General features: G+C 49.5%; 1 protein-coding gene across 1 annotated transcript; it reads right to left on the bottom strand.

The window, feature by feature from the left end:
* Window positions 1-14049: 14049 nt before the first annotated feature.
* gdf5 (growth differentiation factor 5) lies at window positions 14050-58269 on the bottom strand. Its single transcript, XM_086005847.1, has 2 exons — window positions 57346-58269; window positions 14050-15358 (listed from the first exon to the last, which is right to left on the bottom strand). The coding sequence occupies exons 1-2, from the start codon at window positions 57836-57838 to the stop codon at window positions 14487-14489; spliced, it is 1365 nt and encodes a 454-aa protein (XP_085861973.1). The 5' UTR covers window positions 57839-58269; the 3' UTR covers window positions 14050-14486.
* Between the last annotated feature and the right edge of the window lie 13537 nt (window positions 58270-71806).

Below are 71806 nucleotides of genomic sequence, written 5' to 3'. Positions count from 1 at the left end.
TCAGTGAGTCCCAGGAAAGCTTCCACATTAATAGATGTGCATCGGGCGTCTGCCTGTGGGTTCCGTTACCTCACCCGCCCACCCGGACTCATCGCAATGCTGCACCCTCAGTGCACTTGACCATTGTTGATTCATGTGTGTGACTCATGGGCAAGTCTACCTCATTGTGGCTTCAAAGGGCCATCCGGTCTAGAACGCGGTGTTTAAACGGTGCGGGCGGTTGCCAACACACACCCAGGCTGCCAAGTCTCCATTGCTGGTTCCTTCCCTTGGTTAACCCCTCTCAAATCGGAAGGAGACTCCTGGATGTGTTTCCCATTACGTGTTGCATTCTAAAATGGCATCGAGGGATAAAGACATAATTGTGAATCTCATGGACCGCAATGAGAAAAATCACAGACATGTGGAACTGATCTTGGTTTACAGTACAGCCTTAGAGAAACGGGACATCCAATACTGTACAATAAAACCTCTTAAACAAAACATCCTTTGGTAAACCAAATGCCCCAGTTAACCAGTCGCTTCTATTAAGCAGACCCTGGTGGAATATGTGGGGAGTGATTGAATCGCAGAGTGAATGGGGGCAATTTGAACCGTACCCTCAGTTCACAACCCCACACCACCCCCCCCACCCCGCCGCCCCCCCCCCCCCACACACACAAAGGTCACTCACCCACCCCGGAGCCTCCCCAGGACCTGGCCTGCCGTGACGTTCATCTGCTCTTCAAGGCTGGAAGGGGTGTCCACCATGCGTGTAGGGTCTCGGTGATGTCTTCAGGTGCCAACGTGCCGCACAGCAAGATCCCACAAACGGCAACAAGAATGTGTTAGTTGAAGGAGGAGAGTTGCCCTGTTGTTAAAATGGTGCCATGACATCTTTACCATCCGCTGCAACAGGCAGGTGCGCCCGGGGCCTCAGTTTAAGAACAAAGAATAATGCAGCGCTCCCTCAATTTCTTTCACAGGCCATACGATACCAGATGTATGATTTTTGTGATCTTTTCCTGGAGTGTTATAGGAACAGGAGGAGGCCATTGTTGCTGTTGTTGTTGTAAGTGCCAGCTATCTGTGTGCGGGATATTTCAGTACAATCATACTCTTCCCCCACCTCTGGACACACAGGCATATCGGCAACGTCTGTGCTGACGCTCACGATCGCTTAACCATCTACAAGGAATCTCGAACGTACAGTTCAGGAGTCTGCAGTGAGAGACTCTCTCTCCCAAAAAGCTGTTGAGGCTGGGGGTCATGTTGAGAATGTCAAAACTGAAATGGGTAGATTTTTGTTAGGCAAGGGTATTAAGGGTTAAGGGAACCAAAACTGGTAGATGGAGCTAAGATTCAGGTCAGCCACGATCTCATTGAATGGCGGAACAGGCTCGAGGGGCTGAATGGCCTCCTCCTGTCCCTATGTTCCTAAACCAAGCAGCAAAAAATGACGGAATCACCAACAAGTTATTAATATTGTTAAATGTGAAATATTTTGGCAGTGCAGATTTCACATATAAATTTACATTTCTACATTCTTGAAAGAATCCTGATAGTGCCCGCTGTCTGCTGGTAATGGGAATGCAGGAATTAGCCCCTTGTGTTTGCAGATTGGGTTTTCTGCCCTCTGTAACAGAAACTCTTATACCAGGACCTTTAAGTTTTCTCCATCAGTTGCGCAGATCAGGACCTGCATTGCATGGCGGAGCAGGCCCGAGGGGCCGAATGGCCTACTCCTGCTCCTATCTTCTATGTTTCTATGACCTTATACTGTAAGATATTGCTGCTCTTAAGGAAACAGGGGGCTTGCCATTAGGGCTCTTTTTAAAGAGGGGAGGCTCTTAAGCAGTTGCACTTTCAAAACTCAATTCTTTATTTTTTTATTCATTCATGGGATGTGGGTGTCGCTGGCAAGACCAGCATTTATTGCCCATTCCTAATTGCCCTTGAGAAGGTGGTGGTGAGCCGCCTTCTTGAACCGCTGCAGTCCGTGTGGTGAAGGTGCTCCCACAGCGCTGTTAGGGAGGGAGTTCCAGGATTCTGACCCAGCGACCATGAAGGAACGGCGATATATCTCCAAGTCTGGATGGTGTGTGACTTGGAGGGAAATTTGGAGGTGGTGGTGTTCCCATGCGCCTGCTGCCCTTGTCCTTCCAAGTGGTAGAGGTCGCGGGTTTGGAAGGCGCTGTCGAAGAAAATGATTAATCATTAACTTGTAGCCTTCTTTTCTGGGTTCATTTTTCTAAACATTGATTGATTATTGGCTGAACGGAGTTCATGAGGTTGATGCTGTGAAGAGACCAAATCGAGATTGGCAGAGATGTACTAATGGGTGCTCCTTTTCAACTCTGTATGTGTACGAGTGGGAGTGTATATGTCTGCGTGTGTGTACACACATGCATTAATTCAGCTCCCTTACGCGGTTGCATATAATACTTGTTTCCAGCCCATTGCCCCGGTGATGCCAACTCGATTATTATGATATTGTTATAATGTTATGACCTGGAATGCGCTGCCTGGAAGGGCGGTGGAAGCAGATAATTGGGTAAATACTCGAAGGGGGGAAATTTGCAGGGCTTTGGGGAAAGAGCAGGGAGAGTGGGACTAATTGGATCGCTCTTTCAAAGAGCCGGCACAGGCACGATGGGCCGAATGGTCCCCTTCTTTGATTTGATGTTCCCCCATCCTGATTCTCTCCCCTCCTGTCCTGAATGTGCTGACTCTTGCTGGGTACAGTTCCTCTGACACTTCAACCATGTAACCATTCATTTTGTACGAGCCTGGACTCCGGGCTATTCGACTTTGGAAGTCATCAAAGTTAACCCTGGTCCTTCCCTCAGCCAAGGCCCACACTTCTAACAGGGCTTTATTGGATGTTGGTCAGCAGTGGGAAACCTGGCTGATTTTCTCCTTCCAAGCTTGTGGGTGCTATGGTCAACTGCAGTGACCCCAACCTCTGCTCCCTGGCTAAGAACAGTCAACGCCGCACCGACCAGGCACCAAACCTGGGATCTTTTGGCTCCTCTGGCTTAGTGCTACACTGGGCAGCAAATACTGTTTAGATAAAGATATTGCACGAGACAAAAATAGGGGGGAAAATAATAATAATTCTGATAATAATAAGTGACCCGATAGAGGTCTTTAAGATTATGAAAGGGTTTGATAGGATAGACGTAGAGAAGATGTTTCCACTTGTGGGGGAGACCAGAACTAGGGGCCATAAATATAAGATAGTCCCTAATAAATCCAATAGGGAATTCAGGAGAAACTTCTTCACTCAGGGAGTGGTGAGAATGTGGAACTCGCTACCACAGGGAGTGGTCGAGGCAAATAGTGTTGATGCATTTAAGGGGAAACTAGATAAACACAAGAGGGAGAAAGAAATCGAAGGCTATGCTTATGGGGTTGGATGAAGAGGCTGGTGTGGAGCATAAACACCGGCACGGACCAGTTGGGCCGAATGGCCTTGTTTCTGGGCTGTAAATACTTTGCAGTACTTTAATTTGTTGTGGCTATTTGACTTTGAGAAGGAGCCTTGGTGGGACCCATCCTTTAAGGATGGAAAGCATCATTCCGAAGCAATCATATTTGATTTGTCACTTTAAGGGGTAAATCCTTCACGCAGCATCTTTCGATATTATTACTGGCTGCTTCCTCTTTCCCTCCACTCCCCAACTGCAAACAGTGTTATTTCCTCTCCAGCTACTTTGTGGTATTTTTAATGAGTATTTTTAATGTTTTCTCACATGGAGGAATGTAGAAATGAAAAAAAAAATTTGGCTAAAACAACTGCACCTATTTCATGAAAAAAAAGCATCGCTTCTATTTGAAGAGAGGGCGAAAGTAGTTTTTATAAAAAAGAGGAGTTTGGATTCTGAAGTGTACCTGTGATCGAGGGCGGATTAACATCATTTTTGCTGCGGTTATTAACAATATTCCTTTTGGAAAAAAATAATATTCTCCGAAGAAGTTTAATATTTTTGGCTTGTGGTTGTGTAGTGTGATTTTTAACTGGAAAAAAAAAATCCTAGAAGGAGCAGGTTGTCCAGATAAGGGTCGGCATTGTTACAGATGCTGACTGGCTTGCTGTGCAAGACCAGCGATTTTCCTGTTTGAGTAGGGAAGGCTAACCACTCAGGTCTGCTGAGGAACCAGCCAGATGTTTGCTTTCCAGCCTCTAGGACTTTTTTTATGCCAAGTTGCAGTCCCCACTCAGCAAATGGCATCACACACATTGAGCGTACTAAATGGTGCTATTTGTCACGGGACGTCAGGCTGTGCCAGAGACCACTTGATCTGTGTGTAAAGATTTTCCGACAGGTACATCCTATTTGTGTAGGGACTTCTAGCTAACCCTACATTCTGTGGATTGACAGGACATACCCAACTCCATAGAGGTCCCTTTCTCTTGAGGCTAGATGATGACTTAGGATAGAAAATAAAAATAGATGGAGGAAAAAAAAAACAGGGAGCGACAAACAGCAGGCTTATATAGTGCCCTCAGACAGATAAACATCTGAGTGCTTTGCAAAGAGGAGAGGGGAATGCCATGCAGGGAAAGATGGGGGCAAAAGGCAAAGATATGGCTCAGTGAGGTAGCGCACTCACCTCTAAAGTCAGAAGGTTGTGGGTTCATAGTCCCACTCCAGGGACCTGAGCACAAAATCCAGGCTGACACTCCAGTGCAGCTGAGGGAGTGCTGCACTGTCAGAGGTGCCGTCTTTCGGATGAAACGTTAAACCGAGGCCCCGTCTGCTCTCTCAGGTGGACATAAAAGATCCCATGGCACTATTTCAAAGAAGAGCAGGGGATGTCCTAGTATCTTTGCCAATATTTGTCCCTCAGTCAACATCACTTGGACCCCAGCTATTCACAATATATATTAATGATCTAGACAAGGGAACTAGACGTAATATCTCCAAATTTGCTGGGTGAGCATGTGTGCTGTGAGGAGGATGCCGAGAAACTCCAGGATGATTTGGACAGGTAGGGTGACTGGGCAAAAGCATGGCAGATGCAATATAACGTGGATAAATGTGAGGTTATCCACTTTGGTGGCAAAAACAGGAAAGCAGATTATTATCTGAATGGCAATAGACTGGGAGAAGGGGAAGTGCAACAAGACCTGGGTGTCCTTGTGCACCAGTCGCTGAAGGTAAGCATGCAGGTGCAGCAGGCGGTTAAGAAGGCAAATGGCATGTTGGCCTTCGTAGCAAGAGGGTTTGAGTACAAGAACAAGGATGTCTTGCTGCAGTTATACAGGGCCTTGGTGAGACCACGTCTTGAGTATTGTGTGCAGTTTTGGTCGCATTATCTGAGGAAGGATGTTCTTGCCATGGAAGGAGTTCAGCAAAGATTCACCAGGCTGATACCTGGGATGGCAGGAATGATGTATGAGGAGAGATTGGGTCGATTGAGCTTGTACTCGCTGGAGTTTAGAAGAATGAGAGGGGATCTCATTGAAACTTATAAAATTCTGACAGGACTGGACAGACTAGATGCAGGAAGGATGTTCCCGATGGTCGGGGAGTCCAGAACCAGGGGTCACAGTCTAAGGATAAGGGGTAGGCCATTTAGGACAGAAATGAGGAGGAATTTCTTCACCCAGAGAGTGGTGAACCTGTGGAATTCTCTACCACAGAAGGCAGTAGAGGCCAATACATTAAATATATTCAAGAAGGAGTTGGATATATTTCTTACGACTAAAGGGATCAAGGGGTATGGGGAGAAAGCAGGGTTTGGATGATCAGCCATGATCGCATTGAATGGCGGAGCAGGCTCGAGGGACCGAATGGCCTACTCCTGCTCCTATCTTCTATGTTTCTATGTTTCTAAAACAAATTATCTGGTCATTATCACACTGCTGTTTGTGGGACGTCCTGATGGCGTGCAAGGCGCTATATAAATGCAAGTCTTTTCTTTCCTGTTGCGGTGTTAGTACAGGCCAGGATTAATGCAGGCCAGAGCAAGGGGAGTTCTCCCCAGTGTCCTGGCCAATATTTATCCCTCAATCAACATCACTAAAACAGATTATTTGGTCATTATCACATTGCTGTTTGTGGGAGCTTGCTGTGCGCAAAATTGGCTGCTGCATTTCCTACATTACAACAGTGACTACACTTTATTGGCTGTGAAGCATTTTGGGACATCCTGAGGTTGTGAAAGGCGCTATACAAATTAAAGTTTTTCTTTTACTTTCAAATCACAGTTGAGTGGGTAGGTTTTTTAGGAGGCTTTTGAAGGAAGGGAGAGAGGCCGGAAGGGGAAACAGGCCTTGGAGAGAGGCCCAAAGAGTAGAGTGTCGGGACTGAAAAATCAGCCTGAGATGGCAGAGGGAGCAGGGAGCGATCAAGAGAAGCAAGCGTTGCGGACTGCGACTTACATCTGGAGAAGGTCGCTCAGATATGATTCTGTGTGACCGTGGAGAGAAGGGCCTTGAACTAAATCCACTGGGGGATAGGGAACAATTGGAGATTGGCAACAGCTTATAGTTGTGTGTGGGGAGTGGGGGGGGGGGGAACAGAGGGAAGATGAGAGAGAAAATGACAGCAAAGTGTGCATGGAACTTTCCTTGGTAACTTTGCCCCAGTGGTGCACATCCCACATCCCCCTTGCAAGTCTTGGAATCGTCCCCTCTAATTAAGTATGGCACTGGCATATTGTTAACTAAACACTAGATGATCCCCCGTTGGGAGTAAAGCACCTTGTAACAATTACACTACAAACTCTCTCCTGTGTTGCTTTTGTTACTCTTTGATGGAAGATTCTAATGGATCTGGAAATAAAAGCAGCGACTTATTACCATACTGATTTGAATGTTTATTTGGATTCCCCCCCCCCACACACTTCTCTGAGCTACTTTTGCCCCATTTCCTAATTCAGTTGCTTCTTTCCCAATTAAATGATGCAAATAAAATGATAAAATTGTGTCCCCCCCACAAAGAGCCCATGGGATAGTTGCTCGCTTCCTTCTCCCCGCACCCCCCGACCCCCTCCGCCACCTCGTGACCACCACTACCTTGCACCGCATTTATGTTTTTTGGTTCAGGATGATACCTCAAGTCTGCCATCTCGCAACTGAGCATCCCGCACCTGAGATTTTCCCAGTGTGGACAGCGCTTGGTTAGGGACAGTCCACTCACCTTTGCATGTGGAGTCACAACAACAACAACTTGCATTTATAGAGCGCCTTTAATGCAGTTGGCACCGAGCCTCATAAGAGGATATTCGAGCAGAAAGCTTGTTCACAGAGGAAGGTTTTAAGAAGCGTCTTAAAGGAGGTGAGAGAGGTAGAGATTTGGGGAGGGAATTCCAGAGCTTAGGGCCCAGGCAGCTGAAGGCACGGCCGCCGATGGTGGAGCGGCGGAAATCGGGGATGCGCAAAAGGCATTGTGGTACCAATACCACACTAAAAGTCTCAGAGAAGGGTCGCACCTAAAATATCAGCTTGTCTTTTCTCTTTCTGATGCTGAGGGAATCTGCTTTACATTTCTGCTTCCAGAGCACGGTGGCATAGTGGTTAGCACTGTTGCCTCACAGCGCCAGGGACCCGGGTTCAAATCCGGCCTCGGGTGACTGTCTGTGTGGAGTTTGCACATTCTCCCCGTGTTTGCGTGGGTTTCCTCCGGGTGCTCCGGTTTCCTCCCACAGTCCAAAGATGTGCGGGTTAGGTTGATTGGCCATGATAAAAATTGGCCCTTAGTGTTAGGGGGAATTAAATACGTGGGGTTACGGGGATAGGGCTTGGGTGGGACGGCTGTTGGTGTAGGGACTGGGTGCTAGCGTTTGGATGATCTCGTTGAATGGCGGAGCAGGCCCGAATGGCCTACTCCTGCTCCTATGTTTCTATGTTTTGTCGAGGCGACCAAAACTAGGGGCCATCAACTTAAGGCAGTCCCTAATAAATCCAACAGGGAATTCAGGAGAAACTTCTGTACCCAGAGAGTGGTGAGAACGTTCCCTTTAAGCTCCACACAGCCGAGACCAGCTGTTTGCTGGTCCCGCGCAGCCGAGGCCGGCTTTTTCAATGTTAAGTCTCGTACACGTGCGAAACTGTGAATGGGCCGTGGAGCCCCTTAAAGGGGCCGCGCGCCCAAAATAAAATTAGGGGGAGCCTTGACCACAAGGGAGTAGTTGAGGCGAATAGTGTAGGTGCATTTAAGGGGCAGCTCGATAAGCACATGAGGGAGAAAGGAATAGGAGGATATGTTGATGGGGTGAGATGAAGAGGAGCGAGAGGAGGCTGGTGTGGAACATAAACACAGGCACGGAGCAGTTGGTCCGATGGCCTGTTTCTGTGCTGTACATTCTATGTAATTCCAGGTATTTCCAGTATTTTCTGTTTTTATTTCAGATTTTCAGCATTCAAGGTTCTTTTTCTCTCGAGCACATCTCATTTGTTCATTTCTTTGTAGGGTACAGGCATTCAGGAAAATTGCAACAACTTCTAATTTACAGTAATATTTATAAACTGGTAACAAGTTCCTCATCATACACATTAAACAGTTCACATATCTGATTTCATCCAACATGCGGTGATTACATCCGTGGCTGTTGCTGAAAGTCATAGTGAATTTCCCCTCCCTCCTGAAGCAAATTCTACGCAGTTTTAGAGTCTTCTCTACAGGACGGACTGGCACATTGAGCTATCTGATGGGCACATACCCATTGACGCCAATGGGATGGATGTCACTACGAATAGGGAAACGTACCATGGTGCACACGTGTGATACAGGGTTGAGTGGTGATGCGTGAGCTTGTCGGCTTCAGCTCGTGAACACTCCCCCCCCCCCCCCCCCATCCCCACCCTCACCCTCCCCGCCCCCCATGCTAATATCTTGGCACTGGCGTAGAATTGTCAGTGTACCAAGACTGCGCCAAGAGATAACGGGAACATGCTGTCCTTGGAAATAGTGGCCGAACCCTTTACCGTGGGTCAACCAAATGGTTTTCAATCAGCTAGCTAGGTTGGGAGCTGCCGTGAGTCCAAGGCTTTCCATTGGCAACTCTGCATTTTTTTTGCCTGCTTCAGCCTGTCCTCTTCCTGACCTTCGGCAGGCTCAAACATCTGTATGGCTGCCAACGGGAGGGGGGGTGGGAGTTGAAGGTATGGGATCACATTTATTGCAAGTGGGATAGCTCCGCAAATTAGTATCAGTTACAAATGTCGCACCACAGATGCCAATGTACAGCGTTACAGTCGGAACGTAACATGGAAACAAAGGAATGGGAGAAGACATTCAGCCCCTCGAGCCTGTTCCACCATCAACATGGCTGATCTGTATCTCAACTCCATCTACCCCACTTTGTTCCAAATCCCTTGATACCCTTACCTTACAAAAATCTGTCGATATCAGTCTTGAAATTTTTAATTGACCCCCCAGCCTTTTGGGGGTGAGTGTTCAAGATTTCCACTGCTCTTTGTGTGAAAAAGTGCTTCCTGATTTCACTCCTAGCCTCGCACTACCGTTAATATTACACCCTCTTGTTCTGGGCTCTCCCGCCAAAAGAAATAGGTTTTCTCTATCTACCCTATCGAATCCCTTAATCATTTTAAATACCTCAATCAGATCATTCCCTCAACCTTCTAAACTCAAGGGAATACCAACCAAGTTTATGCAACCTGTCCTCATAATTTAACCCTTTAAGCCCTGGTATAATTCAGGCGAATCTGCGCTGTACCATTTCCAAGGACAATATAATCTTTGCTGGGGTTCGGTGCCCGGAACTGAACGCTGTACTCCAGATGGGGTCTGACCAAGGCCCTGTACAACCGAAGCATCGCTCCCTCACTTTTGTATTCCAACCCCTTTGCGATCAAGGTCAATGTTCCATCAGACTTTTTTGATTGCCTTTTGTGCCTGTGCACGAGCTTTTAGCGATTTGTGTACAGGGACACCCAAATCCCTTTCCTCCTCCACAGCTCCTCATCTCTCACCATTAAGAAAATATTACGATTTGCCTTTTTCAGATCCTTACAATTCTGCCTTGTGTTTCCCAGACTAATCAGTGCTTGGATTAAGCTTAATCACAGCATCGAGGGAAGGGGAGAAGCGGAGCGTACTTCAGATTCTGACAGCTGATTAGTCGCTATTGCTTAAAATTTCGAAACACATTCCTTAACCCTTTGAGAACTGTAGGAGCATCTTAACACCCAATGCAAAAGTAGAAGCAAATTCTAACCTCATCACCCAGAATGATATCACCATACACTAGTGTGTGTTTTGTACATTCCTCTGACTACTTTACAATGTTCCCCATTAGTGATGTCCAGAAATGTCATTTTGCAGATGCTTTATGAAGAAATTTTGGTTCCAAAAGCCTTTCATTACTCAGAGGTTTAACCCTTTCCCTCACAAAAGCAGTGATTAAACTTTGTGAATTTGCAACTACGAGAAGGGAAAGAGTACAATTTTAGAGTCCAGTTTGTGCAGGTAACCTCCTCCCAGTTAAAGGGACAGGGCTTGAAACAGAGAAAAAGTTGGATAACTGCATCAATCGCTATGTCAGTGAGTGTAGTGGAATTTTTTGAAGTAGTTGAGGAATTGTGTCTAACCAAAACCTTTCTGTTAAGTCAATAACACCCCCTTTAGGACTGTCTACTAGATGCTGTCAATAGGTGAAGGGATACAATGCAAAACATGGCTCTGAAACTGATGGTGACACTCAAGGGAAAGGTACATGGCCATAACTATTTTCAAAGTGACCTTCAACAGAAAATGTACTGAAATGTATTTCTATTTGTTTTAAAAGTGGAGAGCTTAGGCACAACAAGTTGGCTGAGCCAATGATTAGGAACCTCCAAATATGTACAAGCAGACTGTTAGATTCCCCCCAAAGATAGTCGCTAGTTGACTGTCAGACAGCTGACAAGTGTGGGTTTGAACCCATTAGGTAGACAGCAGGTACAGGAGCCCCTTATGAGTGGTATGGCAAGCAACACAAATGGCCATAAGATATGCGAGTGCACTGCTATAATCCTCTTGACCACAGTATGAATGCACGCTGTATCCCATTGAATGACAGACCATCCCCCAGTTGGTGGTGAGGAGGTTCAGCAGCAGCTATTTGCTTTTCTACAACCCAACCATGGATATATGTGCCATGTGTTCACACCTGGCCTCAGTGTCAGCCATGGCTCAGTGGGCTGCACTCTCGTCTCTGAATCAGAAGGTTGTGGGTTCAAGTCCCACTCCAGGGACTTGAGCACATAAAGCTAGGTTGACACTCCAGTGCAGTGCTGGGGGAGTGCTGCACTGTCGGAGGTGCCATCTTTTGGATGAGATGTTAAACCGTCTGCTCTCTCAGGTGGACATAAAAGATCCCATGGCACTATGTCGAAGAAGAGCAGGGGCGTTATCCCTGGTGTCCTGGCCAATATTTATCCCTCAACCAACATAACAAAAACAGACTATCTGGTCATTATCACATTGCTGTTTGTGGGAGCTTGCTGTGCGCAAATTGGCTGCTGCGTTTCCCACATTACAACAGTGACTCCCCTTCAAAAAAAAAGTACTTCATTGGCTGTAAAGCGCTTTGAGACGTCCGGTGGTCGTGAAAGGCGCTATAGAAATGCAAGACTTTCTTTTCTCAGGTAACACCTTCCAGCACCTGTTGCCCCACGATCCACTTTTGTGGCAAAAACAGGAAGGCAGATTATTATCTGAATGGCAATAGATTGGGAGAAGGGGAAGTGCAACGAGACCTGGGTGTCCTTGTGCACCAGTCGCTGAAGGTAAGCATGCAGGTGCAGCAAGCGATTAAGAAGGCAAATGGTATGTTGGCCTTCGTAGCGAGAGGGTTTGAGTACAGGAACAAGGATGTTTTGCTGCAGTTGTACAGGGCCTTGGTGAGACCACACCTTGAGTATTGTGTGCAGTTTTGGTCGCCTTATCTGAGGAAGGATGTTCTTGCCATGGAAGGAGTTCAGCGAAGATTCACCAGGCTGATACCTGGGAGGGCAGGAATGACGTATGAGGAGAGATTGGATCGATTGGGCTTGTACTCGCTGGAGTTTAGAAGAATAAGAGGGGATCTCATTGAAACTTATAAAATTCTGACAGGACTGGACAGACTAGATGCAGGAAGGATGTTTCCGATAGTCGGGGGAGTCCAGAACCAGGGGTCACAGTCTAAGGATAAGGGGTAGGCCATTTAGGACAGAAATGAGGAGGAATTTCTTCACCCAGAGAGTGGTGAACCTGTGGAATTCTCTACCACAGAAGGCAGTAGAGGCCAATACATTAAATATATTCAAGAAGGAGTTAGATATATTTCTTAAGGCTAAAGGGATCAAAGGGTATGGGGAGAAAGCAGGGACCGGGTACTGAATTTGGATGTTCAGCCATGATCGCATTGAATGGCGGAGCAGGCTCGAGGGGCTGAATGGCCTACTCCTGCTCCTATCTTCTATGTTTCTGTGTTTCTATGAGTCAGTGTTTCCTCACTGCCTGCACAATGGGCATCTGTTCTCAGCATAGTGGAAGGACCTACACAGCCCAGCTTGCATCATACCAACCACTTTGATGTTCTAGATTTCCAAGTCCGATTCCCTGTACCAGTCATAATCATTACCAACTGCTTAATCCAGGTCCTGTTGAGGTCGAAGATCTTATTGAATGGCGGAGCAGGCTCGAGGGGCTGAATGGCCGACTCCTGCTCCTATTTCTTATGTTCTTAAGTTCTTGTGTCCTCCGATAAAGGCAGGGTACTAAAGGGTGGAGCTTTGATGGGCTGAGTGGCCCTTTTTCCATGACTTTAATCATGTTCCTAAATAATATTAAATGAATATACATCTCAGGTCACTGGGATTACACCTTTGCCAGTGCTGCTCACCTGATGACATCTCTACTGAATAGCAAAATTAACAGAAAGTTTTTTTGTAGGATATTATATATTTTCTCCCTGTTTTTTATTAGTCACAACGCTCAACATTCCCTAAACCAGAACTGGCCTACTTTCTGGCCTCTGGCGTTGTCGCTTACAGTGTTCTGTAGGGATGGGGAGATGGAGGTGCGGCCTGACTGCCTCAGCCTCTGAATGTTTAGCCCATCCTTTTTTTTTTCCTTGGGAAAACTTTTCTTTATTTCTAACAGGAACCAAGACTTGGAAACCCGCTTATTTGGAGTTGAAACCTCTGGAGCGTGCTGGTTTAAATAAGAGTGCTTGTTTGCTGACCGAGGTTTGAAAGTTGGATGATTTATAAGGAGGCAGCTGTTTGACGCATTGCATTCGACAAGAATTTGCAAAATGGTTCTGATTGAGCCAGATATGGCGCAGGGCTCGCTTGCTACCTGCTCAACTTGCTCGCCGCGCATAACAAAAGGTTAGAACATCAGGCAAGGGGCTTTGCCACGACGTTGTGTGATCAGAGATTGGAGAGCGCAAGTAGTATGAGAATGTTTTAGCAGGGGGTAATATTTCCAAATCCATGCTGCCAGCAACAAGCCTTGTCAATCAACAACATGGACTTGTGGAACTACCCCTCGAGGGTGAGTTCCGGCAGCTCTGGCAGCCAACAGAAGGGTTCACTGTAACATCACATGCCCTCCACCCCCCTGGAAATATATCAGCCATTCCGCCATCCTCGCTGGGTGAAAATCCTGGAACTCCCTCCCTAACAGCACTGTGGGAGCAACCTTCACCACACGGACTGCAGCGGTTCAAGAAGGCGGCTCACCACCACCTTCTCAAGGGCAATTAGGGATGGGCAATAAATGCTGGCCAGGTCCCATGAACGAATAAAAAAAAAGCCTAGCAGAAGATGTTAACATTTAGTGTGGAACTGATCTCAATTTCTCTCTAATATTTGTTCAGTGTTACAGAGGAGACAGTGGACAATATTGTGGCTAGTGCTTGCTTGCATTGAGCAAGTGACAATTTTAATGGGATTGCTCCGAGGCTAATGAACTGGCTGCAACATTGGCCACATGAATGTAGAACAAGAATTACAGTTTGCCCCAAATTAGTAAAAAGAATCTTCCTGGAATCATGTCTCAGTATAACCTCCCTCCCCAACTGCCCCACCCCCCAACCCCAACCCCCGCCCCCACCCCGCTCCCTTCCTCCCAGGATTACTTATCCCCCAACACCGTCTCCTGTCTATCTGAGTTAAGCAGGCAGCGATGGGCGAGTGCATTGTGGTGGTAGTGCGAACTACCAGTAGCACGTACTGTTTTGAGTCATCAATCAGATTCTTGGCACCATATCACTCCAGTGAAAGGGTCCGCCACCCAGAGGAAGACACTTTGGAGACAATGTGGTTTTGGCTCCAAAGTGGTTGCTTGATTAATTTGGAGCCAGAAGCTGCTGCTCGCTTGGTTTTAGCAGCAATTTAGTTTCGCCACCATAGAATATTCCTGTTTGACTTATTACCAATGGTCTGGGGTGTCTTGACAGCAAATACCATCACCAGAAAACCAACTATACCTGCAATACTCAACATGGCACAAGTCCCATATTTGTACCTATTACTGATTGCCTGGTAACTCAGACCAATGCTACCTGCAACCGCAGGACTCTACGACCATGTCCTCATACTGTTTATAGACCACATTATTGGCAGAGTCTATGTACAAAATACTTATGGGGCTGAGTTTTGTGGGTACACAGCAACTTGGTGGAGTGGATTCTGGGTCCATGGAGTTCATTAGTGTCTGGATAATGGCATGGTTTGTGGGCTCTAAGTGAGACCGGAGGGGGAAGTCACAAACCCCCTCACAGTGATATGCTTCATAGTCCAAGGGAGCAATGATCCAGTCATCCCAGCCCATCTCCTTGAAGTTCACATGGAGAGGTCTTCTAATGCACCTTGGCTTGACCTTCCTGCCTTTTGCTTGGCGGGATGTGTGAGGGGCTCTTCTCTTCCTCCTCTGGTTGAACAGGAATTCATAAACAGTCTTGTCATCCTGCCCAGATCTGGCTTTGACTTCATTGAAGAACAGGTCCCGTTTTTTGGTCCTACCAGACAACAACAGAAGAGCTTTCTCCTTGGTTTGGCGTCCCAGTCTGCCAAAACCCAAGCTTCTTAAATCCACTGTCCTTCCTCTGTCCAAGGCCTCCAGCTCAAAGCACAGTTGAGTCAACTGCTGTTCCTTTCTGGAGGTTTTGAAGAGCTTCCAAATGTTGAAGGTTTCCCATTTGGGCGTATCCAAAATGTCAACCGAGCGAGAGTCGAGTGTGATCGGCTTCTGTCTGTCTGCGGGGCACTTGGACAATCTGAGATTGTACACATTTCCTGGAGTTCGTGCCCTCCTTGGATCTACTGGTCGTGTCCGCAGGATCCGCAGCTCTGCCCCCAGTAACCCTTCCTTCTCCATCGCACTGATGTTGAAGATATACTTCTGCTTCCTCACATAAGGGTGGCGATCATCTGAGAAAAGAGAAAATGAATCAGTTGATGCTCAAAAGAATTAATAACCTAGTTAATGAAACAAACATAAAGATTGAGGGATGCAAAAATCAAGAGATGGTAGTGTAGTGGTTATGTTACTGGGCTAGTAATCTAGAGACCGAGCCTGTTATAAATCTCCATCATCAAGAAACTACTCGTGAAATAATGCTGGACGGCCAGCTGGTGGCGCCATCCAAGGAGTATAAATACTCAGGCGTCGGCCCCAGCTTGCCAGGGACATTTTGTAAGACAAGGAACTAGTGAAGTACAACTAGACCTCCGTGTTCTGAAACAAGTTGATTAAATCCTTGCTTTATGCTCAAACCAAGTGCGTAGTGAGTTTTATTACGTCAGAGCCTAATAAAAAAAAATTTAAATTCGTTTTTATGGGATGTGGGCGTCGCTGGCAAGGCCAGCATTTATTGCCCATCCCTAGCTGCCCTTGAAAAGGCGGTGGTGCGCCGCCTTCTTGAACTGCTGCAGTCCGTGTGGTGCAGATACTCCCACAGGGCTGTTAAGTTGTCAGTTCAAATCCCACTCGGACATTTTGAGAAGTTGACTCCAGTTTAAAAACACCTGAAAATTAAAAAAACTAATTAACTTTCAAAAGGGAATTGAATAAATACTTGAAAAGGAAAAATATTGCAGGGCTACGGGGAAAGAGCAGGGGGGAGTGGGACTAATTGGAGAGCTCTTTCAAAGAGCCGGCACAGGCACTATGGGCCGAATGGCCTCCTTCTGTGCTGTACGATTCTATGATTCCATCCCAACAAAGAATTTCATTTTAATGATGCTTAATACCAAAATACCACAAAAATAATCTCCAGAAACCCCTCTCTAATATGGAGTTGGAGCTCCTTCAGTCGATAAATTAGTAACCTGATTGGGAAGTGAGCTATACAGAGAGGTCTTGGCTTCTATCTGTGATGGGACAGCTGATCTAGCAAGACTACAGAAATGAAGCCAGAATACTCATTCTGGATTGCTATTCATTGGCTGTTGGGTGAGGGCAGGGTAGGCTATCGAAACAATGACCACCTAGATCAGTCAGCGCCCATGGAACTATACCCAAGTTAGCACATTACTTACAGGGGGAGAGGCATTGATGGTGTCGGCCTTGGCTCCATGGCAGCACTCTCACTTCTGGGTCAAAAGATTGTGGGTTTAAGACCCAGGCCAGAAACTTGATAATGTAATCTACACCAACACTTCAGTGCAGTGCTTGATGGAGTGCCACAGTGACAGAGGTGCTGTCTTTTGGATAGACAGAAAAGTTCCCATAACACTATTTGAAGAGCGGGGGAGTTCTCCCCGGCGTACTGGGGCCAATATTTATCCCTCAGTCGACATCACTAAAACAGATGATCTGGTCATTATCACATAGCTGTTTGTGGGAGCTTGCTGTGCACAAATTGGCTGCCACATTTCCTACATTACAACAGTGACTCCACTTCAAAAGTAAAGTGGATGTTCCCGATGGCGGGGAGTCCAGAACCAGGGGTCACAGTCTAAGGATAAGGGGTAAGCCATTTAGGACAGAGATGAGGAGGAATTTCTTCACCCAGAGAGTGGTGAACCTGTGGAATTCTCTACCACAGAAGGCAGTTGAGGCCAATTCATTAAATATATTCAAGAAGGAGTTGGATATATTTCTTAAGGCTAAAGGGATATGGGGAGAAGGCAGGGACAGGGTACTGAGTTTGGATGATCAGCCATGGTCTCAATGAATGGCGGAGCAGACTCGAGGGGCCGAATGGCCGACTCCTGCTCCTATCTTCTATGTTTCTATGTTTCCTGCCTTCCATCCTATCACAGACCTTCCCTTTTGTTCTTTCATCCCCTCCTCCATTTCCCAGCCCCTAAACTTGTTTTTAAATCTGCTCCATTTCCTGCTTTTTTCCAGTTCTGACGAAAGGTCTTCGACCTGAAACATTAACTCTGTTTCTCTCTCCATGGATGCTGCCTGGCCTGCTGAGTTTTTCCAGCGTTTTCTGTTGTTATTTCAGATTTCCAGCATCCGCAGTATTTTGCTATTGTATCAGTGCAGCTGATGTTGTGTACGTGGACTTGCAAAAGGCGTTTGATAAAGTACCACATATTAGGCTTGTTAGCAAAATTGATGCCCATGGGATAAAAGGGGCAGTAGCAGCATGGGGCAGTAGCCTAACATCAGTAGTAGGGCAAATGCTAGAGTCTATTACAAAGGATGTGATAACAGGATACTTAGAAATTATCAATGGGATTAGACAAAGTCAACATAGATTTATGAAACGGAAATCGTGTTTGACAAACCTACTGGAGTTTTTTGAGGATGTAACTGGTAGACTAGATAAGGGAGAACCAGTGGATGTGGTGTATTTGGATTTTCAGAAGGCCTTTGATAAAGTCCCACATAAGAGGTTAGTATGCAAAGTTAAAGCACATGGGATTGGGGGTAATATACTGGCATGGATTGAAAATTGGTTAACAGACAGGAAACAGAGAGTAGGAATAAATGGGCCTTTGTCGGGGTGGCAGGCGGTGACTAGTGGGGTACCGCAGGGATCAGTGCTTGGTCTGCTACTCACAATATATATCGATGATTTGGATGAGGGAACCAAATGTAATATTTCCAAGTTTGCTGATGACACGAAACTAGGTGGGATTGTGAGTTGTGAGGTGGATGCAAAGAGGCTTCAAGGCGATTTAGACAAGTTGAGTGAGTGGGCAAATACATGGCAGATGCAGTAAAACGTGGATAAATGTGAAGTTATCCACTTCGGTATGAAAAACAGAGAGGCAGAGTATTATTTAAATGGTGATAGATTGGGAAATGTTGATGTACAAAGGGACCTGGGTGCTCGTGTACACCAATCACTGAAAGCAAACATGCAGCTGCAGCAAGCAGTTAGGAAGGCAAATGGTATGTTGTCCTTCATTGCAAGAGGATTTGAGTACAGGAGCAAGGATGTCTTACTACAGTTATACAGGGCTTTGGTGAAACCACACCTGGAGTACTGTGTGCAGTTTTGGTCTCCTTACCTAAGAAAGAATATACTTGCCATAGAGGGAGTGCAGCGAAGGTTCACCAGACTGATTCCTGGGATGGCAGGACTGTTGTATGAGGAAAGATTGGGTCAGCTAGGCCTGTATTCACTAGAGTTTAGAAGAATGAGAGGGGATCTCATTGAAACATATAAAATTCTGACGGGGCTAGATAGACTGGATGGAGGGAGGATGTTTCCCCTGGCTGGGGGGTCTAGAACGAGGGGTCACAATCTCAGGATACGGGGTAGGACATTTAGGACTGAGATGAGGAGAAATTTCTTCACTCAGAGGCTGTGGAGGCCAAGTCACTGAATATATTTAAGAAGGAGATAGATAGATTTCTAGACACAAAAGTCATCAAGGGGTATGGGGAGAGAGCGGGAATATGGTATTGAGATAGAGGATCAGCCATGATCATATTGAATGGCGGAGCAGGCTTGAAGGGCCGAATGGCCGACTCCTGCTCTTATTTTTCTATGTTTCTATGGATACCAAATTGGCTATGGGATAGAAAACACAGAGTTGTGGTGAATGGCTGTTTTTCGGACTGGAGGCAGTTGTACAGTGGCATTCCTCAAGGTTCAGTACTAGGACCACTGCTGTTTTTGATATACATTAATGACTTGGACTTGGGATACAGGGCACAATTTTGAAATTTGCAGATGACACAATAACAACTTGTATTTATATAGCGCCTTTAACATAGCAAAACGTCCCAAGGCATTTCACAGGAGTGTTATAAGACAAAAATTTGACACCGAACCACAGAAGAAGAAATTAAGGCAGATGACCAAAGAGGTAGGTTTTAAGGAGCGTCTTAAAGGAGGAAAAAGAACAGTAGGGAGACGGAGAGGTTTAGGGAGGGAATTGCAGAGCTTAGGGCCCAGGCAGCTGAAGGCACGGCCACCGATGGTTGAGCGATTATAATCAGGGATGCTCAAGAGGGCAGAATTTGAGGAGCGCAGAAATCTCGGGGTTGTGGGGCTGATGGAGGTTACAGAGATAGGTTAGGGCTTGAAGAGGTTTGAGAACAAGGATGAGAATTTTGAAATTGAGGTGTTGCTTAACCGGGAGCCAATGGAGGTCAGCGAGCACAGGGGTGATGAGCGAACGGGGCTTGGTGCAAGTTAGGACATGGGGCAGCCGAGTTTTGGATGACCTCAAGTTTATGTAGGGTAGAATGTGGGAGGCCAGCCAGGAGTGCGTTGGAATAGTCAAGTCTAGAGGTAACAAAGGCATGGATGAGGGTTTCAGCAGCGGATGAGCTGAGGCAAGAGCGGAGACGGGCAATTTTACAGAGGTGGAAATAGGCGGTCTTAGTTATGCCGTGGATATGTGGTCGGAAGCTCATTTAAGGTCACATATGACTCCAAGGTTGCGAACAGTGTGGTTCAGCCTCAGACAGATGCTAGGAAGAGGGATGGAGTCAGTGGCTAGGGGACAGAGTTTGTGACGGGGCCCGAAGACAATGGCTTCGGTCTTCCCAATATTTAATTGGTGAAAATTTCTGCTCCTCCAGTACTGGATATCGGACAAGCAGTCTGACAATTTCGAGACCGTGGAGGGGTCGAGGGAAGAGGTAGTGAGGTAGAGCTGGGTGTCGTCAGCGTACATGGAACTTGGAAGTGTAGTAAACACTGAGGAAGATGGCAATAGACTTCAAGAAGGTATAGACAGGCTGGTGGAATGGGCGGACACATGGCAGATGAAATTCAATGCAGGAGAGTGTGAGGTGATACATTTTGGTAGGAAGAATGAGTCGGGACCATACACACTAAATGGTACAATTTTAAAGGGGGTACTTGAACAGAGAGACCTGGGGGTGCTTGTGCACAAATCTATGAAGGTGGCAGGGCAGGTTAACAAAGCAATTAATAAAGCATACGGGATCCTGGGCTTCATAAATAGAGGCATCGAGGCTTTGGAGAGGGTGTAGAAGAGATTTACTAGAATGGTTCCAGGGATGAGGGATTACAGTTCCATGAATAGACTGGAGAAGCTGGGGTTGTTCTCCTTGGAGCAGAGAAGGTTAAGAGGAGATTTGATAGAGGTGTTCAAAATCATGAAGGGTTTAGAGAGAGTAAATAAAGAGAAACGGTTTCCAATGGCTGAAGGGTCGAGAACCAGAGGGCCCAGATTTAAGGTGATTGGCAAAAGAACCAGAGGTGACACGAGGAAAAACATTTTTACGCAGCGAGTGGTTAGGATTTGGAATGCGCTGCCTGATAGGGCGGTGGGGGCAGATTCAATAGTAGCCTTCAAAAGGGAATTGGATAAATACTTGAAGGAGAAAAAATTGCCATGATATGGGGAAAGAGCGGCGGAGTGGGACTGACTGGATTGCTCTTCGAAAGAGCCGGCATAGATTCGATGGGCCGAATGACCTCCTTCTGTGCTGTGCTATTCTCTGATTCTCTGGTAACAAGAACGCCGAGGTGAATTATAAGGCTTCAAAGTGATGCTGTAAACTACCAGCTTTGTTGTTACAATGCGTAGAGTCATCGGAACCCTTTCGGTGCTGTATCATTCTATGATTCTGTGATTTGCGCCCAGAGAACAATCAGTTCCCAGGTGCAAGGCTTAAAAAAAAAGGGATGGAGGCACATTAGACCGAGTCTCCACACCCTTTCCTGGGAAATCCCTGAGTGGTTATATTCCAAATAGATGCAGCCATGTATGTCAGGTTGGAGGGGCCAAATGGGGCTTGTAGCCTCATTTTCTTGCATGTTTTCTGCTTGTACACCCATTAGAAAGGACACCCAGAAGGGGTATGTAGGCATTGGGCCTTGCACCTCGGCCCGCTCAGGTTGGAGAAGCTGAGAGGAGCACGCAGCAAGGCCATAAAGGACCAGAGAAGCACAGAAGGAGGCCATTTGGGCCATCGTGCCTGTGCTTGCTCTTTGCAAGCACTATCCAATTAGTGCCACTCCCCTGCACACTGTGGGCACTGGCTCGATGGGAGTGACGAGTGGAGGATCGGGTGCGGAGCTCAGCGCACCCAACTTGTGGAACTTCCAATTTCGCGACAGTCGATTTTGATGACAGCAAATATGGGGAGCGATGCGATCGGGTGTGCAGAGAATGAGGAACGACTACACCCTCGCCCGGTTAACCGATCATCTCAGAAAATGTACCCTAATGGTGCAGTGATAGTACAAGCACTGATAGATGTTCCTCCCGCAGTGTCGGGTTGAGTAGGTGCATTGCGAGACATTCCCTAAACAACAGTGGTTGGAAACTTGGGAGGTTGTAAGTGGTGAGCCTGAGCGCGAAGTTGTTTTAAACCTTAGTTTACCGTGTTGTTCTTCCTTGAATGATTCAGTGCTGGGTTATTAGGGACCCCAAGGGGAATAATAATTTAAGATCAACACTAAAAGGGTTAACTCAATTCTATCCCCCTCACAAATGACAACACTTATGCATTGTACGCCTGGGTGCCATGGAGCCCAGCACTTTAATTTTACAGAAAGCTATTCTTCCCTGTGGTGAAGTACTCTGCTTTACATTCTGGTTGAAGAGGCACAGTTCACCAGTAAAACAAACTGGTGCCCATTCGGCACAGGACTGCAATCAGTGGTCAGTAATGAGGCTGTAATTCTCGGAGGTGACCTCAGCGGTGGTGCCTGTTGGCTGCAACAAAAAAATACACAACTGAGGCGCACATTCCGTCATTCCGGAATAATGGATAAAGTGGGAGAGAACCTGAAAGGCACCACCGCAAATCTGAGTGTTTTTCAGACGACGTCACTAACCACAAAAAACAAACCAAGGGAACAATGCAGAATGCGCCACATTGTGCGGGCCATCAACTGAGCACAGGCTCCAGGCCAGCTCTTGTTTTCTGCTCTTGAAGTGTTGCTGCGGTTGGTACAGTCCCTGAAAATCTCCCCATTAAGACGTTTACCGGTATCGCAGTGTATTGTGGTGAGCCACAACACATGGGCTTCGTACAATGGTCCGTTGCTATGGGAATACCAGGCAATTATCATAGTTGTACAATTACTGTGGTTTTCTTCGCTGGCAGCATAGTATTAATTTTAGATCATGGATTCTGAATCTAGAAGGCTATTCAAACATCCATCTCCAATATATGGGACTGCTTTTCAATTCAACAAGTCAGCCTCCTCCTCCTCTCTGCACTATGTTAAAATTAAGGCTTAATGAATCATCCTACTCTAACCTAGTGTTTCAAAACTGTGGCTCTCCGTACTTCATTTAACTCCTTGCTCCGATGATCTACAGCTTTGGCAGCCTCTTAATCGCTGCCTTTTGAGTTACCTCAGCTTCTCTCCTACTGTTTTCGGCCTTCATGCTGCCCTGCACTGTGTGTCTTGGCCCTTCACCTCAGTTTCTCAATCCAAAAATTAATGCTTTGAAATCTAATACAATTTGGTAGGAACATAGGAACAGGAGTAGGTCATTCAGCCCCTCGAGCCTGTTCCGCCATTCAATTAGATCATGGCTAATCTGTATCTTAACTCCATCTACCCACCTTGGTTCCGTAACCCTAAATACCCTCGCCTAACTCAAATCTATCAGTTTTGACATTTTCAATTGACCCTTAGCAACTTTTGGGGGGAAAGAGTTCCAGATTTCCACTATCCTTTGTGTGAAGAAGTGCTCCCTGACATCACCCCTGAACGGCCTGGCTCTAATTTTAAGGTTGCGCCCCTTTGTTCTGGACTCCCCCCACCAGAGGAAATAGTTTCTCTCTCTCTACCCGATCAACTCCTTTAATCATCTTAAACACCTCAATATTACTGGTAGTTACTGAAGACACTAGTGACATCTACTGGCAGAGCATCACGTTGTGTTTGTTCATTATACTGATGGCCAGTCTGGATGGACATGTTAGAATGGACTTTCTTCCGTGGTGAGATTGCGACCGGAACTGTAGCAGGGAACGACTTCTGACTGCGCGACCGCTGACTGTGCCACAGTTTCTAGGGTCAGTTAAACTTGAATACTGTGAATGCATCTGATTGGAGCTTGCCTGTGGCAGCTTAAGTGGGCGGGCAGACAGAAAACTTTTTGACAGCTAATCAGAAATATCTGCTGAACACAATGCCAAAGGAGGCGCCCCCTTCAGAGCTGGCAAACGTTCCGCAGCAATGAATTGAAAGTGGGTAGCCAGGGTACTCCATGCCAATTCCACAATTTGGCATAGGGCCACTCATTACTACAAAATATTTAATGGCCTTACCAGGCCAGGCAAGGTAAGGTAAGAGGAACAACCGTACCATTCAAGAATGCACGGTACTAAACATGTCTGCCACTTGCAACCATCTGCCCCTCACTGCGTTAAAGTGTCAGCTTACTCAGTGTTAGCGCTCTTGCCTCTAAGCTAGAGGACTGTGGCTTCAATCCCCGATTCAGGGATTTGAGCACATAATCTAGAGTGACACTTCAGTGCAATACTAAGGGTGTTCTGCTTTGTTGTACACGTTACCTTTAAGAGATGTTAAACTGAGGTCCTATCTGCCTATTCACCTCCTGATCCTGGAAAATGGGATTAGAATAGACAGGGCTTGATGGCCAGCACGGACACGATGGGCCAAAGGGCCCCTTTCTGTGCTGTATAACTCTATGATTCTATGACTCTATCCCATGGCACTATTCAGAGAAGAGCAGGGTAATTCTCCTCATGTCCTGGCCAACATTCATCCCTCAACCAACGACCATCTTCTAGATGTGCCCAGGAAGAAGCAGAGAAGCAAGATGTCCCAGGCCCTTTTATCCAACCCTACCAGCACTTCCTCATTCACACACTCCCTCCCAAGCACCAGCCCAGAGATATCCACCCAGTGGCGTTAGAGAGTGAGGCCGAGGGGAGTGCATTGGGTAAAACGCACAGAGCACTGGGCAGTTCAGTCAAGTAATTCACTGCGTAAAGCGTTTTGAGGCTTTTCGGTGTGATAAGGAGCCAGATGAATGCAAGTATTTCAATTCCAATTGTTGTTTTGCTTGTGCAAGGAGCCATCAGAAGTGATTTGCACCAGTACTTGTGAAAAGACAGTGTTGACACTCTGTCACTAGGGCGGCGCCCTGTATTACAGCATCTCTGTGGTCTCCAAAATGATGGATTGATTTGGTTAGGGCTCGCTTCATTGACTGGGTGGGAGATCCCACTGTTAAAGTCGAAGATCAGCCATGATCCTATTGAATGGCGGAGCAGGCTCGAGGGGCCGAATGGCCGACTCCTGCTTCTAATTCTTATGGTCTTATGTAGGATAAAATATGTCACTCGACTTCTCAAAGATGGAATTCTGTTCTGTGACATTTGTAATGTATTGGCTCCCATGCTTGTGTGAAATTTAAAATGAACAACTTTGTTAAAAAAAAACTAATGCAAACGCATCAACCAATGTCGCTCAGCAAAATGTTAACCCCTTTGTGTATTGTACTTTCCCCTCTGTTTTAAGTTGTTTTCCCTGCCAAGTCCTTAGGTTCTGCCTCCAACGTGCACACATCAGGCAACACTCACTGGCACACAGAGAAGCTCAGGGAGTTGGAGGGCATCACACCCAACCGCAGGTTGAGCAGTGGCCCCGGCTGAGATGCAGGAACAGGTCCCCTGGCTGACTTCAGTGTCAGTGGCGCACTGCTGGGTGAGGGGGGGGGGGGAATGGCAACGGCAACATCTTGCATTTTCAGAGGACCCGTCATGCAGGAGAGCACTTGCGTGGCAGGTGCCAAGTTCTTCATGTGTGAGCCTCGCCTATTAATGCAGGCAGCGATCAATTCTGATGGTGCTGGTGTGTGCACAGTGGGCGGGGGCAGATATTCCAATTGAGCTCACCGCTTCTCCTCTCCCCCACATCTGTACTTCCAACAGGAGTCACCAGGTGGCAATCGTTAGCAAAAGGTTCTGCTGTGGTTACTTTCCCTCCCCTAACTCAAGGACACCAGGGTCAATTCTATCACTCCTCCCATTGCCCCAGATGAAATTAGATAACTCAATGCACATCAATGATTAAAACTAGAAACCTCGTAATCTTAATGTAACAGTAACACAACATGAAGTGCACTGGGACCCTCACGGTCTGAATGGATCAGTAACACATGAGGTGCACTGGGACCCTCGTGATCTGAATGGATCAGTAACACATGAAGTGCACTGGGACCCTCGTGATCTGAATGGATCAGTAACACATGAGGTGCACTGGGACCCTCGTGATCTGAATGGATCAGTAACACATGAAGTGCACTGGGACCCTCGTGATCTTAATGTATCAGTAACACAACATGAAGTGCACTGGGACCCTCGTGATCTGAATGGATCAGTAACACATGAGGTGCTCTGGGACCCTCGCGATCTGAATGGATCAGTAACACATGAGGTGCTCTGGGACCCTCGCGATCTGAATGGATCAGTAACACATGGGTTGCACTGGGACCCTCGTGATCTGAATGGATCAGTAACACATGAGGTGCACTGGGACCCTCGTGATCTGAATGGATCAGTAACACAACATGAAGTGCACTGGGACCCTCGTGATCTGAATGGATCAGTAACACATGGGTTGCACTGGGACCCTCGTGATCTGAATGGATCAGTAACACATGAGGTGCACTGGGACCCTCGTGATCTGAATGGATCAGTAACACATGGGTTGCACTGGGACCCTCGTGATCTGAATGGATCAGTAACACATGAGGTGCACTGGGACCCTCGTGATCTGAATGGATCAGTAACACAACATGAAGTGCACTGGGACCCTCGTGATCTGAATGGATCAGTAACACATGAGGTGCACTGGGACCCTCGTGATCTGAATGGATCAGTAACACATGAGGTGCACTGGGACCCTCGTGATCTGAATGGATCAGTAACACATGAAGTGCACTGGGACCCTCGTGATCTGAATGGATCAGTAACACATGAGGTGCACTGGGACCCTCATGGTCTGAATGGATCAGTAACACATGAAGTGCACTGGGACCCTCGTGATCTGAATGGATCAGTAACACATGAAAGGCACTGGGACCCTCATGGTCTGAATGGATCAGTAACACATGAAGGGCACTGGGACCCTCGCGATCTGAATGGATCAGTAACACATGAAGGGCACTGGGACCCTCGTGATCTGAATGGATCAGTAACACATGAAGGGCACTGGGACCTGTTGTGTATGTACCTTTAAGAGAATAACTGGTCTCAGACTGCAGTACTGGCAGTGACCACCCCTGTATAAAAGGCGCTAGAGAGCCTCTGTTTGTTAGTTTTCACTGTTGACTTCCACCAGTAAAGACTTGTTTGTTTTCACTCCTGCTGGTCCATGTCTCAATCATTCATGGACGTAACACTGGCGACGAGTAAGAAACGAACTTACCTGCAACTCAGCAGCACCTCAGACGACGTTGTTGAAGGTCGGAGCCAGAAGAAGAAAAAAAAGAGTCCAAAGAAACTCGGGAAACGGGCGTCGACCGTCAATCATCGGTTTGAAAACTTGCAGGAGAGACTGTCCAGAGCCAGGCTGGGTTCCTCGGTCTGTGGTTTCCCAGCTAATCGGGCTGGTGGCAGGTAGTGCTCTGATCCTTCCTGGGCTGCGGCGGGCTGAAGCTCGATCGGGTGGCTTTTCAACGGGACCGGGCAGCGAGTCGGGAAGCAAAGAGAGAGAGAGAGGGTGGAGCACACAGGGCGCGGTCAGTGCTTCGAAGCCGGGCAGCGTTCGGACCTAAGAAGAGGGAGGGAAGTGTCCCAGAGGGTCCGCTCCACGACGGGAAAATAATAAAAGAACAAGAATCAATATTTAACGCGCAAGAAACTGTGGAAAGCAGCGCTAACAACGGCGGGGAAGAAGGCAAAGCGCGGGAGGCGCCATTTTGTTAAATCGGGGAAGAAGGCAAAGCGCGGGAGGCGCCATTTTAGATTTGCAAGATGCCGAAGACTGGCTGTATCACTGCTTTTGATAATACATTAGAGGACTGGACCACGTATGTGGAAAGAGTCGAGGTATATTTCGAGGCAAACGAAATAGCAGAGGGGAAACAGGCATCGATATTGCTAAACTTAATGGGCACTAGAACGTACGGCCTATTGCGGGACCTGATTACTCCAGCCAAACCGAAGGCGAAGAGTTTTAACGAAATTGTTGCTGTCCTACAGGAACACTTAAACCCTGCACCGCTGTTGATAGCAGAAAGATTTAAATTCCACAGGAGAACTCAGCACAAATGTGAGAGCAATGCTGAGTATCTTACGGAACTACGCAAGCTATCAAAGCACTGCCAGTTCGGAGCAGGACTGGCAGATACCCTACAGGACAAATTTGTCTGTGGACTCCTGAGTGAAGGAACACAGAAGAAGTTACTCTCAGAAAAAGAGCTGACGCTGGATAAGGCTTTCAGCGTGGCAGTATTGTATGAAGCAGCAGCCAGGGGAGCTGCAGAAATTCAACAAAAACCACAGGAATACGGCACCCACGAAATGACATGGGGATTTGCAAAATGTTATCGCTGCGGCAGAACTAACCATGACCAGAAGGACTGCTGATCCAAAGACAAAATATGCAGACAATGCGGGAAGATTGGACACATTGCACGAGTTTGCAGGTCTGGGAAGAAGACCAGCGACAACAAAAAGGCTACTAAGGAACCGTACAAGAAAGTACAAAAGATGGCGGACAGTAGTTCCGAAGACCAGATGAGCGATAGTGAATCCGAGAACAGGAGACTAAGCTGTCTCAAACTTCACAATGTAATCGCAAAAGAGGATCGCCGAACCATTTGGGTCACCCTCACGATAGCAGGGTCACAAGTTAAAATGGAATTGGATACAGGATCAGCGCTAACCGTCATGAATCGACGAGACTACGAGCGGCTATTTTCACACATACCCTTGAGAGAGACATCCATCGTCTTGACGACGTATACGGGGCAAAAAGTATACCCCAGAGGAAAAATAAGGGTGCCTGTCGAATACAATGGCAAGAAAATACGGAAATCGTATCTCTACATACTGCCAAATGGTGGACCACCGTTATTGGGACGGGAATGGATCAGGAAGATAAACTTGGATTGGCATTCCATTCATGCAATGACGGTGGACGGTAAAAAAGATGAAGACGTCACTCCTGGACGATTGTCAACAATCTTAGCTAACGCCAAAGAGGTATTTCAACAAGAACTGGGCACGCTTAAAGGCGTAACCGCCTCGATAAAAATAGAAGAGAATGCAATTCCCAAGTTTTTCAAAGCGAAACCGGTACCATATGCAATTCGCCCAGCCGTCGAGGCAGAGCTGGAGAATCTGGAGAAGGCGGGCGTGTTGTCTAAGGTCGACTGGAGCGAGTGGGCGACACCCATCGTTCCTGTCATGAAGAAAACGTTAAGCAATAAGTCCGGAGAGCCAAGGAAGATTCGCATCTGTGGGGATTTCAAGGTGACGGTGAACCCTGTCCTTCACACAGTACAATATCCTCTTCCAAGGATAGAAGATATCTTCGCCTCACTGTCTGGAGGGAAGCGTTTTACAAAAATTGACCTAGCACAAGCATATTTGCAGATGGAGGTTGAAGAGTCCTCTAGGAAGTATCTCACGATAAACACTCACAAAGGTCTTTACCAGTATCATCGATTGGTATTCGGAGTAGCATCGGCTCCGGCGATATGGCAAAGAGCGATGGAACAAGTCCTGCAAGGGATTCCGGGGACTCAGTGTTACTTGGACGACATCCTTGTAACAGGTGAAGATGACAGTGAACACCTTAACAACCTAGAACAGGTGCTCACTAGACTACGGGAACATGGGCTGCGAGCCAACCGCCCCAAGTGCGAATTTTTTAAGAAACAGATATCGTATTGTGGCCACGTGATTGATGAAGAGGGGTTACATAAATCCCCTGACAAAATTGAAGCGGTTGTTAAGGCCCCAGCGCCTGAAAATGTGTTGCAACTGAGGTCATTCCTCGGGTTGGTGAATTACTATCATAAGTTTTTGCCGAATTTGTCGACAATTCTGCACCCACTGAACGCCCTGCTACGAACGGGGGTAGCATGGAAATGGAACGATGATTGTAAGCGTGTTTTTCAGAAGAGTAAGGACTTAATCACTTCAAGGGAAGTATTGGCTCACCACAACCCAGCACTGCCAATCAGGCTGGCGTGTGATGCGTCTCCCTACGGCATTGGGGCGGTACTGTCACATAAATTCCTTGATGGTTTAGAGAGGCCGATAGCTTTTGCATCACGCTCGTTAACTTCTGCCGAGCGTAACTATGCCCAGATTGACAGAGAGGCCCTCAGCCTAGTGTGGGGGGTGAAGAAGTTCAATCACTATCTGCACGGTCAAAAATTTACTCTACATCAACCTCTTGTCTCCATTTTCAACCCTCAGAAGGGCGTACCAATAATGACGGCACAACGGCTGCAGAGATGGTCCCTTTTCCTAGGGGCACACCAATATGACATCGAGTACAAAGGAACTAAACAGCATGGAAATGCTGATGGATTGTCATGCCTACCGTTGCCGACGGTGGAAGAAGAAGACCTTGCAGTGGATCCAATGGAGTTATTCCACTCGACCATAGCCGAATGTCTCCCTGTGACGAATGCAAACATAGAAAAGGAAACACGGAATGACCCGACACTATCACGGGTCTATGATTTAACGGTGAAGGGATGGCCAGCACATGGCGAACCACTGCTGCCAGCATTCTCGCCGAGAAGAGAACAGCTGTCAGTGTGCAGAGGAACCTTGATGTGTGGATCCAGAGTAGTAATTCCACCTAAGTTGACGGATAGAGACTCAATGAGCTTCATGAGGGTCATCTGGGTGGGGTAAAAATGAAGAATTTAGCCAGAGCGTTTGTGTGGGGCCGGGAATCGATAGAGAAATCGAAGAGATGACCAAGAGCTGTGCAGGATGCCAGAAGGTCCAAAACGCCCCACCACAAGCTCCTCTGCGTCCATGGGAGTGGCCCTCATCTCCATGGCAACGGGTGCACATTGATTTTGCTGGTCCCTTCATGGACTCGATGTTTTTAATTGCGGTGGATGCACATTCAAAGTGGCCAGAGGTAATAAAAATGTCCTCAACCACCACGGAAAAAACTATCACAGTTTTGCGAACCATATTCGCCAGGAATGGGCTGCCTGAACAGATTTGCTCTGACAATGGACCACAGTTTGTGTCTGAAGAGTTCCGGAGGTTCTTAAAGAACAATGGCGTAAAGCATTACACATCTGCCCCATATCATCCAGCCACTAATGGATTGGCCGAGAGGTTTGTCCAAACATTCAAGAAGGCTATCAAGGCAATGTGTAATGAAGATATACCCCTACAACACAAGGTGGACAACTTCTTGTTTGCCTACCGGAATGCGACACATGCGGTTACCAACCAAACTCCAGCCATGATGTTCTTCAATCGAAGACTACGATGCCGCTTGGATTTGGTTAAGCCAAACGTCCGAAGAGATGTGGAGAACAGGCAGTTTCAGAATATGAATGAAAGGCCGACCAGGAGTTTTAAGATAGGTCAACCAGTTTTGGCCCGGGACTACCGCACAGAGAAATGGCAGCCAGGAACGATTTGTATACGACAAGGACCTCTCATGTATACCGTGGACGTTGGGGAGAGCATTGTAAGACGCCATGCTGACCAGATTCTAGAGTCACTGGAAAACGTCAACTCCACACCACGATCTGATACACCTGGTAATGAAATTGACGTTCCAATTGCAGCTACCGCAGAACCGGTAATATTGGAAGCAGATGAACCAAACAAAGACATTGATCCCGACGCAACATTGCCAGAAGAACCTGATACCCCAAAGAGGCGTTATCCACACAGAATCAGGAAGCCTCCTCAAAGACTGAACTTATAATTGCTTAAACTTAACCAATGTATCTAGCAACAGTAATTGTGATTGTAATTCGTTATCATTTAGTTGTTAAATGAATGTTATGTACTGTTTATCTAAAAGGGGAGGAATTGTTGTGTATGTACCTTTAAGAGAATAACTGGTCTCAGACTGCAGTACCGGCAGTGACCACCCCTGTATAAAAGGCGCTAGAGAGCCTCTGTTTGTTAGTTTTCACTATTGACTTCCACCAGTAAAGACTTGTTTCTTTTCACTCCTGCTGGTCCGTGTCTCAATCATTCACGGACTTAACAGGACCCTCGTGATCTGAATGGATCAGTAACACATGAAGGGCACTGGGACCCTCGCGACCTGAATGGATCAGTAACACATGAAAGGCACTGGGACCCTCGCGACCTGAATGGATCAGTAACACAACATGAAGTGCTCTGTGACCCTCACGATCTGAGTGGATCAGTAACACATGAAGTGCACTGGGACCCTCGCGACCTGAATGGATCAGTAACACAACATGAAGGGCACTGGGACCCTCGTGACCTGAATGGATCAGTAACACATGAAGTGCACTGGGACCCTCGCGACCTGAATGGATCAGTAACACAACATGAAGTGCTCTGGGACCCTCACGATCTGAATGGATCAGTAACACATGAAGTGCATATATTCACTGGGTTCTAAATTTTTGACTGATAGATTGTTGACGGTATAAACAGAAATGTGAATTACTGTGAGCAACGCTAGTGTGCAAATGTGTCAGTATCAAATTCCACTCTCTGCTACTCTAACACTTACCCATTTATAAGAAACAGTTTAACGCCTCCATTAGAATAGCACAGGGATATGACAACATCGCTCACTGTCATTTCCAGTGCATTATTAGTAAACTTACTGCCATCAAAGTGTGTGTGTGTGTGTGTGTGTGTCCTTCCCATGGGAGACCTCCCTATTAACACTCTCTGCCCGGGCTCATACATAAGGAATGAGCACTTTGGGACTAACTATAGCGGGGTAAAATTTCCACTGGGGTTGTCCCATTCTCCTACTGTAACTTTGAGTGTCAGCCTTGGCTCAGTTGGCAGCACCCTCACCCCTGAGTTAGAAGGTTGTGGGTTCACAGTCCCCACTCCAGAGACTTGAGCACAAAACTCTAGGCTGACACTCCAGTGCAGTGCTGAAGGAGTGCTGCATTGCTAGAGGTGCTGCCTGTTGGATGTAAAAGATCCCAAGGCACTATTTCGAAGAAGAGCAGGGGAGTTCTCCCCAGTTCTCTGGCTGATATTTATCCCTCAATCAATGTCACTAAAACAGATGATCTGGTCATTATCACATTGCTGTTTGTGGGAGCTTACTGTGCGTAAAATTGGCTGCCGCGTTTCCCACATTACAACAGTGACGACACTTCATAATGTACCTCATTGGCTGTAAAGCGCTTTGGAACATCCGGTGGTCATGAAAGGCGCTATAGAAATGCAAGTCTTTTTTTTTGCTAGACACGCTGGAGAAACGGCACAAACGGTCACTCACACCGTTTCTCTGGGGGGTATCTGCTGATCTTCCGCCGAGCTTACACTGTCTGATCGGGCGAGCCCCCACGGAAATTCGACCTCACGGCTTTGATTTTCTTATTAAAAGATGAGATTGAAAAATGGAGAAAACTAAAAAAATATCTATCTGTGAGGCTTGTCAATCTGTGCAGTAATTGAGAACATAAAATACGGAATGGGAAGGCCATTCACCTGATCAAAGCTATCTGTAAATCCTGAGCAGCTTGCCCTATTCTGGACTCTACCCAGAAACCATAAACATTTATACACTGGCATTCAGCAGCGATTACAGGGGGAACATTTCCCATGGACATCATTTATTCTTTATAAACCCGTTTATGTTTCACTAATAGTACCATGCGGAAGAAAGCTTTCTCCGTTTTATTTGTACCCGGGATGTGGGCGTCATTGGCAAGGCGCGTATATTGCCCATTCCTGGTTGCCCTGAGAAGATGGTGATAGGCCCTCTGCTTGAACCGCTGCGGTCCTTGTGGCGATGGTGTTAGGTGGGGAAATCCAGGATTTTAACCCAGCGAAGAAACAGAGGGATAGGTCCATAGGAGGGGAACTTGGGCACTCGGTGATGGTGTTCTAAATCAGTGGTTTGCAATCGATAGGAATGCTACACAGCGGGCAAGATCAGAGGACCTCCTCGCAGGACTGCTCCTGGGCCTGGCCAAGGTGGCCATCAACAGGTCCGGTCAGCGGGCGGCCGAGGGGGTCGTTCGGCCCCGAGTGCCTGCCTCTCTTGTGCAGTTACATTCGCGCCCAGGTGGCCTGCGGTGTCCGACAGCACGCTCAAGGTCTTCCGCGACCGGTGGGCACTGGGGGGACTGGAGTGCTTCATCAACCCCCGGAATCGTATTTTAATTTGATTTATTAAGTTTCCTTTAAAGTTTTAGTTTAAGTTATAGTTTATTGGTTGCACTTGCAACCTCTTAATGATGATGACAGATGTCATTAATCACAGTAATTAACCAATAAAAGGTAGACATGATACACCTGTCCCTGTAAACGTGCATTTGAGCCCAAGTCTCAGCTGCGATGGGTCTAATGATCCCTCGTAGTTCTGTGTAGGTTCACTGAACAAAATGAAATCACAATGTAATATAATTGTGGAATATCTGGAATTGAATTCAGCAATTTTTTTTAAAGTATTGACTGAAGATTTGATCGTTCATTCTCAGTAACTTAATCTGACTCCAGTACTGTGAAATGGAGCTTGAATAAAAGAAGAGACCCGTCTAATGTAATGCTTCTCACATTTAAAGGAACAGTATTGTACGATAAAATGACTTGCAAGGTACAAAGGAGCGTGCAATGGCAGGAACTCATTTGCACACTTTATCGGTGGCCGGGGCTTTGGGGAAAGAAAGCGAGAATGTTCACCTGGGCGATTACCCTGCATGTAGTTGCTTTCAAGAATGGGCGGCTGGAATTCTGAAGATGCCTGTGCAGGATGGCTGCTCTGCTTGCCAAGGTAAAGACAGTCACTGCTGTTGAAAGCACTGGTGGCAAAAACACTCAAGCAAAGATGGAGCCTCAAAAACCGTCAGCGTGCAGTTATTGGAAATGGTGATGGGACCCGAGAGATCTCCCCTCAAAACGAAGGCTCAAAAAACAAAGCAACCTGCGCATGACTTTATAGGGGTTGGAGGAAGAAGGTCGGGAGGAGGCCCGCGTGGAGCATAAGCGCCAGCATGGACCAGTTGGACCGAGCGGCCTGTTTCTGTGCTGTAGACGCGATGTGAGTCTATATGCAATATTTCTGCCCTTGCGCCTTCTTCGATGTCAGGGACAGCTCCTTACATCCTCTCAATGCAAACACCACACACTGGCCTGCATGAGACCATGCCCCCTAGTTCTAGACTCTCCTGTATGGCCAGCTTGAAAACTTAGCTCGTCTGCGGCCCAAACAAAATGCTCCCACAGCAGCAATGAAAATACGAACAAAAGAATTAGGAGCAGGAGTCGGCCATACGGCCCCTCGAGCCTGCTCCGCCATTCAATAAGATCACGGCTGATCATTGACCTCAACTCCACTTTCCCGCCCAATCCCCATATCCCTTGATTCCCCTAGAGTTCAAAAATCTATCGATCTCAGCCTTGAATATACTCAACGACTGAGCCTCCATGGGGTAGAGAATTCCAAAGATTCCAAATTCCACCCTCTGAGTGAAGAAATTCCTCCTCATCTCAGTCTTAAAATGGCCGACCTCTTATCCCGAGACTAGGCCCCCTAGTTCTAGAATCTCCAGCCAGGGGAAACAACCTCTCAGCATCTACCCTGTCAATCCCCCCATCAGAATCTTTTATGTTTCAATGAGATCACCTCTCATTCTTCTAAACTCCAGAGAGAGTAGGGGGTAAAATTCAGTATCGCCCCGTTTGGGGCACCATTATCGGCCGTGCGCAAAATTTAGCGCCTGGCGCTAATTATCGCCTCCGATGGCAAACTTGGCTTTTACCGCCCCGGATGTGATTGGAGCGCTAAATCAGGCGCTTCGCACCTGTCTTAAGGCGCAAAGTCCGAGGAGCGAGGCGCTACCTCAGAGCGCTGGCGAAGCAAGGAAGGGCAAATCAAAATGAACCTGCAAAGTGCTGCTCAGTACTCAAAACTCCTTCACACAGCGTTGAATCTCTCCAGAAGTCTCTCTCTCTCTCAGAATGCGTGGTGCAAAAATGTCACCAACAAAAAAAGGCAGGAAGCGGTCGCCTTTAAATAGCGCTCCCCCAGTCCCTTTCTGACAGCATAACGCTCCCCTCAACCTGTCGTTGCTAGCGGCAGGCGGTAAGGCAGGGGGCGCCACTCAATATCTGGTCTGAGGCGCTACCGGGGCGTTGCGCACTTGACTGACACCACGATCTGCGGGCGCAGGAGATCGTGGTGGTAGTGTTTAGCATCGCCGCAAAATGCCTAGTTAATTTTGCGAGCGGTGCAAACATCGCCGCGCCCTGGCGCTAGTTGCTTTGCGCCCCATTAGCGCCCTCTTAAGACGCTAATGGGAGGCGCAGACCGACTGAATTTTTCTCCCCTAGAGGCCCAATCTACTCAATCTCTTGTTTTATTAGCGCTTTGCCTCTGAGAGGCCCTTGGAAACCCACCCTGTGAAGTGGAGCTGAGGTGCTGCCTTGGTTATGCTGTCTCTCGAGGCCACACGGTCATGTGAACAGGCTACAGACAGCTTTGTGGCCGATACCTGATGATGTTGCACCAAAGGATTACTGATTGTAACGTAATTACTCCAAGTTTATCAAATGATAAATCCGTGGTTGATTGCCAGGAAATAACAGTCAGCGTGTAATATAAATAGATATTATATACAAGGTACTAAAATTTCCTGAAATTCGTTCTTAAAAAAATAAATCGGCTGCGCTGCAATCTAACAGGCCCTCGGGTCCGGAAGCCCCTCTTACATCACTGCCACTACTTTACAGCTCTGAATACCAGGAGGCGCACAGCAATGCAAAGAACACTAAAGGCATGAATAAGTGCTCCCTCTCAGTCAATGCAAGGTGGTAATTGGACTCTGCGTTCCTCCAATTCTGGCCTCTTGCGCAATCCCTGACTTCCGTCGCTCCACCATGGACGGCCGTGCCTTCAGCTGCCTGGGCCCAGAGCTCTGAAATTCCCCTACCTAAACCTCGGTGCTTCTCTCTCTTCCTTTGACGCTCCTTAAAACCTACCTCTGTGACCAAGCTTTTGGTCACCTGTCCTAATATCTCCTTCTGTGGCTCGGGGGGTCAATTGTTTTTTTTGTCTGATAATCGCTCCTGTGCAGCGCCTTGGGACGTTTTACCGAGTTAAAGGCGCTATCTAAATGCAAGCTGTCGTTGTTGTTGTTGCCGAGGTCTTTAACGTCATTGTGACCCCCTCAATATAATCTGTTAGACCATGGAACGATTGAGGCCGGCAGGAGTGACGGTTGCCTCGCGAGAGCCCCAGAGTGAAGGTTCGGTTTGGGGCACCCACATTTTACTAGGTAACAGCACTAAATACTTAACCTGGTGACAGATCCGCACGCGCACGATCGTGGCAAGGCGCGATTGCAGCAGGTGACATAGAAATAGTCGACAAAACGATCAGAGAATCAGCCGCCACCATTGCGTAGGTCCTTTCACTGGGTTTTCTTGGGGCCCCTGACCGGCTCGAGGCCGCGTGCGATCGCACGGATTGCACATTGCACGCCCCCCACCCCCGGGAGAGGGGCAAAGTAGGAGAGAGGTGGGCTTGGCTATCAGATTCAGCTGCCCCCCCACACCACAACACCCGCCCCCCCCCCCCCACCGAAAACTAAATTAAAGCGGTTTTGTTAGAAGTGTCATGGATCCTGCTGCTCTTGAAAGTCATCCTGAAAGTTAAAAAGCTAATATTTAAACAGATAAACATCCTGTTTCGTGCTAACAGCTCATCCCTGCCTCCCCGTGAGGCTTTACTCATGATACAATTGCCATTGGTGATGATGCTGTCTGCCCCTGTTTACAAGCTCCATTAGAAGGGTTTTTGAACAGTCCCCACTCATGCCACTGCCTTCTAATGTATTGCTGAGCTAATGATGTAATAGGAGTTCACTGTGCCTGGTCTGTAAAATTCTATATTTCCCAGGAAATTACGAGGTGCAATCTCATCATATGAATGCTTAATGTTTTGAAGTGAATGGATTAATGCCTCCGCCAAAATAATGGATAGAGGAATTTAAAACACATTATTAAGGGGCAAATGTTCCTATTCACCACCTGCACTCCCACTGGCAGTGGATTGTCCACCCAGTCATTTCAATGGAATGAAAATCAGCTGTTCCACAATGGGAGGGTGACCAGTTCAATGAGATTACCCCCCCAAGATAATCTCGCACAATGTAATTTCCAGGCCTTCAGCATTTATTTTTCTCCAATTTATCTTTTTGTTCATTTTTGCCCTCATCACGGTGAGGAATGTTACTGCCGAATAAATTTAGGAAAGGCTTGCACATTTGTACAGCACCTTTCACGACCTCCTGGAGTTAGTGTAGTAACCTGGGAGGTTATGAGTAACCTGATCCACCAGGTGGTGCTGTGGCAATTGCTCTCCTGAGTTAAGTCTGGTCTGTACTGGTTGTACTCTTTGTTTTTGCTGCCTCATGGCAGAAGCTTTTATGTGCAAGTGTTGATTAAACCATGTTGAGGAGTTAACCTGTGTCTGTCTCCATCTATGGCCACCTCAAGATACCACATATGGCGACGAGAATAAAGGACGGAAGAGTTTTGGAGTATTCGGAAGAAGTGCTCGGGTTGGTTAGCAAACTAGTCGGAAAAGCACGAGGCTAGGCCACGGGAGTTTGATTTTTTGGCTGAAGTGACCGGACTCCAAGGATGGCAGGAACGGTAGGCTCCGTGGCACCTTTTGACAGCAAGTCGCAGTCTTGGGAGGAGTATTGTGAAATGCTGAGCCATTTCTTTATGGCAAACGAGGTGGACAGTGCTGAAAAGAAAAGGGCCATTTTACTGAGTTGTGTGGGAGCGCAAACCTATACACGGATGAGGAATCTGCTGAGCCCGGAGCGGCCAGGAGAAAAATCTTTTGACGAGTTGGTGAGTCTACTAAAGAATCATTTCAATCCGAAACCTAGTGAAATAGTACAGAGATGGAAATTCAATTCGAGGATTAGGAGGCCGGAAGAAAGCATTACTGAGTATGTGGAGGAGCTTCCCGGTATTGAAGCCCGACGGTAACGTAAGGGTGTGTGGTGACTATAAGTTAACAGTGAACAGAGTATCATCACTGGAACAGTACCCCATTCCGAGAATGGAGGACATGTTAACATCGCTCGCTGGGGGAGAAAGATTCAGCAAACTGGACATGAGTCATGTGTATCAGCAGATATTAGACGAAGAATCAAAAAAGTTTGTCACGGTGAACACGCACAAGGGGCTGTTAATGTATGCCAGGTTACCATTTGGTGTCAGTTCTAGCCCAGCAATATTCCAACGGACTATGGAGGGCATTCTGCAGGGCATTCCAAAGGTGGCCGTGTACTTAGATGATATTCTGCTAACAGGAAGCGACGATCAGGATCACTTAAAAACACTGGACAAAGTGCTACAGCGGCTGGAAGAGGCGGGGCTACGCCTGAAATGGAGTAAGTGTAGTTTCATGGAGAAGGAAGTTACATTCCTGGGACATCGGGTGGATGCCACAGGCCTCCATCCATTACCAGGGAAAGTGCGGGCAGTGCAGGATGCACCGGCACCCACCTCAGTGACTGAACTGAAAGCCTATCTAGGGCTCCTGAATTATTATAACCGGTTTCTTCCAAATTTATCGACACTGCTGGCACCCCTGCACAAACTGCTGAGAAAGGAGGAGCCATGGCGTTGGGGGCCAGAGCAAGCGAAAGCGTTTCAGCAGTCAAAGGAGCTACTTCAGTCTAGCAGGGTGTTAGTGCATTATGACGAGAAGAAGGAGCTGATAATGTCCTGCGATGCATCACCCTATGGAGTGGGGGCAGTGTTGGCCCACCGCATGCCAGATGGAGCGGAAAGGCCCATCGGGTTTGTTTCACGCACACTCACAGCTGCAGAAAAGAACTATTCACAGCTTGATAAAGAGGGGTTGGCCATTATATTTGGAGTAAAGAAATTCCATAAGTACATATATGGGAGGAAGTTTGTAATCAGTACTGACCACAAGCCTCTTATTAGCTTACTGAATGAGATGAAAGCGGTGCCTCAAATGGCATCACAGAGAATAATGAGATGGGCAGTAATACTAAGAGCCTATGAATATGTGATCACGTACAGAGCCGGCAAGGAAAACGGGAACGCGGATGCTCTCAGCCGCCTGCCCCTCTCAAAATCTCCTCGCAGTACTTCCCCTGAGGAGCACGTCCTGATGCTGGATCAGGAGATCAGTCCCCTGATGACTTCAGCGCAAATCGAGGCCTGGACAGCCAAGGACCCTGTTCTGTCAAGGGTCCGTGAGTATGTGTTGAAAGGCTGGCCAGATCGCCGTGAGGGACCGGAGTTCGCGCTGTACAGACAGAGACAGCACGAGCTCAGTGACCAAGATGGATGTGTGCTATGGGGAGCACGCATCATAGTCCCAGAGCGGGGACGCTCTACTTTGATGGAACAGTTGCATCAATCGCACCCAGGAATGACTAGAATGAAAGGACTGGCTAGGAGCTACCTGTGGTGGCCTAACTTGGATGCTGAAATTGAGTCAAAGGTAAAGTCATGCACTATATGTCAGGAACAGAGGAAAGCACCTGCCAGGGCACCACTCCATCCCTGGGAGTGGCCCAGCAAACCCTGGAGGAGAATTCACATAGATTATGCGGGACCTTTTATGGGCAAAATGTTTTTGGTGCTGGTTGATGCTCACTCAAAGTGGATCGACGTTTATCCAGTGAGCTCTGCAATGACTGATGCCACACTGGATTGTCTCAGGAACAGCTTCAGCACGCATGGTATTCCAGAAATGATTGTATCCGACAATGCACAGTGTTTTGTTAGTGAAGGGAGCAAAGAATTCATGGTAAGGAATGGAATCACACATGTCACCTCGGCTCCATATCACCCAGCCTCAAATGGGTTAGCCGAGCGAGCCGTGCAGACTTTTAAGGAACTCATGAGGAAGAGCTCAGGTGACACCCTGGAGACCAAGCTCAATAGAGCCTTGTTTAGTTATCGTATAACACCCCAAGCTACCACGGGGCTTTCTCCGGCTGAGTTGATGATGGGGAGAAAGTTTCGGTGCACGTTAGACCTGATACACCCAGATCTCAAAAGCAAGGTTGAGACAAAACAAACAAACCAAAAAGCGTACCATGACAAACATACTAAAGCTCGTCATTTCACCATAGGGGACTCTGTGTACACCCGGAACTTCGGCTATGGACCTAAATGGATACCAGGACTAATCCAGGACATTACAGGACCTGTGTCGTACTCCGTGTTACTAGGGGATGGTCGAGGGGTTTGTCGGCATGTGGATCAGCTTTTCAGCCGGCAGCAGGGGGAACTGCCTCAGATGGAACAAAGGGCAGTAGAGGAGGCTATTCCAGGACCCAGCACGGCTTATAAGGTGCCAGTGGACACTGGTACTGCCAGGCCACAGCGGGACAGAGTAAAACCAACATCAGAGACTACTCCAATCTCAAGTGCGAATGAATCTGAGAATCCACCACAAGTGGAATTAAGACGTTCACAAAGGATTCGCAAGCAACCAGAAAAACTTATACAAACCTGTTAAATTAGTCAGGGGTTAACCATGGTTAGAGCATACTGGTTAATTAAAACGTAGTACCTAGTAAGGGTTATTGTTTAAGAATTGCATACGGCAATCTTAAGGGGGGAGGAGTGTAGTAACCTGGGGGGTTATGAGTAACCTGATCCACCAGGTGGTGCTGTGGCAATTGCTCTCCTGAGTTAAGTCTGATCTGTACTGGTTGTACTCTTTGTTTTTGCTGCCTCATGGCAGAAGCTTTTATGTGCAAGTGTTGATTAAACCATGTTAAGGAGTTAACCTGTGTCTGTCTCCATCTATGGCCACCTCAAGATACCACAGTTAGGTCACAGGTCAGCCATGATCTCACTGAATGACGGAACAGGCTCGAGGGGCTGAATGGCCTCCTCCTGTTCCTATGTTCCGCAGGATGTCCCAAAGCGCTTCACAGCCAATGAAGTACTTTTTTCGAAGTGTAGTTGCTGTTGTAATTGTAGGAAACGCGGCAGCCAATTTGCGCACAGCAAGCTCCCACAAACAGCAATGTGATAAGATTTTCTGCATTTTTTTAGCGATGTTGATTGAGGGATAAATATTGGCCAGGACACCGGGGATAACTCCCCTGCCCTTCTTCGAAATAGAGCCATAGGATCTTTTACGTCCACCTGAGAGGGCAGACGGAGCCTCGGTTTAACGTCTCATCCAAATAAGGACCTTCCCATCTGAACACCCAATGGTAGCATCAAATTCTCTCAGAAAGGGAATAGATTTTTTCCAGGTTGGTACAGTACAGAAGTTAGATAAGCAGAGAATTCGGGGGAATCGGTATAAGCTACAGAAACACAGTTAGATTAGATGCCAAGAAGTTCTTATTTTCCACCAGCAGCAGGTGGGTTGATGGGACAGTGGTATAAATCACCATGATCTCTTGGAGCTTGCTTGCCCATGGGGCACCAGAAAGGAATCTCCCAGAGTTTTATTTTCCCTAAATTGACCAAAGGTTTTTTTCCTCTATTCTTTTGCCTCGCCCAAGAGAATACATGGCTACATAAAGGGGAGGGAGGGGGCGGGGGGGGGGGGCGGGAGGGGAGGAGGTGGGTTAGAGGGATGGGTTAAATAGTCGACAGAGCAGAGGCTTGATGGATTAGCTGACCCTTTCCTGTCCTTTTTGGTATGTATGTTTGTAACTATGGGTGAGATGCAAAGTAAATAGTTAAAAGGGTAGTCAAAGGAAGGGTGGGGCCAATTAGGGACCGTAAAGGAGAGGGTATGGCTGAAGTACTAAACGAGTACTTTGCATCTGCCTGCACAAGCGAAGAGGGTGCCGCCAATGTAGCAGTAAAGGAGGAGGCAGTAGCGATATTGGATAGGATAAAAGTAAAGAGGAGGTACTTAAAACTTTGGCAGTCCGCAAAGTCGAAAAGTCACCCAGTCCGGATGGGATGCATCCTAGGTTGCTGAGGGAAAACTGGTTAGGCCTCAGCTGGATAGACTGGAGAAGCTGGGGTTGCTCTCCTTAGAGCAGAGAAGGTTAAGAGGAGATTTGATAGAGGTGTTCAAAATCACGATTGGTTTTGATGGAGTAAATAAGGAGACACTCCTTCCAGTGGCAGAAAGGTCGGTAACCAGAGGACACAGATTTAAGGTGATTGGCAAAAGATCCAGGAGGAGATGAGAAAACATTTTTTTACGCAGCGATCTGGAATGCGCTGCCTGAAAGGGCAGTGGAAGCAGATTCAACAGTAACTTTCAAAAGAGAATTGGATAAATACTTGAAAAGGAAAAATTACAGGGCTCTGGGGAAAGAGCAGGGGGAGTGGGATTAATGGGAGCGCTCTACCGCAGAGCTGGCAAAGGCACGATGGGCTGAATGGCCTCCTTCTGTGCTGTATCATTCTATGATTCTATAAAGCTTCCTCCCCTCTGCCCTAACAAGCTCCCTTCATCCCAAACTCAGAAAGCATTCCTAAAGCACCAATGTGACACTTCATTTTTCGCATAGCAACCGTTCAATAGTTGCCAACATCTTGTCCTGAGCTGTGTGCAGTTTTGTGTGTGTACTTGCACCTACTAGAGACTGGATAGAGACACCGCTCCAAATCCACACCCCCTTCCAACGGGGCTACATTTAACCTCAAACCACCCACCGCCCCCCCCCCCCGCCCCCACGAGATAAGAGTGTACTGTGCTAATTTGCTGTGTTACTCAGCTCCTTCAGCCCTTTTACACCAAGGAACTGCAATAATCTATAGGAGTAACTGCCCAGATATTAGCTTTAGGATCCAGGCTGATTCTATTAACTGTAGTCCAAGTCTAGACCCAGTGTTATTACTGAAACATAAAATTAAAAGTCATTTGCTCATGGCAGACTTTGGGCTGGATTTTGATACTGGAGGCGTGTAGGAGGCGGGTCTACAACTTTCGGGGTTGTTGTCCCGCCTCCATCGAGTTGTGGCCAACCCACGCGATTTTCACTTGATTGACCTTGTTGAGCCCGCCCAGCGGGCTCAGCAGGCCATTTAAGGGCCACCCGGCAACAGGTGACATCACAGATTGACATTTCATCTGTCAAGACCTTTTGACAGATGAAATATCAGCGTTTGACAGCTGTTTGAAGCTGCCAAACACTGACAATCTGTACTCCAAGTTAATTCCTTCTTCTCAGGCTGATTTAGAGATCTCTCCAGAACAGAAAGCTGAATGCTGCAGATTTTGACAGCTCGCAGCCATTCTGCTTTCTGTGCCGGTGAGATGAGGGACTCCCGAGACCTGAAGGAAGGAAGGCTGTAAAGGTAAGTAAAACTTCTTTAAACACTTTACACACACCAAACACACTTACCTCTGCACTCATGCACCCATCACTCACCTGAACACCGGATATCTTGACCCCTCCAAGCCCTTCAGCCCGACGGCCCGCCTCGCTAACTTGGCGTGGTTTGGAGCCGTCGGGAATCCCACACTTCAGGGCTAAAAATAGGGATTAGGCCAAAAACTGCCTGTTAACTACCTGTTAACAGGCAGTTAATTGTCAATAATCCCCTTCCCGCCTCGGGGAGGCGGCTCCCAGCACAGGTCGGGTACCCGCCTCCTTTGAAACTGGCATGGAGGCGGGTTGGGTGCGGGATGGGTTCGTGCCCCCCGATTTTGAGATTTTAACCCCCCACACGCCTCCAATCCCGCCTCCACGGGGCTTGGAAATTCGAGCCCAATGGCTTTGTCCCCTCCATAGGGAAGTCCATCATTTGGAGCAATGCAGGTGGTCTCAGCTCCTCTGGGCAAAGCAGAGGAAAGGGTCCCAGGAGCTCCCCTCCCCACCACTGCTGAATGACGCCTACCGGAAGCACGCAAGGGTGAATATCAACTAAGGACGCGGTGAGGATTGGCTGAGGCGGGCTCCAGAGTGGAACAGCCCAATCCAAGCGTGACGTCACGCACGAGAAATAGCCACTCGGCCAAAGTACCGGAGGAGCTGCCGGCAGCTGTAGTGAGGCACTGCCTACAGGAGAGGGAGATGGTTGGAAGAAGGTCCTCTGAGGCACTTCACCATGACAACACCGCACTTCAAAGAAAGACCGGCAGGATTCAGGGCAGGGCACGGTACCTGGCGCAGAGGGGGGTCTTTCCTGAACTGGCCCGTCGGTTCGACAGGCCTGCCTCGATTTTACCAGATCAACTTACAAGGAGTTGGTTTTTTTAAATTAATATTACACAAAAGAAAAGATGAATGCATTTTCTGAAGAGGAAAATGAGATTCAGCTCTGCGCTGACACTTAAAGTATACACAGAATTCTGGATGGTGGAGAGTGAGTAATGGGGCTGTCAATTTATCCCAGGGTTCAAATGATGTCATAAACCATGAGAAGGAACCTTAGAGAAGCTGTCTGAACCACGGCAACCTCATTATTCAGTCAAGCCATTCATTATTATTCTATTGTACCTCCATAGGTCAATAAAATAAATCACTGCTGACGACAGATAAAAATACAACTGAAGCTTTCCAATGGCCCGGTGAGTAAAGGACCTGCCACACACTGTCGGGTAAAGTCGCCAATAGATTGTTGGACTCTAGGGGAATCAAAGGATATGGAGATCAGGCGGGAAGGTGGAGTTGAGGTCGATGATCAGCCATGATCTTATTGAATGGCAGTGCAGGCTCGAGGGGCCGAATGGCCGACTCCTTCCCTTATTTCTTATGTTCTTATGTTCTGATCCCACCATCCCAATCTCGAGCTCTACTTTATTGCGTAGACTAGGCCTATATTCTTTGGAGTTTAGAAGAATGAGAGGTGATCTCATTGAAACATACAAGATTCTGAGGGGCATTGACAGGGTAGATGCTGAGAGGCTGTTTCCCCCTGGCTGGAGAGTCTAGAACCAGGGGGCATAGTCTCAGGATAAGGGGTCGGCCATTTAAGACTGAGATGAGGAGAAATTTCTTCACTCAGAGGGTGGTGAATCTTCGGAATTCTCTGCCCCAGAGGGCTGTGGAGGCTGAGTCGTTGAGTATATTCAAGGCTGAGGTAGATAGATTTCTGGACTCTAGGGGAATCAAGGAATATGGGGAAATAACAACAGCAAATGCTGGAAAAACTCAGCAGGCCAGGCAACATCCGTGGAGAGAAATTAGAGTCAACGTTTCGGGTCAAACCCTTTTTCAAAGATATGGGGATCAGGCCGGAAAGTGGAGTTGAGGTAGAAGATCCGCCATGATCTTATTGAATGGCGGAGCAGGCTCGAGGGGTCGTGTGGCCTACTCCTGCTCCTAATTCTTATGTTCTCTGCTTGAAGGGAGACGCAGGATAGAAATCGGAATACCACACTGTCGGCCTAATTTTCCCACTTGCGCCTCCCTTTAAGAGCAGCCCAATGCCGGGAGCACAGCTCCCAATGGCTGTTGGGTCGATAACCAGAGGACACAGATTTAAGGTGATTGGCAAAAGAACCAGAGGCGACATGAGGAAAAACATTTTTTACACAGCGAGTGGTCAGGATTTGGAATGCGCTGCCTCATAGGGCGGTGGAAACAGGTTCAATAGTAGCCTTCCAAAGGGAATTGGATAAATACTTGAAGGAGAAAAAATTGCAGGGATGTGGGGAAAAAGCGGGGGAGTGGGACTAACTGGATTGCTCTTCGAAAGAGCCGGCGCAGACTCGATGGACCGAATGGTCTCCTTCTGTGCTGGATTCACAGAATTTACCTGTATAAGCCACAAAGTTACAGGTTCAATCACCAGCTTTACTGAGTTAGCTCCCCTCAGCTGGGCTAATAGTCCAAGTATTGGAAAGCTCCAAAAACGTGTGCAATTGCAACCTCAGCCAGAAGGAATAATCCAGCAACTAACCTGTAAGTAGTTCATGATCCCTTTAAATAGCGCTGGTGGGGGTGGGAGGGAGCAGGCAGGCCTTCATACCGCTTAACGTTATGCTCAGCTGTGCGAGGTTAAGGAAGGGCCTACCATTAGGGCACCCGTCCTCTAACCCCTGCCCCTGTCCCTAACCCCTGCCCCTGTCCCTAACCTCTGCCCCTGTCCCCTAACCCCTGCCCCTGTCCCCTGACCCTGTCCCTAACCCCTGCCCCTGTCCCTAACCCCTGACCCAGTCCCTAACCTCTGCCCCGTCCCTAACCCCTGCCCCTGTCCCTAACCCCTGCCCATGTCCCTAACCCCTGCCCCTGTCCCTAACCCCTGTCCCTAACTCCTGCCCCTGTCCCTAACCCCTGCCCTTGTCCCTAACCCCTGTCCCTAACTCCTGCCCCTGTCCCTAACCTCTGCCCCTGTCCCTAACCCCGTCCCTAACCTCTGCCCCTGTCCCTAACCCCTGTCCCTAACCCCTGCCCCTGTCCCTAACCCCTGCCCCTAACCTCTGCCCCTGTCCCTAACCCCTGCCCATGTCCCTAACCCCTGACCCTGTCCCTAACCTCTGCCCCTGTCCCTAACCCCTGCCCCTGTCCCTAACCCCTGCCCATGTCCCTAACCCCTGCCCATGTCCCTAACCTCTGCCCCTGTCCCTAACCCCTGCCCATGTCCCTAACCCCTGCCCCTGTCCCCTGCCCCTGTCCCTAACCCCTGACCCTGTCCCTAACCCCTGTCCCTGACCCTAACCCCTGCCCCTGTCCCTAACCTCTGCCTCTGCCCCTAACCCCTGACCCTGTCCCTAACCCCTGCCCCTGTCCCTAACCCCTGACCCTGTCCCTAACCCTAACCTCTGCCGCTGTCCCTACCCCCTGCCCCTGTCCCTGACCCTGTCCCTAACCCCCGCCCCGTCCCTAACCTCTGCCCCTGTCCCTAACCCCTGACCCTGTCCCTAACCCCTGACCCTGTCCCTAACCCCTGCCCCTTAACCCCTGACCCTGTCCCTAACCCCTGCCCCCTGTCCCTAACCCCTGCCTCAGTCCCCTAACCCCTGACCCTGTCCCTAACCCCTGCCCCTGTCCCCTAACCCCTGCCCCTATCCCCTAACCCTGTCCCTAACCTCTGCCCCTGTCCCTAACCCCTGACCCTGTCCCTAACCCCCGCCCCTGTCCCTAACCTCTGTCCCTAACCTCTGCCCCTGTCCCTAACCCCTGACCCTGTCCCCTAACCCTGTCCCTAACCCCTGACCCTGTCCCTAACCCCTGCCCCTGTCTCCTAACCCCCTGCCCCTAACCCCTGCCCCTGTCCCCTAACCCCTGCCCCGTCCCCTAACCCCGACCCTGTCCCTAACCTCTGCCCCTGTCCCTAACCTCTGCCCCTGTCCCTAACCCCTGACCCTGTCCCTAACCCCTGTCCCTAACATCTGCCCCTGTCCCTAACCCCTGCCCCTGTCCCTAACCCCTGCCCCTGTCCCCTAACCCCTGCCCCGTCCCTAACTCTTGCCCCTGTCCCTAACACCTGCCCCAGTCCCCTATCCGCTGCCCCAGTCCCCTAACTGCAGACCCAGTCGCTAACCCCTGACCCAGTCCCCTAACCGCTGACCCTGTCCCTAACCCTGTCCCTAACCCCTGTCCCTAACCCCTGCCCCTGTCCCTAACACCTGCCCCAGTCCCCTATCCGCTGACCCTGTCCCCTATCCGCTGCCCCAGTCCCCTAACCGCAGACCCAGTCGCTAACCCCTGACCCAGTCCCCTAACCGCTGACCCTGTCCCTAACCCCTGACCCTGTCCCTAACCCCTGACCCTGTCCATTACTGCTTACTTAGTATAGTTAATAATAACTGCAAGTGACCGCCACCTTCTTGGGCTGGAGAGAGGAGGGAGAAACCAGCCAGGTTTTCGACCCCTGATTGCACCAGCTGGGATGTGCTTGTTTATGAATATCCGTGCGAACAGATCTGTGATGCCTCTGTGTGAAGTTAGCCTGCCTCGCTCTCACCCTCTAGGCTCCCACATGAATAATGGCCAGCTTTGAGAGAGCTGATGGCCACCTGCAGGACCAGAGTCAGCACCTTGAGGAGACAGAAAGCTGAATTGGAATGATATTGTTTGGAGACAGAGAAATCTACTGGGGTGCCGCTACAACAGAATAATAAGGTGATAATTCAGTGGAGAGTATAATAACAGTATTCTAAATAACAGTCAAAGGGAACTGAGAGTCTAATATACATTGTGTATCGAATAATAGAACATAGGAACAGGAGGAGGCCATTCAGCCCCTCGAGCCTGTTCCGCCATTCAATGAGATCATGGCTGATCTGTGACCTAACTCCATTTAACCGCAGTTGCCCCATAACCCTTAATACCTTTGGTTAACAAAAATCTATCAATCTCAGATTTAAAATTGACAATTGACCCAACATTAATTGCCGATTGCGGAAGAGAGTTCCAAACTTCTACCACCCTTTGTGTGTAGAAGTGTTTCCGAACTTCACTCCTGAAAGGCCTGGCTCTAATTGTTGGACAGTGCCCTCCTAGTCCTAGACTCCCCAACCAGTGAAAATAGTTTCTCTCTAGCTACCTTATTATCGAGAGCTATACCGTACAGTCATCAAATGATGACGCAAGGTTGGCTCCTGTTCTTTTTGGGGCCATGGACAGAGGATCTATATAAAGCAACTCGCCAGATCTGGATAATGCAGGTTGGAGTTTAAATGATATTTTGGGGTTTTGCTTGACCCATCTTTGGGTTCAGGGAGAAATTTTTTGCCCGATTTTCCCTCGAGATAAAATGAATGGCAGAGCAAATTGTAAATGAATTGTTGATGGAATGGGCTTGATGGATTAATCAGTCTTTTCTTATTCCCTGCTTCTTTAGTTCATAATTTACAGACAGATACTGACGGCTTGTACATTCCCAATTGCTGCTTTGTGATTATACCTCAGCCATTTAAACCCGGGACCACCATCCTGGTCTGATGGCTCCGTCCCACACTGTGTGGACCCTTTCTCAACCGAGCCATGGAGGGGGGAGGGTCGATGTTGCTTGAGCTGGGTGATGCTTGCTCGGATTCCCAGACCGTCGTGCTTCGAAAACCTTGCCCCTGGGTCACTGGCCGAAAGCGAATAGCGTTTCAATGCAATTGGCTAGTCCATGATGTAATCACCCTGCTAATTGCATCATCACATCCTTGTGTGTTTATGAACCAGGTGAAGGACCTTGAGCTCCTCCTAGTGATCTAGATGTGGAGCAGCAGTGACGAACGGCTCGGGGCAGGTTTGCAGCAAGAGCACAATGTGAACGAGACAGAGAGGGGAAACAATACAAAGCATGTTACCAGCAGTCAAAATATTGCCCGCGTGACGCCCTTCCTTTAATATTAACGAAAGGGCTAAAATTGGGCAATAATTGAAGCAAAGGTCATGATTATGTTCGTGATTGGTTTCCCCACCAGTATTCAATTAGGCAAGCGATACAGCTAAGCGTTGAAACAGATCCTGATGTGCTAAGATGTATGAACTGCCCACCTTTGCGCTCGTTACGGTCTTGGATTTACAAGTTTGACCCTTTGTTCTTTATTTACAAATGCAAACAGAATATGCAGTAGCGCGGTCAGCATCTGTAAAGAGAAAAGACAGATTATGATGTTTCCGGGCGTCCTTATTTGAAGTTGGTTATATTTTCCAGTGCTGTGTTGCGATCTCACCAACTTCACAGCAGTGGCTTGGGTGCACAGTGACAAGGTTTGGCGCTACATAAGAACATAAGAAATCAGAGCAGGAATAGGCCACTTGGCACCTCGAGCCTGGTCCGCCATTCAATGAGATCATGGCTGATCTTGGGCTCAAAGCCACTTCCCCGCCCGCTCCCCATAACCCTTCACTCCCTTATCTTGCAAAAATCTGTCTATCTCCACCTTAAATGTATTTAATGACCCAGCCTCCACGGCTCTCTGGGGCAGAGAATTCCACAGATTTACGACCCTCTGAGTGAAGAAATTCCTCCTCATCTCAGTTCTAAAAGGGCGACCCTTTATTCTGAGACTGTGCCCCCGAGTTCTAGATTTCCCCACGAGGGGAAACATCCTCTCTGCATCTACCCTGTCGAGCCCCCTCAGTATCTTATATGTTTCAATAAGATCACCTCTCATTCTTCTAAATTCCAATGAGTAGAGGCCCAACTTGCTCAACCTTTCCTCATAAGTCAACCCCCTCATCTCAGGAATTAACTGTGTGAATCGTCTCTGAACTAGATTGAGAAAGTTACCACTGCGTCCGAATGAAAGGCTTTAAAATGTTAAACACTGTGCCAACTTGACCTCTGTTGCGTCCACTGTCTATCCTGTGGTGTGACGTGTCTGTTGGGCATGCTTGGCCAGGCGCATGCCCCAAGTGTTAAGCTAAAGACACAACACACCACAGGGACCTTTAACAAGCCTCCAAGGTTCATTGGGATCTCTTATCTAAACATCTCAAAGTAAATAAGGCCACAAGAGGGGGCAAAAAAAGTGCTGCAGGATTTTAGAATCTTTTCCCTGCCAAACCAAACCTTCCCGAATGCCTTCCCTTTTTCTAGTCGGGAATAACGTGTCAGGTAAATGCTCTGCAGGAAGGAGTAGCGAGCAAACACGGAGAAGGGAGATCCAGCTTCTATCTTGGGTCAGAAGCTGAGTTAGTTGACCTCAGTCAAGCTGGCTGTAGGTTTAAAGTTGACTTTAGCTCCCAAGACTAGAGAGTGAAATTCCAACCAAGGGTCCTACCCAATGACTGACCCCTTGCGGGAAAGTGCATGGCAGCAGATGTCAAGTGAGAACAGGATCAGGCGGAGCCACAACAACTTGTATTTATATAGCGCCTTTAACGTAGTAAAACGTCCCAAGGCGCTTTACAGGAGTGTCATAAAACAAAATTTGACACCGAGCCACATGAGGAGGAATTAGGGCAAATGACCAAAAGCTTGGTCAAAGAAGTAGGTTTTAAGGAGCGTCTTAGAGGAAGAGAGAGAGGTAACGAGGCGGAGAGGTTTAGGGAGGGAATTCCAGAGCTTAGGGCCTCGGCAGCAGAAGGCACGGCCGCCAATGGTTGAGCGATTAAAATCAGGGATGCTCAAGAGGCCAGAATTAGAGGAGCGCAGATATCTCGGGGGTTTGTAGGGCTGGGGGCGATTACAAAGCTAGGGAGGGGCGAGGCCATGGCGGGATTTGAAAACAAGGATGAGAATTTTTAAATCGAGGCGTTGCTTAACCGGGAGCCAATGTAGGTCAGCGAGCAGAGGGGTGATGGTGCGAGTTAGGACAGGGGCAGCCGAGTTTTGGATGATCTCAAGTTAATGTGGGGTAGAACGTGGGAGGCTGGCCAGGAGTGCGTTGGAATAGTCAAGTCTAGAGGTAACAAAGGCAATGTCTGGTGCTACTCACAAGAAACCAGTCCACTGACACATACACACACACACACACGCAGTCTAGGTTGTAGAGAATGACCAATTGGCAAGATAATGCAGAGCAACCGGTGGCCATGAAACTGTGCTCCAGGATGAGTAAGCGTGTCCAGGAAAGAAGGGGAGAAAATTGGACAGGAAAAGCACTGAAGAAAAGTTCTAAAATCACTGAGCATATTAAGAATTTACAGCACTACAGTTATTAGTCAGAGCACTGGCAGCAATAGTGAACCATATGTTGAACATCGAATGAGAAAGTGTACATTTATCGTAACATACAAAGGTCGAGTTTGGAATGAGGCAAAGCTCAGACATCCCACTAAAGTCCAGGTGAAGATGCATATCTGACACATTTGGTTTAAAAGTGTATTATTGTCTCGTGTTTTGAGTAGGTTTTTTTTACACTTATTTTAGTTACTGTCTGCAAATGTTTTTGATTTTCTGGGGCGCAGAGCCACACATGCTAGCTTCCCTCTGACCCTTCACCCAAGCAGCCATTCCTCAACGTGTGAGCCTAGACGGCGAGTGCCGGCGGGCTCTTCGACCATGTGAGGCATGTCGCAGCCCCATCCCAGCCGTGCTCTCACTCCCCATCCCCCACTGCTCCCGGACGTGCCCCGGCTGGTTGAGATAGTCCGAGCGAACTAGGCAAATCTTGCAGGCTCACCGTTGATCAGCCATCTTTCACCTGGCCTATAAATCGAGTACCGTACAAATCTTATGCTTTAAGGAGACCTCCCTGGGACTAATTTACAAATGCCATTTTCATTACACAAGATTCAGGATTTTTGCTGGTGTTTTGGAGCATACATTCCTAAAATGGTCTAGTTTTTACATCTACGAAAATGAAAACCAGCGGCCTTGCCTATGATTGGGCTGGCAATCCCAAGAATTGGGACCATTTTCCACAGTGCCTAGATAAATCAAATTCCATTCCTATTACATGGGCTTCTGGTCCTAGTTTGGGATAATATTCAACAACAAACAACAACTTGCATTTATATAGCGCCTTTAACGTAGTAAAATATCCCAAGACGCTTCACAGGAGCGATTATCAAACAAAATATTGACACCGAGCCACATAAGGCGATATTAAGACAGGTGACCAAAAGCTTGGTAGGTTTTAAGGAGCATCTTAAAGGAGGCGAGAGAAGTAGAGAGTGTTTTCAATGAAAGCCAGTGGCCTTATAATACAGCGGACTCCAAGTAAACACTGCCCCTTAGCCAACGCAATCTCTATTCAAGCCATTCAGGCTGGTGACTAAACTTGACAGGTGAGGCACAGGTGTGGATGCCTAAACTGGCCAGCGTGTCACCATGGCAACAGGTCCCTTTGCGCATGCACGGTGCATTCCATCTTCGTGTCCATTTTCCTGTCCATCTTTCATTATGAGAAGGAGGAAAGGAAAGGGGGAAACCAGCGAACGGATGGAAGGAGGAGAGAGAGAGAGAAAGAGAGACATTTATCCCTTTGGTAAAGGCAACTCCTCATCTTCAACTCGTTCCTCCTTCACCCTCTGTTTATCCATCCCTCTAATCTCACAGACTAGACCCGCCCTCACCCCACCCCAACCCCAACCCCACCCCCATCCTCATCCCCAAACCCCACCCCCACCCTCATCCCCAAACCCCACCCATCCCCAAACCCCGCCCTCACCCCCACCCCAATCCCAAACCCCCCACCCTCATCCCCAAACCCCACCCTCACCCCCAAACCCCAGCCTCACCCCCAAACCCCGCCCTCACCCCCAATCCCCACCCCCACCCATCCCCCATCCTCAACCTCACTCTCACCCCCAAACCCCACCTTCACCCACACTCCCGCTCCCACCCTCACCACTGACCCCCCTCACCCCTGACCCCCACCCTCACCCCGACCCCTAACCTCGCCCTCACCTCACCCCCTGCACTCCACCCTCACCCAGAACTTCACCCCCACCCTCACTCCTCCACCACTCCTAGCCCCTGGCCCAGCATGGCCTGCTCCCCTGACCCCCACCGCTCAGCTCCCCATTGGCCCACCGCCCCCCCCCCACTCCCACGCTCGAGCACGCGCACCTTACAGGTGAGGCAGTCAAGCGCAGCATCCCGAGAGCAAATATCTTCCCTCTCCCCCTCCTCACTCCCTGCTCCCCTTCCCTCTCCCCCTCCTCGCTCCCTGCTCCCCTCGCTCACTCTCTCTCCTTACCCCTCTCCCTCTCCTCCTTCCCTCTCTCCCCTCCTCACTCTCCCTCCTCACCCCTCTCCCCCTCCTCAATCCCCCTTTCCCCTCTCCCCTCCTCATTCCCCCTCCACCTCATTACCCCCTCTCCCCTCCTCACTCCCCCTGCTTCCCTCTCCTCACTCTCCCCTCCCCTCCCCCTCTTCACTCTCCCCTCCCCCTCACCCCCTCCTCACTCCCCCTGCTTCCCTCTTCTCCTCCTCACTCCCCCTCCCACTCTCCCCTTCCTCACTCCCCCACTTCCCTCTCCCCTCCTCAATCGCCCCCCAACTCTCCCCTTCCTCACTCTCCCTGCTTCCCTTTCCACTCCCCCTGTCAATCTCTCCCTCCTCACTCTCCCTCCTCACCCCTCTCCCCCTCCTTACTCTTCCTACTTCCCCCTCTCCCCTCCTCACTCTCCCTGCTTCCCCTCCCCCTCCTCACTCCCCCCTCACTCCCCCTCCCCCCTTCTCACTCCCCCACTCCCCCCTCCTCTCTCCCCTTCGCCCCTCCTCACTCCCCCCTCTCCCTCTCCTCACTCCCCCTCGCCCCTTCCTCACTCCCCCTCTCCCCTCCTCACTCCCCCTCTCCCCTCCTCACTCCCCCCTCTCCCTCTCCCCTCCTCCCTCCTCACTCCCCCCTCCTCCCCCCTCCCTCCTCCTCCCCCCCCTCCCTCCTCCTCCCCCCTCCTCCCCCTCCCCTCTCCCCCTCCTCCTCCTCACTCCCCCTCCTCCCCCCTCTCCCCCTCCTCACTCCCCCTCCTCCCCCCCTCTCCCCCTCCTCACTCCCCCTCCTCCCCCCTCTCCCCTCCTCACTCCCCCTCCTCACTCCCCCTCTCCCCTCTCTCCCCTCCTCACTCCCCCTCTCCCCTCCTCACTCCCCCTCTCCCCTCCTCACTCCCCCTCTCCCCTCCTCACTCCCCCTCCTCCCCCCTCCTCTCCCCCCTCCTCCCCCCTCTCCCCCTCCTCACTCCCCCCCTCTCCCCCTCCTCACTCCCCCTCCTCACTCCCCCTCCTCCCCCCTCCTCTCCCCCCTCCTCCCCCCTCTCCCCCTCCTCACTCCCCCCTCTCCCCCTCCTCACTCCCCCTCCTCACTCCCCCTCTCCCCCTCCTCACTCCCCCTCTCCCCCTCCTCACTCCCCCTCTCCCCCTCCTCACTCCCCCTCCTCCCTCCCCCTCTCCCCCTCCTCACTCCCCCTCCTCCCCTCCTCACTCCCCCTCCTCACTGTCCAATAGTCCAGCCCCGCGATACACAATATCTCCCCCTCCCTAAATATCTGACTTTTATGCTACTGCAAATCAAAGAAACACATTGAGCTGAGCCCATGTATCTTTATGTTTGCACACCAGTTTGTTTTCAAGATCTTCCCATGTCTTCAGGAATGGCAGTAACTATTGGGGAACAGTGAGTTACTCTGTGCCATTCTCAGTGCGAGGCTCCCTCTCTCTGTGGCGGCTCCGCTTTGCTCAGTAACACCTTGCTGTGTGAGGGCGCTGAGCCTCGCCTATTCAATTGCATTCCAATCCAGTTTAATCCAGGGAGCTGCAAAGTACAGAATACACCCGCACTTCGGCTAAAATGCAAGAGAAGGCAAGGGAGAAGACTCGCCGTGCTGCCCAGAGGGCGAGAGCGAGCATCCTGACACAAGAGACTCATTTTGGGGGCATCATTAAGTTTATTTTAAGTAGATATAAGAGTTTTTGAAACGGGGTGGGGTGGGGGGGCGGGAGAGGTCAGTTTGAGTTTTTTTTTACTAATACCTGTTGTTAAAGGGCTTTCAGTTTGCTCGGAAGCAGCTCCAACCCCTACAGTTTGCAATATCTTTCTTTTCTGGAGCTTTTCAAGTTCAGTGAAGCTTTAACAAACATCAGCAACCTAACGGGACTTCTTCCCACTTACTGATGAGGGAATGAACAGCCTTCCTGCAGCCAGTCAGAGCAACCTGCATTTTCTGATCATTTCCCCCCCTCTCTAATCGATGAGTTCAGTCCCCAGCCGCCGATCAGTCGTCGAACATGTATTGTGGATGGATTCTGGAAGAGACGGGCAAGCAGAGCCCAGGGAGCCCGCAGATTCCGAATCTGCCCAGTACCCCGGCGTGTATTCATTACAGAGTGACTCACACACTGGATCCTTTAACTCTTTCAAAAACCCATTTTCTATTTGCACACGTTGTGCGGTTGGTTTATACTGCAACAGCGCTTTAAGGGTGGAATGGTGTCAATGTCAGGGCAGTAAAGATGCCCGAAGGAGGAGCTGCTCTGGGTGGGCTTGTTGCGGGCTGGCGTTGGGTGGGAGAGGATTTGTTAAGAGACTGAATCAGACACTTGGCAGAGGCCACCGCGACAGGGGATGGCGGAGAGACAGCGAGCAAAGGGACCGATCAGAAAATCGGACATTTATTCTCAGACAACAACTTGCATTTATATAGCGCCTTTCACATAGTAGAACGTCGCAGGAGTGCACTGAGCTACATCAGGAAAGATTAGCACAGGTGACCAAAAGCTTGGTCAAAGGTGGGTTATTAAGACATAGGAATATAGTGAATGTTACACTAAAAGAGACCCAAGTCTATAGATTTCCTTCTACCAACCTGGTAGTCGCCTGATCCAATGATAATGGAGTTGTTGACTAATCACAGCGATCGATCTCTACCAACGAGTCTACAACAGACCCAGACACGAGGCGAGGAAACCCCCCAGTGGTGAAGAGCTTTGGGAACCACAGCTCCAAAGTCACCTTTTACAGTCCCTCCTAAACACGCTGCAATCACCATCCTGAGCTCTCGCTCCAAATTATTTTGATATAAGGGAAGAGATAGTGGGAGGAGGAAAAAAAAAACCCAGAACTTATCACTGATTGGAACTCATTATCTGTTGGGAGTTTCCCAAGACAGAAACGTCGCTTCTATCTATCGGTGCCCTCCCACACAACTCATTAATTGAGAATCAGAAAGTGATGTTAAAACTTGGATGTGACAAAAAAAAACCCAGCCCCAACTCCACCTGGACTCCCGAGTCCTGATCTCACGCTGGCCCAGGTGGACATCTCGCCTCCTTACCTGCCCCCGACAGTCCAGGAGCCTCCGTGTGTGTGTGTGTTTATCACAAAACATCCCCTTCCTCAACCCAAAAAACCCCCCAGACCTTTAGTCAATTTCACGGTGAAATTAACCAGCCGGGAGCGCGGATAAAAGAGGAAGGGGGGGATGGAGGGGCGAAATCCTGCCAGGTCTGTCCGGGTTGGGTATGTACCTGAGACCTTGTTCCAACTAAGGATGCGCCTGTCCAATTGCCCTGGCCAGGTGGGTACAAAGCTGGGGCGCCCTCTCCCCCCCCCCCCCGAGCTTGTGTCCAAGTCCAAGTTGACTCTTACCTTCTCCTCTGTCCACGAAACTGGTGATGGTATTCGCCAGCCCCGAGCTGCCGTTGAAGCCACTCCGCTCTGCCACGGACAGGGTCTTGTAGAGGAACAGCATGTAATCGTGAGGGGTCACCTGGGCAATCCCAGCGTTCTCCTTGGACCTCCTGGAACCGGTGCCGGCCGCTCCCGCCTCGGCTCTGCCTTTCTCCAGCTTGGCGGCCCCCTCCTCCCCAGCCCTGGGGTGGTGGTGGCCTCTCTTGCTCCCCGAGGCTGCTGCTCTAACGCCTGCCGTCCCTCTCCTGGCCTCTGGGCTCCATCGCCCAGCCCCGGGGTTCTGGCCCTTCCCAGAGAGGTTCCTTTTGCCCGCCCCGGCCCCGGGGACCCCCTGGCGGACAGCGGCGTGGCTCTTCCCGGAGTGGCCGGCCGCTGCCGAGCCCGGACTGGGCAGGTACCAGAAGCAGCTCAGAGACCAGATGAGAAGGGTGAGATTTCTCAGTACTTCCATGCTCCGAGCTCGCCAGGGACACACTCTCCCAGATCGACGCCAAGCTGCGAATGCAACAACTTCCAGACAAACTTCTCCAAAACTTTCCTCCGAACTTTATGAATCTGTCCCATAGTGGAATACCTCTGATCACAGTCAATCTCGGACTCTTTCAGATAGAAAAGGGACCAGAAGGTAGAAAATAAACAGCTTCTCTTTTGCGAAGCCTCCTTTCTCTAGCCCAAGGGGTGACTCAGTCTTGTTTAAATCCCAAATCCAAGAGGCAGAAATGGCGTAATCCTGCCCAGCGCCCTCTCTCTTAAAAACTCCCAAACTTTGAATCATTTCCAGTAAAAATATTTCACACTCAGATTGCGGCCAGAGGCAGGTGCGCGCGGTCCTTGCAAACCTGCTCTCAGGAATCGACCAGAGAATTTAAACAACTCTGCGAGAGAGAGAAAAAAATCTCTTTAATTACTTGCTGATGTTGAGCAGTCAGCCTGTCCGAAGCTGTTTAGGTGCAATATATTTCTGTAAAATAAAACATAGGCTGAATCTCCACGATCTGATGTGCAGTTTTTGGAAGCAGTGAGATTGCACGCTTCATTTCCAAACGCCACATGCTTGACTTCTCCGTCCTTTGCAGATTAGCAAGGTGAAATATGTTTATGGAAACAAAATTCTGGGCCGGTTGGGTGCATTAGCAAGACATTCAGTTCGTAACCAAATTTAATGTGTTTTTTTTAAATTAAAAAATGAGCCCTCCCGCCCCACATAAAAAGCATGTCAATTCATCACATTTAATATAGAATCTTTAACATGGAACAGCCCAGGGGAGTTTGGGGGGAAGTTAACAGGCATCTTCGACATCCTCACTTGTTTCATCCTATCTAAACTCCAACTCCTCCCAAACTCTACCACCCCCTTGCATTCCATTCGGCACTAACTCCCGAATCACCTCTCATCCCAAAAATCCCCACCTGCTACCCTTCCCCGGGGCGTCTGCATCAACATCTTCATTGCAGCCACAAGGGAGACTGTTGGTGGCTTTCACCCAGATGGTTTCAGTGCTGTGGGTGGGCAGAGACCAGACTGAAGTGATTTAGACATGGCAGGTTAAGGGTTGGCGACCACAACACAGTCAAGGACTTTTAGAAAGGAGGAAGAGCTTAGGCTGACACTCCCAGTGCAGTGCTGAGGCAGTGCCGCACTGTCGGAGGTGCCGTCTTTCGGATGAGATGTTAAACCGAGGCCCCGTCTGCTCTCTCAGGTGGATGTAAAAGATCCCGCGGCACTATTTCGAAGAGGAGCAGGGGAGTTCTCCCCGGTGTCCTGGCCAATATTTATCCCTCAAATAGTAAACTATTTTATAGGCACATAAATAAAGAAAGGAAGGTCCAGATGGGAATAAGGTCACTAAGGGATGAAGAGGGCAATACCACAGGCAACGATAGAGAGATGGCAGAGATATTAAATGATTACTTTGCTTCAGTATTTACCAGGTTGATAGAACAGGTGGGCATGACATTGGATCATGAGATTAGTAATAAAATAAATGCATTTAAAATAAAAAGAGGAGATATTATTAAATAAACTAATCAGACCCAAAGAGGATAAAACCCCTGGTCCGGATGGATTACATCCGCGCATTTTAAAAGAATCTAGGGAAGAAATAGCAGAGGCATCACCACACATATTTAGTAATTCATTAGAAAAAGGTGTAGTGCCAGAGGACTGGCAGATAGCTAACATAATACTTATATTTAAGAAGGGAGATAGAACATATCCAGGGAATTATAGACCAGTCAGCTTAACATCGGTGGTAGGAAAAATAATGGAATTCCTATTAAAGGAGAAAATAGAAGAACATCTAGGAGCCAAATATATAATAATGAATAGTCAGCATGAATTTCAAAAGGGAACATCTTGCTTGACCAACCTCATTGAATTTTTTGAAGAGGTAACTGAAAGTAGACAAGGGTAATGCAGTAGATGTAATTTATCTAGATTTTCAAAAGGCCTTCGATAAGGTACCACATAATAGACTAATAAATGTCAGAGAATGTGGAGTCAGGGGACAAGTAGCATATTGGACAGCTAGCTGGCTTCAAGACAGAAAGCAGAGAGTAGGGGTAAAGGGTAGCTATTCAAAGTGGCAGAAGGTGGGAAGTGGTGTTCCACAACGATCAGTGCTGGGACCACTGTTATTCACAATTTTTTTTAATTCGTTCATGGGGTGTGGGTGTTGCTGGCAAGGCCAGCATTTATTGCCCATCCCTAATTGCCCTTGAGAAGGTGGTGGTGAGCCGCCTTCTTGAACCGCTGCAGTCTGTGAGGTGAAGGTGCTCCCACAGCGCTGTTAGGGAGGGAGTTCCAGAATTTTGACCCAGCAACGATGAAGGAACGGCCGATATATTTCCAAGTCAGGATGGTGTGTGACTTGGAGAGGAACTTGGACGTGGTGGTGGTCCCATGGGCCTGCTGCCCTAGGCGGTAGAGGTTGCAGGTTTGGGAGGTGCTGTCGAAGAAGCCTTGGCGAGTTGCTGCATTGCATCTTGTAGATGGTACACACTGCAGCCACGGTGCGCCGGTGGTGGAGGGAGTGAATGTTTAAGGTGGTGGACGGGGTGCCAATCAAGTGGGCTGCTTTGTCTTGGATGGTGTTGAGCTTCTTGAGTGTTGTTGGAGCTGCACTCATCCAGGCAAGTGGAGAGTATTCCATCACACTCCTGACGTGCCTTGTAGATGGTGGAAAGGCTTGAGGGAGTCAGGAGGTGAGACACTCACTGCAGAATACCTAGCCTCTGACCTGCTCTTGTTGCCACAGTATTTATGTGGCTGGTCCAGTTAAGTTTCTGGTCAATGGTGACCCCCAGGATGTTGATGGTGGGGGATTCGGCGATGGAGATAGTCATTGCCTGGCACTTCTGTGGCGCAAATGTTACCTGCCACTTATCAGCCCAAGCCTGAATGTCATCCAGCTCTTGTTGCATATGAGCATGGACTGCTTCATTATCTGAGCAGTTGTGAATGGCACTGAACACTGTGCTGTCATCAGCAAACATCCCCACTTCTGACCTTATGATGGAGGGAAGGTCATTGATGAAGCAGCTGAAGATGGTTAGGCCTAGGACACTGCCCTGAGGAACTTCCGCAGCAATGTCCTGGGGCTGAGATGATTGACCTCCAACCACCACAACCATCTTCCTTTGTGCTAGGTATGACTCCAGCCAGTGGAGAGTTTTCCCCCGATTCCAATTGACTTCAGTTTTACTGGGGCTCCTTGATGCCACACTCGGTCAAATGCTGCCTTGATATCAAGGGCAGTCCCTCTCACCTCACCTCTGGAATTCAGCTCTTTTATCCATGTTTGGACCAAGGCTGTAATGAGGTCTGGAGCCAAGTGGTCCTGGCCGAACCCAAACTGGGCATCAGTGAGTAGGTGAGTAAGTGCTGCTTGATAGCACTGTCGACAACACCTTCCATCACTTTGCTAATGATTGAGAGTAGACTGATGGGGCGGTAATTGGCCAGATTGGATTTGTCCTGCTTTTTATGGACAGGACATACCTGGGCAGTTTTCCACATTGTCGGATAGATGCCAGTGTTGTAGCTGTACTGGAACAGCTTGGCTAGAGGTGCGGCTTGTTCTAGAGCACAAGTCTTCAGCACGACAGCCGGGATGTTGTTGGAGCCCATAGTCTTTGCTGTATCCAGTGCGCTCAGTCGTTTCTTGATACCACGTGGAATGAATCGAATTGGCTGAAGACTGGCTTCTGTGGTGGTGGGAACCTCAGGAGGAGGCTGATATGGATCATCCACACAGCACTTCTGGCTGAAGATGGCTGCAAACACTTCAGCTTCATTTTCTGGACTCACGTGCTGGGCTCCACCATCATTGAGCATGGGGATATTCATGGAGCCTCCTCCTCCCGTTAGTTGTTTAATGGTCCACCACCATTCACGACTGGATGTGGCAGGACTGCAGAACTTTGATCTGATCCGTTGATTGTAGGATCGCTTAGCTCTGTCTACAGCATGCTGTTTCTGCTTTTTAGCATGCATGTAATCCTGTGTTGCAGCTTCCCCAGTTTGGCACTGCATTTTTAGGTATGCCTGGTGCTGCTCCTGGCATGCTCTTCTACACTCCTTATTGAACCAGGGTTGGTCCCCTGGCTTGCTGGTAATGGTAGAGTGAGGGATATGCCGGACCATGAGGTTACAGATTGTGGTGGAATACAATTCTGCTGCTTCTGATGGCCCACAGTGCCTTATGGATGCCCAGTTTTGAGCTGCTAGACTTTGGAATCCAAAACACAATTTCTAAATTTGCGGATGACACCAAATTGGGGGGATAGTCAATACTGAGGAGGACTGCAACAAATTACAGGAGGACATTAATAAACCTGCATATAATTGGCAAATGAAGTTCAACACAGATAAATGTGAGGTATTACATTTTGGTAGGAAGAATAGGGAGGTCACTTATCACTTGGCGGGTGCGAGTCTAGGTGGGGTAGAGGAACAAAGGGTCTCGGAGTACAAATACACAAATCGCTAAAAGTAGCCACACAGGTTAACAAGGCCATAAAAAAGCAAACCAAGCACTAGGGTTTATTTCTGGAGGGATGGAACTGAAAAGTAGGGAGGTTATGCTAAACCTGTATCGAACCTTGGTTCGACCACACTTGGATTACTGCGTACAGTTCTGGTCGCCATATTATAGAGAGGATATAGAGGCACTGGAGAGGTTGCAGAGAAGATTTACAAGGATGATACCAGAAATGTGAGGGTATACATATCAGGAAAGGATGAACAGGCTGAGTCTCTTTTCTCTTGATAAAAAGAAGGCTGAGGGGTGACCTAATAGAGGTCTTTAAAATTATGAAAGGTTTTGATAGAGTGGATACAGAGAGAGTGTTTCCACTTGTGGAGAAGAGCAAAACTAGAGGCCATCAATATAAGATAGTCACCAAGAAATCCAATAGGGAATTCAGAAGAAACTTCTTTACCCAGAGAGTGGTGAGAATGTGGAACTTGCTACCACAGGGAGTGGTTGAAGCGAATAGTATAGATGCATTTAAGGGGAGGCTAGACAAGCGTATGAGGGAGAAGGGAATAGAGGGTTACGCTGATAGCGTTAGATGAGGAAAGACAGGAGGAGGCTCGAGTGGAGCATAAACACCGGCATGGACTGGTTGGGCCGAATGGCCTGTTTCTGTGCCGTATATCCTGTGTAAATCCATGGGTTCCTCGCGGCCGATATTGGAGGTGAGGATGCAGGGGGAGGAGTTGGAGGAGGAGGGATTTGTGGTGGGGAAAATGAGTCGGGGAATGGCTTTCTGAGTTGTCTCTATTTCTACAGCTGCTGTGTGTAAATCAATCAACAGGGAGTGAGACTGATTTAGGTGGACGCTGATCAGAGCTGCATTATATTAGGTGCGAGCGCCAAATGTATTCATGAAACAAAGGTAAACAAGATGTGTTTACATTGTACATTTTATAATTTATCTATAAAAACAATCAGCTGTATATTAAAATACCTCTGCTTTTTTTTGCATTTCCTGCTTCTATATCCTGGGATGAGAGGGTTGTCCAATGAGGAGAGATTGAGTAGATTGGGCCTATATATTCTGGAGTTTAGAAGAATGAGAGGTGATCTCATTGAAATGCATACAATTCTTAGAGGGCTTGACAGGGTAGATGCTGAGAGGTTGTTTCCCCTGGCTGGAGAGTCTAGAACTAGGGGTCACAGTCTCAGGATAAGGGGTTGGTCCATTTAGGACTGAGATGAGGAGGAACTTCTTCACTCAGAGGGTTGTGAATCTTTGGAATTCTCTACCCCAGAGGGCTGAGGAGGCTCAGTCTTTGAGTATATTCAAGACAGAGATCAATAGATTTTTGACTCTAGGGGAATCAAGGGATTATGGGGATCGGGCGGGAAAGTGGAGTTGAGGTCTGATATACCTATCAATTCGCCCAATAAAAAGCGACGAGTTAGGAACGTAACTAAAGGTTTTTATTGACTAAATAACAGAGCCCACCCTCGTGGGTGATCGGGTCCAACAAGGAGGAATACCAGCCAGTCGACTACCTTTATACCTGGGCAGGTAGGTGGAGCCATGGGTGGAGTCGGAGGTGGTCAGCCCAGGTATAACAGCGCGACAAGAGGCGACCTCGTATAGTGATACAACAGTGAGAACAGTGATAACAATACAACAGTGATAACTATAGTGTAACGATAGTGAACGATAAAAGTGGTTTACCACATTCACCCCTTGTTTAGATTTGAGTCCGGCGGGGTGAAGTGTACTACCAGTTCTGGTATGTCAGTCTGTCCGGAGGCCTCGTGAGCCTCTCCGATCGTCGCAGCGGCGGTGCTGCATTATCCGGTGTTAATGCTGGTGTCTGCGTGGTCGGCGAAGGCTCGTGGGGTTCCGGCATGCCGTCTACCTGGGCTGGAATTGGGGGGGTGGTGGGGGGGGGTAAAGGTGGTGTCTCCGGAGTGCCCGAGGGTGCGAGGTCTCGTAAGGAGACAGTGTCCTCCCGCCCGTCTGGGTAAGCCACGTAGGCGTACTGGGGGTTGGCGTGCAGGAGGTTCACCCTCTCGACCAGGGGGTCCGTTTTATGGGCCCTCACGTGCTTTCGCAGCAAGACGGGCCCCGGAGAGGTCAGCCAGGTTGGTAGAGTGGTTCCCGTAGTCGACTTCCTGGGGAAAACAAACATTCGTTCATGGGGGGTGGCGTTAACGGCAGTGCAAAGTAGTGACCGGATGGAGTGCAGCGCTGTCGGGAGGACTTCCTGCCAGCGGGAGGTTGGGAGGCCCTTAGACTTTAAGGCTAAGAGGACGGCCTTCCATACCGTCGCGTTCTCTCTTTCCACCTGGCCGTTCCCTCGGGGGTTGTAGCTGGTGGTCCTACTTGCTGCAATACCTCTCGCTAGTAGGAACTGACGGAGTTCCTCGCTCATGAAGGAGGAGCCCCGGTCACTATGTATATAGTTCGGGAACCCGAACAAGGCGAAGAGGTCGTTCAGGCACTTGATGACCGTGGTACTGGTCATGTCTGGGCAGGGGAAGGCAAAAGGGAAACGGGAGTACTCATCAACGATGTTGAGGAAGTACACATTGCGGTCAGATGACGGTAGAGGCCCCTTAAAGTCGATGCTCAGGCGCTCGAAGGGGCGGGTGGCCTTGATCAGGCTTGCTCTGTCCGGCCTATAGAAGTGCGGTTTGCACTCGGCGCAGGTCTGGCAGGTCCTGGTCATGGTCCTGACCTCCTCGATGGAGTAGGTCAGGTTGCGGGCCTTAATGAAATGGTAAAGTCTGGTGACCCCGGGGTGGCAGAGGTCGTTGTGGAGGGTCTGAAGTCTATCAATATGCGCGCTGGCGCATGTAATTCGTGAAAGAGCATCAGGGGGTTCGTTCAGCTTACCTGGCCGGTACAAGATATCATAATCGTAGGTGGATAGCTCGATTCTCCACCTCAAGATCTTGTCATTCTTGATTTTGCCCCTCAGCTTGTTATTAAACATGAAAGCAACCGAACGTTGGTCGGTGAGGAGGGTAAATCGTTTGCCTGCCAGGTAATGCCTCCAGCGCCGTACCGCCTCCACAATTGCCTGGGCTTCATTCTCAACCGACGAGTGTCGGATCTCGGGGCCCTGTAGGGTCCTTGAGAAGAAGGCCACCGGCCTCCCCTCCTGGTTAAGGGTAGCGGCTAGGGCGAAGTCGGATGCATCGCTCTCCACTTGGAAGGGGATGGACTCATCCACTGCGTGCATTGTGGCCTTGGCTATGTCTCCCTTGATGAGGGAGAAGGCTGCGCACGCTTCCTCCGTGAGGGGGAAGGATGTGGACTTCATGAGGGGTCTGGCTTTGTCCGCATAATTGGGCACCCATTGGGCATAGTAGGCGAAGAGCCCCAGGGTTCTCTTAAGTGCCTTAGGGCAGTGGAGGAGGGGTAGCTCCATGAGGGGGCGCATTCTTTCGGGGTCGGGGCCGATGAGTCCGTTCTCTACTACACAGCCAAGGATGGCAAGGCGCAAGGTGTTAAACACACATTTCTCCTTATTGTAGGTGAGGTTCAGCCGTTGGGCCGTACGGAGGAATTTCTCCAGATTCACGTCATGGTCCTGCCGGTCGCGGCCGCAGATGGTGACGTTATCTAGATAGGGGAATGTGGCCTGCAGTCCGTTCTGGTCAACCATCCGGTCCATCTCCCTTTGGAAGACCGAGACCCCGTTGGTGACACCGAAGGGGACCCTAAGGAAGTGGTTTAGGCGCCCATTCGCCTCGAAGGCGGTGTACTGGCGGTCCTCGGGGTGGATAGGGAGTTGGTGGTAGGCCGACTTAAGGTCGATGGTCGAGAATACGCGGTATTGTGCAATCTGATTGACCATGTCAGATATGCGGGGAAGGGGGTATGCGTCCAGCTGGGTGTATCTGTTTATGGTCTGGCTGTAGTCGATGACCAGGCGATTTTTATCGCCGGTCTTAACGACCACGACCTGGGCACGCCAGGGGCTGTTGCTCCCCTCGATAATGCCCTCTTTCAGGAGGCGCCGCACCTCAGAGCTAATGAAGGCTCTGTCCCCAGCGCTGTACCGCCTGCTCTTGGTAGCGACGGGTTTGCAGTCGGGGGTGAGGTTAGCGAACAGGGAAGGTGGCGGCACCTTGAGGGTGGATAGGCTGCAGGTGTTACGCAGTGGGCGGTTTAACATTCGCTGGTTGTCGACTGTGAGTGGGGGGAGGGGTCCACCGTATGCTAGGGTTACACTTTGGAGGTGGGATTGGAAGTCCAGCCCTAGTAGGACGGCAGCGCAGAGCTGGGGGAGGACGAGGAGTTTAAAATTTTTATACTCCGTACCCTTAACCGACAAGGTCACAACACAGTAGCCGCTAATGTCCGTGGCGTGGGACCTCGATGCCATCGAGATTCGGTTGCGCGTTGGCAGGACAGGGAGGGAGTAGTGGCTCACCGTGTCTGGGTGGATGAAGCTCTCCGTGCTTCCGCTGTCGAACAGGCAGGTCGTGGCGTGGCCGTTTACTTTGATGTCCATCATCGACTTGGACAGGTGGTGTGGGCGGGCTTGATCCAGAGTGACGGAGGCTAGTGTGTAGGTAAGCGAGTCGTTGTCGTCTGCGGGCGAGGCGGTCGTCGGGTCCGGAGGCCCGGTGGCAGTCGGGCGTGGTGGGTAAAATGGCGTCTCCCACGAGGTAGGACAAAATGGCGGAGAAGATGGCTGCTCCCATAACTCACATGAGGCACTATTGGGGTCGGTTGCCTTGATCAAAGATGGCCGCCCCCATGACTCACGTGTGGGGATGCTGGCCTCAGTTGCCTTGAAAGAAGATGGCCGCCCCCACAGTTCGTGTGAGGCACTGCTGGCCTCTGAAGATCTGCTCCTGCAGGCCTTAGAGAAGTGGCCTTTCTTCCTGCGGGTTGAGCAGGTAGAGTTCCTGGCTGGGCAGCGCGACCTCGGGTGCTTCTCCTGGCCGCAAAAGAAGCAGCCGGCGGCCCGATCGCGGGTGCCCGATGTCGGAGCCGGTACCGGGGGTGGCGGTCCCGATCGGGTCCGGGACGCCGACGCTGAGGTAGGTCCCGGGGGCGGCGCTGCGAAGGGTATTGTGGTAGGGGTCGGGCCCGAGTCCCAGGGTCGCGAGCAGTACCTGGAAAACGCCTCCTGGTCCTGATGGGCCACCTCTAGGGAGAGAGCGAGGGCTTCAGCTTTGTCCAGGTCGAGGTCTTTAGCTTCAAGCAGTCTTTGCCGTGAGTAGTCGGACCGTAGGCCTTTCACAAAGGCATCGCGGATATTATCTTCCGTATTTTCAACAGCCGTCACCGCTTTAAAGTCACAGTTCCTGCCGAGTGCTCTTAGCGCCCGTAAAAATTCAGCTACAGACTCTCCTGGCTGTTGCGGGCGGGATCTTAGGAGGTGCCTGGTGTACATGTAATTTACCGGGCTCCGGTACTGCTGTTTCAGTAGGTTGATAGCGGCCTCGTATGTAGTCGTGTCCTGGATGAGTGCGTATACTCTCGGGCTCGCTTGGGCGTTCAGAACTCTTAGTTTGGATCTCTGAGGGACGCTGGATTCTTCCAGGTAGGATTCGAAGCAGCCCAGCCAGTGTTTGAAGTCGAGGGCTGAGTTTGCTGCCTGTGGGTTTAGATCCAGGTACGGTGGTTTGAGGGCTTGCAGCCAAGCCGGCTGGTGTGGCTGGTGTAGCCCGGTGTCTGAAAGCTGCTGTGGCTGTGCTTCTGGGAGGGCTTCTGGCTGGCCAGTAGTAGACATCTTTAAAATTTAGTCAATAAAATTGATATACCTATCAATTCGTCCAATAAAAAGCGACGAGTTAGGAACGTAACTAAAGGTTTTTATTGACTAAATAACAGAGCCCACCCTCGTGGGTGATCGGGTCCAACAAGGAGGAATACCAGCCAGTCGACTACCTTTATACCTGGGCAGGTAGGTGGAGCCATGGGCGGAGTCGGAGGTGGTCAGCCCAGGTATAACAGCGCGACAAGAGGCGACCTCGTATAGTGATACAACAGTGAGAACAGTGAGAACAATACAACAGTGATAACTATAGTGTAACGATAGTGAACGATAAAAGTGGTTTACCACATTCACCCCTTGTTTAGATTTGAGTCCGGCGGGGTGAAGTGTACTACCAGTTCTGGTATGTCAGTCTGTCCGGAGGCCTCGTGAGCCTCTCCGATCGTCGCAGCGGCGGTGCTGCATTATCCGGTGTTAATGCTGGTGTCTGCGTGGTCGGCGAAGGCTCGTGGGGTTCCGGCATGCCGTCTACCTGGGCTGGAATTGGGGGGGTGGTGGGGGGGGGTAAAGGTGGTGTCTCCGGAGTGCCCGAGGGTGCGAGGTCTCGTAAGGAGACAGTGTCCTCCCGCCCGTCTGGGTAAGCCACGTAGGCGTACTGGGGGTTGGCGTGCAGGAGGTTCACCCTCTCGACCAGGGGGTCCGTTTTATGGGCCCTCACGTGCTTTCGCAGCAAGACGGGCCCCGGAGAGGTCAGCCAGGTTGGTAGAGTGGTTCCCGTAGTCGACTTCCTGGGGAAAACAAACATTCGTTCATGGAGGGTGGCGTTAACGGCAGTGCAAAGTAGTGACCGGATGGAGTGCAGCGCTGTCGGGAGGACTTCCTGCCAGCGGGAGGTTGGGAGGCCCTTAGACTTTAAGGCTAAGAGGACGGCCTTCCATACCGTCGCGTTCTCTCTTTCCACCTGGCCGTTCCCTCGGGGGTTGTAGCTGGTGGTCCTACTTGCTGCAATACCTCTCGCTAGTAGGAACTGACGGAGTTCCTCGCTCATGAAGGAGGAGCCCCGGTCACTATGTATATAGTTCGGGAACCCGAACAAGGCGAAGAGGTCGTTCAGGCACTTGATGACCGTGGTACTGGTCATGTCTGGGCAGGGGAAGGCAAAAGGGAAACGGGAGTACTCATCAACGATGTTGAGGAAGTACACATTGCGGTCAGATGACGGTAGAGGCCCCTTAAAGTCGATGCTCAGGCGCTCGAAGGGGCGGGTGGCCTTGATCAGGCTTGCTCTGTCCGGCCTATAGAAGTGCGGTTTGCACTCGGCGCAGGTCTGGCAGTTCCTGGTCATGGTCCTGACCTCCTCGATGGAGTAGGTCAGGTTGCGGGCCTTAATGAAATGGTAAAGTCTGGTGACCCCGGGGTGGCAGAGGTCGTTGTGGAGGGTCTGAAGTCTATCAATATGCGTGCTGGCGCATGTAATTCGTGAAAGAGCATCAGGGGGTTCGTTCAGCTTACCTGGCCGGTACAAGATATCATAATCGTAGGTGGATAGCTCGATTCTCCACCTCAAGATCTTGTCATTCTTGATTTTGCCCCTCAGCTTGTTATTAAACATGAAAGCAACCGAACGTTGGTCGGTGAGGAGGGTAAATCGTTTGCCTGCCAGGTAATGCCTCCAGCGCCGTACCGCCTCCACAATTGCCTGGGCTTCATTCTCGACCGACGAGTGTCGGATCTCGGGGCCCTGTAGGGTCCTTGAGAAGAAGGCCACCGGCCTCCCCTCCTGGTTAAGGGTAGCGGCTAGGGCGAAGTCGGATGCATCGCTCTCCACTTGGAAGGGGATGGACTCATCCACTGCGTGCATTGTGGCCTTGGCTATGTCTCCCTTGATGAGGGAGAAGGCCGCGCACGCTTCCTCCGTGAGGGGGAAGGATGTGGACTTCATGAGGGGTCTGGCTTTGTCCGCATAATTGGGCACCCATTGGGCATAGTAGGCGAAGAGCCCCAGGGTTCTCTTAAGTGCCTTAGGGCAGTGGAGGAGGGGTAGCTCCATGAGGGGGCGCATTCTTTCGGGGTCGGGGCCGATGAGTCCGTTCTCTACTACACAGCCAAGGATGGCAAGGCGCGAGGTGTTAAACACACATTTCTCCTTATTGTAGGTGAGGTTCAGCCGTTGGGCCGTACGGAGGAATTTCTCCAGATTCACGTCATGGTCCTGCCGGTCGCGGCCGCAGATGGTGACGTTATCTAGATAGGGGAATGTGGCCTGCAGTCCGTTCTGGTCAACCATCCGGTCCATCTCCCTTTGGAAGACCGAGACCCCGTTGGTGACACCGAAGGGGCCCTAAGGAAGTGGTATAGGCGCCCATTCGCCTCGAAGGCGGTGTACTGGCGGTCCTCGGGGTGGATAGGGAGTTGGTGGTAGGCCGACTTAAGGTCGATGGTCGAGAATACGCGGTATTGTGCAATCTGATTGACCATGTCAGATATGCGGGGAAGGGGGTATGCGTCCAGCTGGGTGTATCTGTTTATGGTCTGGCTGTAGTCGATGACCAGGCGATTTTTATCGCCGGTCTTAACGACCACGACCTGGGCACGCCAGGGGCTGTTGCTCCCCTCGATAATGCCCTCTTTCAGGAGGCGCCGCACCTCAGAGCTAATGAAGGCTCTGTCCCCAGCGCTGTACCGCCTGCTCTTGGTAGCGACGGGTTTGCAGTCGGGGGTGAGGTTAGCGAACAGGGAAGGTGGCGGCACCTTGAGGGTGGATAGGCTGCAGGTGTTACGCAGTGGGCGGTTTAACATTCGCTGGTTGTCGACTGTGAGTGGGGGGAGGGGTCCACCGTATGCTAGGGTTACACTTTGGAGGTGGGATTGGAAGTCCAGCCCTAGTAGGACGGCAGCGCAGAGCTGGGGGAGGACGAGGAGTTTAAAATTTTTATACTCCGTACCCTTAACCGACAAGGTCACAACACAGTAGCCGCTAATGTCCGTGGCGTGGGACCTCGATGCCATCGAGATTCGGTTGCGCGTTGGCAGGACAGGGAGGGAGTAGTGGCTCACCGTGTCTGGGTGGATGAAGCTCTCCGTGCTTCCGCTGTCGAACAGGCAGGTCGTGGCGTGGCCGTTTACTTTGATGTCCATCATCGACTTGGACAGGTGGTGTGGGCGGGCTTGATCCAGAGTGACGGAGGCTAGTGTGTAGGTAAGCGAGTCGTTGTCGTCTGCGGGTGAGGCGGTCGTCGGGTCCGGAGGCCCGGTGGCAGTCGGGCGTGGTGGGTAAAATGGCGTCTCCCACGAGGTAGGACAAAATGGCGGAGAAGATGGCTGCTCCCATAACTCACATGAGGCACTATTGGGGTCGGTTGCCTTGATCAAAGATGGCCGCCCCCATGACTCACGTGTGGGGATGCTGGCCTCAGTTGCCTTGAAAGAAGATGGCCGCCCCCACAGTTCGCGTGAGGCACTGCTGGCCTCTGAAGATCTGCTCCTGCAGGCCTTAGAGAAGTGGCCTTTCTTCCTGCGGGTTGAGCAGGTAGAGTTCCTGGCTGGGCAGCGCGACCTCGGGTGCTTCTCCTGGCCGCAAAAGAAGCAGCCGGCGGCCCGATCGCGGGTGCCCGATGTCGGAGCCGGTACCGGGGGTGGCGGGCCCGGTCGGGTCCGGGACGCCGACGCTGAGGTAGGTCCCGGGGGCGGCGCTGCGAAGGGTATTGTGGTAGG

Source organism: Somniosus microcephalus, chromosome 13, assembly GCF_052327205.1.
Source record: "Somniosus microcephalus isolate GS21.2 chromosome 13, FLI_Smic_1.0, whole genome shotgun sequence".
Lineage (NCBI taxonomy): Eukaryota > Metazoa > Chordata > Chondrichthyes > Squaliformes > Somniosidae > Somniosus > Somniosus microcephalus.
This window is presented reverse-complemented; position numbering and strand designations above follow the sequence as displayed.

Excerpts from the sequence above, each read along its gene's own strand:
- gdf5 (XM_086005847.1), bottom strand. The coding sequence starts at position 57,838 with ATGGAAGTACTGAGAAATCTCACCCTTCTCATCTGGTCTCTGAGCTGC. Across the intron at positions 15,359-57,345 it reads TTTCGTGGACAGAGGAGAAG|ATGATCGCCACCCTTATGTG; the intron begins GTAAGAGTCAAC and ends CTCTTTTCTCAG.